General features: G+C 39.9%; 1 protein-coding gene across 1 annotated transcript; it reads right to left on the reverse strand.

The window, feature by feature from the left end:
- Positions 1 to 28,514: 28,514 nt before the first annotated feature.
- LOC122747825 (40S ribosomal protein S21-like) lies at positions 28,515 to 28,751 on the reverse strand. The gene has a single exon (XM_043993643.1). It carries the CDS (start codon positions 28,749 to 28,751, stop codon positions 28,515 to 28,517), a length of 237 nt encoding a protein of 78 aa, XP_043849578.1.
- Positions 28,752 to 72,089: the final 43,338 nt, after the last annotated feature.

Here is a 72,089-nt window from a genome sequence, read left to right on the forward strand (position 1 = left end):
CAGCTGATCAAACTCCTCCTTTTGGCTTCTCCACCCCTCTTTTCCCTCTTGCCCTTTTTCTCCACCACAGAGGAGCTGCAGGGAGATAAGGCTATTTTGTAATTTCCATTCATTAAGAAAACCAAAAAAAAAAAAAGTACTATACTCATGTTGGCCCCCAGTTATTTTTAAATGATGCCCCTGATTTTCCTTAGGTACACAATACTCCTCTGATGCATCATCTTGGTGTGGAGGTGATCCTGGCTTCTAAAAGACCAGGCCAGGGAAGACAAGGTTTTGGTGGGTTCTGTCCAGTGGTCGAGATTATGAGTGTGGGCCTCTGTTTGTCTATTGGGGGTAATCCTAGAGGGAAGATTCAAGAAGGCTGAGAAAGGCTTTTTGCAGAAGATGGGGTTTTAGCTGAGACTTGAAGGAAAACAGAGAAACCAGATGTCAGCGATGGCAAGGGAGAGAGCACCTGGCATGAAGCATAGCTAGGGAAACTTTGGGGAGTAAAGAGATGGAGTTTCTTGTGTGGGGAAAAGCAGTGAGGCCCATGTCCCTGGATAATGAAGTTTGTGGAAGAGAGTAAGGTATAAGAAGCCTGGAAAGGGAGGAGGGGACCAGCTAATGAAAGTCTTGAAAAAGCAAAAAGAGAATTTTGCATTTGATCCTTGAGGTAATAGGGAGCCATTGGAGTTTATTGAGTAGTGTGTGTGTGTGTGTGTGTGTGTGTGTGTGTGTGTGTGTGTGTGTGTGTGTGTGTGTGTGTGTATGTGAGAGGGGGGAAGAGAGAGAGAGAGAGAGAGAGAGAGAGAGAGAGAGAGAGAGAGAGAGAGAGAGAGAGAGAGGGAGAGAGAGAGAGAGAGGGAGGGAGGGAGAGACCTGTGTTTTAGGAAGATCAATGTGACAACAAAAGAGAAGATATATTGGGAGGGCAGCTAGGTAGTGAAGTGGATAAAGCACTAGCCTTGGATTCAGGAAGACCTGAGGTCAAATCCGGCCTCAGACACTTACTAGCTGTGTGACCCTGAGCAAGTCACTTAACCCTCATTGCCCTGCCCAAACAAACAAACAAACAAACAAATAAATAAATAAAGATAGATTGGAGCAGGGAGATACTTGTGGCAGACAGACCCACCAGCAGCTTATTACAACAGTTCAAGTATGAGGAGATGATGTCCTATATTAGGGGCAGCTTGGTGGTTCAGTCTATAAGTGGTGGGCCTGGAGTCAGGAAGGTCTGGGTTCAAATTTGAGCTCAGACACTTAAGACTCTGGGCGAATCATTTAGGCTCTCTTTGCCTCAGTTTCCTCATCTCTAAAATGGGGATAATAATTGTGCTTACCTCCCAGGGTTGTTGTGAGGATCAAATGAGATGAAATTTATAAAGTGCTTAGCACAGTGCCTGGCACATAGTAAACACTATATGTTTCAGCTATTGTTATTATCAGGGTGGTGGTAGTATTAGAGAGAAAGGAGCATCTCTGAGAGACATTAGAAAGGTCCAAATTGAAGTAGTTGACAAGTTGGACATGTGAGGTGAGAGAGACAGAGGAGCTGAGGATGACACCTGGTCAAGGTGGACTGGAGAACCTCCTCATATGTGCTGGAAATCCATTTTACACTTGAGTTTTTGGCTAGATCTTCCCCTTCACTATGGCCAATGCCTCTGGTGATTCCCTGTTTCATTGCCTTGCCTGATAATAATGATGAGAAGGTGCTCAAACCAGACTATTTCTGGTGTTATGTATACTAAGGAATATTTTTTAAATGCGATATCCAGATGGAAGACGCCTTGTTGGAAGAGAATCTTTAGGTGGCCTTTTGTTCTGTTGAATTAAATGGCTTTTATAAACATGATCACCCATCAGTGCAGGGGGATCTTGTGCTAGCTGACTCTTCTAGTCACTTGTATGATGGTAATGGGTTAAAGATTGCTTGTGAAAGCCGATCTGTTCCCATTAGTACACCCTTCAAGCACGTCCCCAATGAATCCGTAAATGATTTTCATTAAAAAGTTATATAGGTGGGGAAGTAGGTATATAGGACAGTAGTTTCTGATTTTGGGGAGGGGTCAGTTTTCAGGTCTGTGATTCCCATCCCCCCTCCCCTTTTGGTATTCTCCTTCAAAAAGCTATGGCTTGATCCCTTAACTCCTTTATAGTTGTGTTGCCCTTAGTAAGGCTATTTTCCATGTATGGTTGGTCTAATCCATCTCACTGTCCCATCTTTATTCTCTGTAGTGCCATTCCTGGGCTGTAGGTGGTGCAATGAATAGAGCACCAGCCCCAGAATCAGGAAGACTCATCTTCCTGAGTTTGGATCTAAACTCAGAATTTACTAATTGTATGACCTTGGGCAAGTCACTGAACCCTGTTTGCCTCAGTTTCCTCATCTGTAAAATGAGCTGGAGAAGGAAATGGCAAACTGCTCCAATATCTTGGCTAAGAAAACCCCAAATGGGGTCGAGAAGAGTCAGACATGACAGAAACAACTGAACAACAGCAGCAAGTGCAATTTCTGTCTGTTCTATACAAACATCCAGGACATTGGTATTAAGAGTTCAGGTTGCCTTGACTATCCATAAGGGATAAAATAATTTATTAGAAATGTCTTTTCAGATCTTTTTCATTTTGTTAGCAGTATCCTTTCATATCTCCTTATTTGAGTCATGCTTAATATTTTGCTACATTCATTTTTGATTTTTTTTGTTTCTTCCAGAGTCTGATTTTTTTCCTTCTTTTTTACCTTTAAAAATACTATTTGTTTTTTATGGGATGGTTCTCTGGGAAGGGTTGAGGTTGAGATCTGGGGAAAACAGTGATGTAAGAATCATGGTAGACACTGTCAGTATTTAGGCTTTGTCACCTTCATGCCACAACAAAGGAACAGAATAAGGTTTTATGGAGGACCCATCTTTTTCACATTAATATTCATAACAAACTCAAAGGAATTAAAAATAAGTATTATACAAAGAACAATGGAGAGGTTCACATTGGTGTAAGTAGTTGTAATACATATCAAATAAAGAATTTCTAAGAAGAACCATTAGGGAAACAGATGATCAAAAGATAAGGTGAGATAATTACATGTGAGAGCATAGGACAACAGGTAGACAAGAAAAGTGTTCCATTATTATTCTTACTACATTAAGAAAAAATGAGGAAGGCCCTCCTTACTTTGGATGGAACTCCTGTGGTGAGCTTAGCAGAGGACATGGGCAGAAGTCCAATACAATGGGCAGGCCTAAATGAGTTACATCTGTATCATTAGAGGAAACATCCAAATTCATAAGGTCACAGCCCCATTTGAGTGTTTGAGTATGTTGAAAGCACTGTGCTAAGTCTGGGAATCAAATGAAAGAGGTAAAAAAGACAGTCTCTGCCCTCAATGAGCTTACATTCTAATGGGGGAAAGATGACACCCCAAAAAAGAGCTAAAAGAGGTAGGGTGGGAGGGAAGAAGAGGAAGGTACCAGGTATGAGTGCATGATAGACAAAGTCCTGTGGAGATGAGTCGGGAGTGTGGCCTGGAAAGGAATAGAGACATGGTTGGCCTTGGCTTCTTCCTTATAAAGGAGTTTCTGGGGGCAGCGAGGTGGCACAGTGGATAGAATGCTGGCCTTGGAGTCAAGAGGACCTGAATTCAAATCTGACCTCAGACACTTACTAGCCATGTGAACCTAGACTGCAAAGAAGAAGAAGAAGAAGAAGAAGAAGAAGAAGAAGAAGAAGAGGAAGAAGAGGAAGAGGAAGAAGAGGAAGCAGCAGCAGCAGCAGCAGCAGCAGCAGCAGCAGCAGCAGCTTTGGAAGGAACTAGCCAATCAGAAGGAGAGGCTGAAGGGATAGCTACTTCTATTGTGAGTTGACTGGAGGTGGAATGAACTTTCATGGTAAAGAGGCCTTTATGGTATGGTAGAAAAAAATGGAGATGAGTCAAGAGAAATAAAGCTATTCAAAGGGAAGAGAGACTTAAAATATATAACCTGAGACGTAAATACAAGGAAATTTGCAGAGGGAGAAAGTATGAGTAACTTTGAAGATAGGAGTTAGAGAGGGAGGAGGTTTCAGAGAGGAGATATCACTTGAGTTGAGCTTCGAAAGAAACTAAGAGAAGAGATGGTCTTTAATTCAGTTTCACTTTCTTTGAAAGTTGATTAAGAATTAAGAGTGAAGGGGGGCAGCTAGGTGGCTCAGTGGATAGAGCACCGGCCCTGGAGTCAGGAGGACCTGAGTTCAAATCCAGCCTCAGACACTTAACACTTACTGTCCGTGTGACCCTGGGCAAGTCACTTAACCCCCATTGCCTCACTAAAAAAAAAAATCATAATTCTTTCACTCACCAATTAATGGGCACCCCTTTAATTTTCAGTTCTTTGCCACCATAAAAGGAATTGCTGTAAATATTTTTGCACACATGAGTTCTTTCCTTCTTTCTTTAATCTCTCTACTGTATACTCTGTATACTTTGGAATTACATTACCCTATCCAGATACAACCAAAAATTATCTCCTTATCTCAAGATGCTCAGTTCCTCAGTCAGATGGCTTCACAGAAGCTGATTTCTTTGGAGGGATGTTGTCTGTCTCAGTTTGAGTACAGAGAGAAGGTAAGTGCTTGAATAGTTATTTTGTTGTTTAGTAGTTTCAGTTGTGTCTGACTCTTCTTGAACCCATTTGGGGTTTTCTTTTTTTGTTTGTTTGTTTGGTTTTTTTGCGGGGCAATGGAGGTTAAGTGACTTGCCCAGGGTCACACAGCTAGTAAGTGTCAAGTGTCTGAGGCCAGATTTGAACTCAGGTACTCCTGAATCCAGGGCCAGTGCTTTAATCACTGCGCCACCTAGCCACCCCCTGGGTTTTTTTGTTTTTGTTTTTACATATAAGGTATTTTATTTTTTCCATTACATGTAAAGATAGTTCTCAACTTTTGTTTATACAAGCTTTACAATTTCAGATTTTTCTCCCTCCCTCCCCTCCCTCCCCGCTCCCCTAGACAGCAGGTAATCTGATATAGGTTATATCTATATATCTATATACACATATATATTTATACACACACACACATATATATATATATACACATAATAACATTAATCCTATTTCTGCATTAGTCCTGTTATAAGAGAAAAAATCAGAGCAATGATGAAAAACCTCAAAATAGAAAAAACAACAACAACAGCACCCAAAACAAAAGAAATAGTATGGTTCATTCGGTATCTATACTCCACAGTTCTTTTTTTTTTTTTTTCTTGGATTTGGAGATCCTTTTCTATCATGAGTTCCCTGGAACTCTTCTGTACCATTGCATTGGTGAGAAGAATATAGTCCATTACAGTAGATCAACACTCAATATTGATGATACTGTGTACAATGTTCTTCTGGTTCTGCTCATCTCACTCATCATCAGCTCATGCAAGACCCTCCAGGTTTCTCTGAACTCCTCCTGCTCATCATTTCTTATAGCACGATAGTATTCCATTGTATTCATATACCACAACTTGTCCAGGCATTCCCCAATTGATGGGCACCCCCTCAACTTCCAATTCCTTGCTACCACATAAAGAGCAGCTATAAATATTTTTGTACATGTGGGTCCCTTTCCCCTTTCCATAATTTCTTTGGGAAAAAGACCCAAAAGTGGCATTGCTGGGTCAAAGGGTATGCACAGCTTTATTACCCTTTGGGCATAATTCCAAATTGCTCTCCAGAATGGTTGGATCAGCTCGCAGCTCCACCAACAATGCATTAGTGTTCCAATTTTCCCACAGCTTTTCGAACATTTATTATCTTCCTTTTTTGTCATTTTAGCCAATCTGATAGGTGTCAGGTGGTACCTCAGAGTTGTTTTAATTTGCATCTCTCTAATCATTAGAGATTTAGAGCATTTTTTCATATGGGAATAGATAGCTTTGGTTTCTTCATCATAAAACTGCCTGTTCATATCCTTTGGGGAATGACTTGGATTCTTATAAATTTGATTTAGTTCCCTTTATATTTTAGAGATGAGGCCTTTATTAGAAGTACTGGCCTCAAAAATTGTTACCCAGCTTTCTGACTCCCTTCTAATTTTGGATGTATTGATTCTGTTTGTACAAAAAAAATTTTAATTTAATATAATCAAAATCATCCATTTTGCATTTTATAATATACTCTATCTCTTGTTTGGTCATAAACTGTTTTCCTTTCCAAAGATCTGATAGGTAGACTATTTCTTTCTCTCCTAATTTACCTATGGTATCATCTCTTATGTCTAAATTGTATATCCATTTTGACCTTATTTTCGTATAAGGTGTAAGATGTTGGTCTATGCCTAATTTCTGCCATACTATCTTCCAGTTTTCCCAGCAGTTTTTGTCAAATACTGAGTTCCTATTCCAGAAGCTGGAGTCTTTGGGTTTATCAAACACTACATTACTAGTGTCATTTACTACTGCATTTCCTGAGCCTAGCCTATTCCATTGATCTACCACTCTATTTTTTAGCCAGTACCAGATAGTTTTGATGACTGCCGCTTTATAGTAGAACTCCAGGTTTGGTACCACTAACCCACCTTCCTGTGAATTTTTTTTCATTATTTCCCTGGATATTCTTGATTTTTTGTTTTTTCCAGATGAATTTTGTTATTATTTTTTCTAGCTCTATAAAATAATTTTTAGGTAGTCTGATTGGTATGGCACTGAATAAGTAAATTAATTTAGGCAGTATTGTCATTTTTACTATATTAGCTCTGCCTATCCATGAGCAATTATTTAGATCTGATTTGATTTGTGAGAAGAGTGTTTGGTAGTTGTGTTCATAGAGTTCCTGGGTTTGTCTTGGCAGAGTAGACTCCCAAGTATTTTATATTATCTACCGTTACTTTTAAATGGAATTTCTCTTTCTATTCTTGCTGCTGGGCTTTGTTGGTCATGTATAGAAAACGCTGATGATTTATGTGGATTTATTTTATATCCTGCTACTTTGCTAAAGTTGTTAATTGTTTCAAGTAATTTTTGAGTTGATTCTCTAGGATTCTTTAAGTATACCATCATATCATCTGCAAAGAGTGATAGTTTTGTTTCCCTCCTTGCCTATTCTAATTACTTTATTTCCTTTCTCTTCTCTGATTGCTAAAGCTAACATTTCTAGGGACAATATTAAATAATAGGGGTGATAATGGACATCCCTGTTTCACCCCTGATCTTACTGGAAGGGCCTCTAATTTATCTCCATTGCATATAAAGCTTGCTGATGGCTTTAGGTAGATACTGTTTATTATTTTAAGGAAGCTCCCCCTATTCCTAAACTCCCCAGTGTTTTTATTAGGAATGGGTGTTGTATTTTGTCAAAAGCTTTCTCTGCATCTATTGAGATAATCATATGATTTTGGTTGGTTTTCTTATTGATGTGGTTGATTATGTTAATAGTTTTCCTAATGTTGAACCAGCCCTGCATTCCTGGTATAAATCCCACCTGGTCATAGTGTATTATCCTGGTGATCACTTGCTGTAATCTCCTTGCTAATATCTTATTTAAGATTTTAGCATCAATATTCATTAGGGAAATTGGTCTATAATTTTCTTTCTCTGTTTTTGCTTTGCCTGGTTTTGGTATCGCCACCATATTTGTGTCATAAAACGAATTTGGTAGAATTCCTTCTTCACCTATTTCCCCAAATAGTTTGTATAATATTGGAATTAATTGTTCTTAAATGTTTGGTAAAATTCACCCGTAAACCCATCTGGCCCTGGGGATTTTTTTCTTAGGGAGTTCATTAATGGCTTGTTCAATTTCTTTTTTCTAATATGGGTTTATTTAAGGATTTTATTCCTCTTCAGTTAACCTGGGCAGTTTGTGTTTTTGTAAATATTCATCCATTTCATTTAGATGTCAAATTTATTGGCATACAGTTGGCAAAATAATTCCTAATTATTGATTTAATTTCCACTTCGTTGGTGGTAACATCACCTTTTTCATTTTTGATACTGGTAATTTGGTTTTCTTCTTTCTTTTTTTTAATCAAATTAACCAATATTTTATCTATTTTATTGTTTTTTTCATAAAACCAGCTCTTAGTTTTATTGATTAATTCTATAGTTTTTTTGCTTTCAATCTTATTTAATTTCTCCTTTGATTTTCAGGATCTCTAATTTAGTATCTAATTGGGGATTTCTAATTTGTTCTTTTTCTAGCTTTTTTAAGTTGCATACCCAATTCATTAATCTCCTCTTTCTCTTTTTTATTCATGTAAGCGTTTAGAGCTATAAATATTCCCCTAAGCACTGCTTTGGCTGCATCCCATAGATTTTGGTATGTTGTCTCATTATTGTCATTCTCTTGGATATAGTTATTGATTGTTTCTATGATTTGTTGTTTGGCCCATTCATTCTTAGAATGAAATTATTTAGTTTCCAATTGATTTCATTCTACTTTCCCTGGCTCTTTCTTACATGTAATTTTTATTGCATCATGATCTGAAAAGGATGCATTTACTATTTCTGCCTTTCTGCATTTGACTATGATGTTTTTGTGCCCTAATACATGGTCAATTTTTGAAAATGTGCCATGTACTGCTGAGGAAAAAGGTATGTTCCTTTCTATCCCCATTCAATTTCTCCAGACACCTATCATGTCTAACTTTTCTAGTAATCTATTCACCTCTTTCATTTCTTTCTTATTTATTGGGGTTTTCTTGACAGAGATACTAGAGTGGTTTCCATTTCCTTCTTCAGCTCATTTTATAGATGAGGAATTGAGGCAAAGGGTTAAGTGACTTGCTATGGGCTACATATCTAGTAAGTGTCTGAGGTCAGATTTGAACTCTGGGAGATGAGTTATTCTGACTCCAGACCTGGCTCTCTATCCACTGTGCCACCTAGCTGCCTGAATAGTTTAAGGAGAATGCAATTAATTAGTTAACAAGCATTTATTAAGTGCTCATTATGTACCAGCCACTTTGCTAACAACCAGGGATTCAAGATAAAAGTGACACAATCCCTGTCCTTGGGGGTCAGAGCATGAAGTTGGCTAGAGATGCAGGACTCTTCTCATGTCCTCTGAATGCTTTTCACAGCCCAGACTACTATGCATCAACTGTTTAATTTTAGTGCCAGTGGTTGTTCTAGCCAAGTAGTGATATTGCCCAGACACCCACAGGTCTTTTCCCTCAGCCTTCTTAAAATGAGTCTCTCTGAAACCAGAGAGTTAAAGGCTAGGAATTTGGGTGAACAGTTTCCTTATCCCCCCATGTTTTAGAATTTTCCCTGATCCTTTACTCCCAATCAAACTTTACTTGTTGCATTTCCTCATGTAAAGATGAAACAAGAATGGATTAATTAAGTCCATTTGGACTCTCTCAAATGTTGAAGACAGGAGGAGTCTTAGGGATCATCTGATAGAAATCTGTTACTTTACTGAAGGGTAAATGAAGGCTCAGAGAGGTTTTAAGTAAGAGGGCATTGTGGTATAACAGAAAGACCATTGCATTTAGAGTCTAGCAACCTGTGTTTAAATGCTGGCTCTGATAGCAATCACTTGTGAGATTCACTTTAATGTTCCTGGATCTCAATATCTTAACCTACAAACCAAGTGGAACTAGATGACCTCCAAAGGTCCTTTAGAGCCCTAAATTCTATGATCTATGTAACAATTGGAATGACGCCACCTGCTGGAGACTTACTGTAGAAGAGTTCCGCCCATGAAGCGAAGGTCTTTGAGGGCAAGACCAGGAGTCTTTTTTCTTTGGTGTCAGGAAGTGACGGGGGCTAGTAGGATGAGGAAGGAAGAGACTGGCGCTCGGTCTCACGGCTTTTTCCTCTGGAACTCTGGTAGAGAGCAGAGCTAGAAATGTGCTCTCCCTTTAATAGATAGGAATCTAGGCTTTTCTTCTCTCTTTACCAAACTCTTATTCTCCTTAATAAATGCTTAAAAGCCTAACTCTTGCTAAAGCTTATAATTTATTGGCGACTACTCATTAGATATTTTAGACAGTTTAGCTAGAATTTTAGCCCTTAACATCTATATATAGCTTATTCAAGGTCACATGGTTGGTATGAGCATAACTGAGACTAGAATTCTTCCTTGAAGTTTGGTGTAGTTAAGGACCCAACTTGAAGCATTCCTAGGGTGTTTTCTGGTTGAAAGGTCTTGAAAGCACCATCTTCTCTTTTTATAGTGCAAAAAACCTCGAAAATAAGGGGTCGGGTACTCATCAACTAGAAACTGGCTGAACAAATTATGCTATAAGAAATATACTGAGGGGGCAGCTAGGTGGTGCAGTGGATAAAGCACTGACCCTGGATTCAGGAGTACCTGAGTTCAAATCTGGCCTCAGACACTTGACATTCACTAGCTGCCCCACACAAAAAAAGAAATATACTGTAAGAATGACAAAAGAAACCTGGAAAGATTTGTATGAATTGTTATAGAATAAAGATAGCAGAAACAGGAGAACAATTTGTCCAATAATAACACTAAAGATAAACAACTTGGAGAAACATAAGAACTCTGGATTATGCAATGACCAACCAAAGTCCCAGAGGACCGATAATGAATTATTACTCACCTCCTGACAGAGATGATCAAGATGTAGAAGTAAACACATTTTTATACAGGTATGATGTAGGGTTTTGTTTGCTTGACTATGCATATTTGTTACAAGGCTTTAGTTGTTTTTTTAAATTGGGAATGGGCAGTAGATTTCCAGGCCAGCTCTCTATCCACCATAATGCTTCTTTTTCAACTAATAAGTTCCATAATTGTAGCACTTGGGTGATTTCTCACTTCAGTCCAGAGACACTCTTGTTACCCAGATGGAAGAGCTGGATTAGGTCCTTATCTACAGGGATCAATTGTTTTAATGTATTTGACTAGTCACTTCAGTTGAATCAATTTGATTGTTTGTCATCAATTGTTACACTGAACTTCCTGCTAGTTTTGTCATTCTGCTAAATACCATGTTATTTCTGGCCCCATCAGGGATGGTTGGCTCTTCCATTCCATAGATTAGGTTTCCAAGGGACAGTACAATTAAAGTACAACTCCAAGACCATTTGATAGGAGCATGGAAAAACCTTCCCAAAGGTTAACAATGAGAAAGAAAAGAAGGCACTGGGGATGCCTGTTATTGTTGTTATTATTATTGAAGTAAAGACTTAGAAGAGATATGACATGAGGCCATGCCAAACAAGGATAAATGGAAGGAACTGGAAGTCTGCAGAGAAGACTTGAAGAAGGGGATAAGGTAGCTGTTTTCAAATAAATGAAGGACTTTTGAGGGGAGGGTGGGGCAATGAGGGTTAAGTGAGTTGCCCAGGGTCACACAGCTAGCAAACGTCAAGTATCTGAGGTCGGATTTGAACTTAGGTCCTCCTGAATCCAAGGCCGGTGCTTTATCCACTGAACCACCTAGCTGTCCCCAAATGAAGGACTTTTTAAGGAGAAGAGGGATCAGAATTTTTCAGTTTGGATCTGGAGGGCAGAACTAAGAGGAATCAGTAGGAGATACAAGAAAAGCAAATTCAAGCCTGGGTGTAAGGGAAACTGACTAACACAGCTATCTAAGTATTATGTGGGATGCTTCCATGTTTTCCCTCAATGGAAGCTTTCAAAGAAAAGCTGGACAAACCTTTGTCATGTATGTTCTAGAGGGAGGGGATTCCTGTCCATGTTTGGGTTGGACTAGATAACCTCTAGAGACCCTTCCAAGTCTGATATTTTGTAATTATGTGAAATGCATTCTCTTTAGTAGATAGAACTTCTCCTTTTCCTAATCTAGTGTTGAAACCAGGAAGCTTTTAGTTAATATGCATATCACGTCATTGTAGCTACATTTCCATTAATATTAATATCTTAGATAGAGTGGGGAGAAGGATGGTGCTGGGAATTCCCCATTGCCCACAGATGCTGTCCCCAGAGGCACTTGGCTATAAATATTACTTATGATTTAAGACTGTTTAAAACCATAGTTCACATAGGCAAATACTAAGAGAATATACTATTTCCAACCTTTATATCTCCCAAAGCTGTCAAAACTCAAATCCCCATCTAACACAGAGCTGCAGATATTTTTTCATGCATGAACATAGCCTGAAGTTCACATATAACTCATTAACAGGGAGGAGCTGTTTGCTTGAGTGGAATTTATGGGAACCCTCAAGGGAAGTGACCACTTCCTCCTATAGTTTATGATAGATTAAGTGTGATAAATAATGTGCCATGTACCACAGATTATGTAAAATGATTCCAAAGGGTTCAAGCAAAGATAGGAAGATACCGTGGACTAAATTCTACTGGAGAAGTCATCTCAGGAGGGATGGGAGATGTTCAAGAATGAAATCTTGAAGATGCGAAATGAAATAATTATCATGAGGAAAAATTTGATTTGTCTTAAGAAACTGATGTGGATGCACAAGAAACTCACTAACCAACTTAGATTTTAAAAAGAAATGTATGGGGCAGCTAGGTGGTGCAGTGGATAGAGCACCGGCCCTGGAGTCAGGAGGACCTGAGTTCAAATCTGGACTTAGACACTTAACACTTACTAGCTGCGTGACCCTAGGCAAGTCACTTAACCCCCATTGCCCTCACCAAAAAAAAAAAAAAAAAAAAAAAGAAAAGAAAGAAAGAAAGAAAGAAAGAGAGAAAGAAAGAAAAGAAAAAAGAAATGTACTCATTAGACTATGAGTTTCCTTGAGAGCAAGAGACTGTCTTTTGCCTTTCTTTGTATCCTAAGTACTAAGTACAAGCCTGGTGTATAGTGGGTGCTTAATAAACGCTTGTTGACTACAAACGATAGAAGCAAGGTGAGGTAACAGAAGATGGTATTAGAACATGTCACACTCCTATAAAATAGTGTCAGGAATACTGATGTTCAAAACTAGCTGAGGTTAAGAGTGACCAAAAGTGTTTGTTTTTAGTTATGTTGGGAGAAAAGAAAAGTGATCAAAGAAAGAGTAGGCCCTGTTTTGGACTGGGGAAGTGAACATAACTGTCAACAAAAAGAAGACTGAGCTATTTAATTTATTTTATTTCTTTTTTCGGTTCAGGAGAAGAAAAAAGAGAGTCTAATGACTTATAAATTTTATAGAGGAGTCATTGCTCTATGTTATGAACATTTTCTTCAGAGTAAAGAATTGGTAAAAACTGGATGCAGCAAGCATCAAACTATCACAGAGAAGCTCATTGACTAATTTTTTTTTTTTTTGCAGGGCAATGGGGGTTAAGTGACTTGCCCAGGGTCACACAGCTAGTAAGTGTCAAGTGTCTGAGGCTGGATTTGAACTCAGGTACTCCTGAATCCAGGGCCGGTGCTTTATCCACTACGCCACCTAGCCGCCCCCCATTGACTATTATTTAATAGGAGCTACCCCTGAGTTAGCTATCTGTGCATAGTCAGACCATCAAATTGTGAGAGCTAAGATCAGAATTTAAAAGAAACTAGAACAAAGAATAATAATGAGAAACTATTTAAACAGGCTATCGGGGCAGCTGGATGGCATAGTGGATAGAGCACTGGCCCTGGAGTCAGGAGTACCTGAGTTCAAATCTGGCCTCAGACACTTAACACTTACTAGCTGTGTGACCATGGGCAAATCACTTAATCCCAATTGCCTCACTAAAAAAAATAAATAAAAAAAATAAACAAGCTATCAAAAAAACCCAAAACCCAAAACCAACCCAACCCAGAAATGGACAACAGAAATGACATCAGCAAGGACAATAATAATTCCACCCAGAAGTTAAATCAATGTAAATTAATTGCTACAACAAGGAGACCAACAGAGTCCAGAAAGTGCCTTTGTCAGCAAACATTTGACTTCCTTGCCAAATGAGAGAGATGGTTGCCAAACATATCAACAGATTAGGATATAAATTCATCTATAAAAGCTTATGAAGGAAGATGATGGATATTTATGAGCAGTATCTTCTTATAAAGCAGGTAGATGTGGAGGATAAAACTAGTCCAAAGAAAGCATGACAAGATATGCAACTAAGGAAAATCATCCCAAGGGCATTTGCAAAAATTATTACAGCAAACTATTTTGTCTCTAAATAGCTAGGTAGCATGGTGGATAGAGTGCCATGGAGTAAGGAAGACTCATCTTCCTGAGTTCAAATATAGCCTCAGACACTTACTAGGTGTGTGACCCTAGGCAAGTCTCTTAACCCTGCTTGCCTCAGTTTCCTCATCTGGAAATGAGCTAGAGAAGGAAAATGGCAAACCTCCCCAGTATCTATGCCAACCCCTCCCCCATGGGGTTAAAAAGAGTCAGACATGACTGAAAAATGACTCAACAACAACAAATTTTTTCTCTATGAACTACCACACTTGTACCATTGCAGTCCCCATGGGACTCACGGAGGAAATAGAATGATGTTAAAGAAAATAAGGAGGGGCAGCTAGGTGTGCAATGGATAAAGCACCAGCCCTGGATTCAGGAGGACCTGAATTCCAATCTGGTCTCAGACACTTGACACTTACTAGTTGTGTGACCTTGGGCAAGTCACTTAACCCTCATTGCCCCATCCAAAAAAAAAAAAGACAAAAGAAAAAAAGGATAGGATAAGCAACAAGACTTAAAGAGAGATTTGTGATAGAGACAATACAATTGTGAGCTATTGATTTACAAGCTATCTTAGACCTTATTCTTTCTAGAAAAATTCCTTTTAGAGAAAATACCATCAGCCACTTACTTAGATCTTCTTTTTCCAATCTACACAAAATCTTTATGATGGTTATCTGTGCATGAATTGTAGCCCATCTTGGTGATGGGATAAGTGAGGAATAAACAGGCTTCCCCGAAGGATATTAAACAAAGGATCATGTCTAGAATCTCACAATTTTTTGAAATATGTAAAGTATATAATATCCCTCTGCACACATTTTTTTGGTTGATTCCTCTCAGTAGAACAAAAAGCTACTTACAGGCTCTTCTTCAAGAAAATATCTCCCACCCATATTACCAAGATCATTCAAGATTCCTTGGAAGATGTAACAACTGAAATAATACTGTTCAATGACTTCCTGAAAATTAACATTAGGTGAGGAATACAACAGTTGTAGGTTTGGCCAAAGAATTTGCCACTGTGATGGAGGAGATCCATTGGAGAGCCCAGGTCAAGGAGAAATTCCATGTAAATGGTGAGATCAAATCTGAAGACATTGCAAAGCCTTCTGGCAGTGATTTGTAATTACTCAAAGGAGTTGGCCCATCAATCCACACAAGATAACACCAAATAGATTGAAACACATCTATTGCTCATGTTTTCAGCATGATTTTTCATGGACACTCTATAGAGGTTTTTGTTTTATTTTGCAGGGCAATGAGGGTTAAGTGACTTGTCCAGGGTCACATAGCTAGTAAGTGTCAAGTGTCTGAGGCTGGATTTGAACTCAGGTCCTCCTGAATCCAGGGCCAGTGCTTTATCCATTGCGCCACCTAACTTCCCTCACTCTATAGAGTCTGCATAGCAAGAATACAAGATATGCAACTAAGCCCTGGTTAATACGGAAGAGGAGAACAGGCTAGATACTGGACTGCAAAGCACTGTTAATGGCTCCCATAATAGCACAGTGCAAATTTTTTTTCCTCGATATTCCTGTATGGTAATGAGACCTGGAGCATCACTGTTTATGAAGAACTAAAAATGAACATCTCACACAGGACACTGGTAGGTATGAGCTAACTGCAACATATAAGCAGCTAGAAGCTCTGAAAAAGAATCAAAGTAAAGGCTGTCATCAAAGAATCATATGACAGAGAGAATGGGGTGGTCACATAGAGCAAATAATGACACAGGGGTCAGGGGTACAATGCTTCCTAGTGTACAAGTCACACAGGATGTATAGATGTGGATGGAGTGTGATTTGTATCCCTGGAGAAAACACCTGAACTGATGAAATCACAGATCCATTTGAAGATTTCTCTTCTAAGAAAAATGTCCTTTGTACTGGAAGGGACAGAATGAAAATTTCCTATTACAAGGTTGATATCCAAGATAATAAGGAGGTAATAACAGAATACCTCACAGACCTTGGTGAATTCAAGTCGTCTGACTCAGATTAACTATATCTTTGGGTACTGAAAGAACTGGAAAATGTGGTTACTGAGGCCATTGTCAATGTGTAAGATCATGGAAAATAGAATCTGCAAACTATAGGCCAGTGAACTTGACTTCAATTCCTGGGACAATTCTTTAAATGGATCATTAAGAGTGGTTGGTGAACATCTGGAAAGGAAAGCAGCAATTAGAAAAAGCCATCATGGCTTCATTAAGAATAGGCTATTCTAGGGGCAGCTAGGTGGTGCAGTGGATAGAGCACCGCTCTTGAGGTCAGGAGTACCTGGTTCAAATCCGGCCTCAGACACTTAACACTTACTAGCTGTGTGACCCTGGGCAAATCACTTAACCCCAATTGCCTCACTTAAATAAAAAAAAAAAGAATAGGCTATTCTAGACTACTCTCTGTGTCTTTGATAGTGTTACTAAAACTGGTGGGATGATTGGGGGCGTTCAGGGAGACTAGCACCTCTGTTTGAGGGTTGCTGAGCCCTTTTCAGGGCTGCTCATTCATCGTTGGTGTCCACCTGGCACTCAACTCCTACCTGTGGCTCCAAGAAGCTGTAGTGTGGGAAGTAGCCACACCCTGGTAAACTGTCTCAGCAGATGGGCTACACCAGGTGAGGGTAATCACAGGACTCAAACCCCTTGGTGAATTAGGGAGATGTATATCCCAAGCATGTGAAAGACTTCCCCTGAGCAATGGCCATATGAGAATAATTTGTTCCATGGCCACTGAAGGCAGCTAACGTAGGAACTGTGAAGTGCCGAGAGCTTGGTCAGACATCAAAGATGCCAGAGTCATCTACTGCATCCTGGGCCATCACCAGTTGTCTTGACTTTTGTCCTTCTACTGGACTTTGAGGACTCAGGAAAAGAAAGTAAGGGTGATGACACTGCAACTCTACCTCATTTAAAATCCAATTCATATGCAAACCAAGAAATTACCCCATGATGTCATTGGTCCTCTTTGAAACGGAGGACAAACAACTAAGCTGGTAGATGATTTGTAAACATAGGTTCTAGATTTTACTAAAGTTTTTGATAAAGTATCACATATGATTCTTGTGCATATGATGCAGAGATGTGAGCTACCTGATAATAAAATAGATTCAGAGCTGGTCAGATTGTAAGCTCGTTGAGGGCAGGTACCAACTTTTGCCTCTTTTTGTATCCCTAGTGCTTAGCGTGATGCCAGTACATAGCAGGCATTTAAAAATATTGATAATTGATTTATTGGATGTCCATACTCAAAGAGAATTGTAAATGGCTCAATATCAATCTGGCAGGAAATCTGCAGTGTAGTAGGGATGTGTGCTTGGCCCTTGTGCTATTTAATATTTTTGTTAATGACTTGAATAAAGGTATAGATGGCATGCTTATCAAATTGCAGATGATACAAAGCTGGAAGTGATAGTACACCAGAAGCAGAGTCAGGACCCAGAAACATCTTGACAGGTTAAAGCATTGAAGTAAATAGAATAAGATGAAATTCAAAAGAGATAAATGTAAAGTCTCTAGACAGGGTATAAAAAAATCAACTTGGACAAGTTCAAAATGGGGAAAGCATAGTTATAAGACTTTTTTTTCTCTCCGAAAAAGATCTAGGGGTTTTAGTGGAACAAAAACTTCATGTGAGTCTGCCATATGAATTTTCAGTCAAAAAAGCTTATATGATCTTGGGTTATCTTAAGGGAAGTATAGCTTCTCCAATAAGGAAATGATCATCCCCCTTTATTTAATTGTCACCATAACTCATCTGGAGCATTGTGTTCAGTTCTGGCTTCTGTAATTTGAGAAGGACATTGATAAACTGGAGAGCATCCAGAGGAGAGAAGTTGGGATGGTGAAGGGCCTTGGGTTCATGTTCTGTGAGGATCGGTTTAAGGAAATGGGCATGTTTAACCTGGAGAAGAGCGGACTCTTGTGGGAATGTGATAGCTATCTTTAAATGTTTGAAGGGTTGTCATGAGGAGGAAGGATTAGGCTTGTTCAAGTTAGCCCCAGAGGGTAGAACTGGGAGCGCTACATAGACGTCACCAAGAGGCAAATTAAGGCTTGATGGCAGGGGGGAAAACAACCCAAGTAAACAACTTTCTAACAAAAAGTGGAACAGGCTTCTTAGAGAAGTGATGGGTTTTCTCTGCCAGATGACCATTTGTCAAGTATGCTATAGGGGGATTCCTTTACTGACTGGGTTGGATTAGATAGTTCCTTGAGTCCTTTCCAACTCTCAAATTCTATGAAAAAAAACACTGGATTTTTTGGTATCACTCATGTTGGAATTCAGGCTGTGGGAAAATTAGCTGACATCTCCAAGTCTTAATTTCTTAATCTAGGTGGGCCAGTGGATAGAGCACTGGGCCTCGAGTCAAGAAGACCTGAGTTTAAAGGTAGCCTCAGACACTTACTAGCCATGTGACCCTGGGAAAGTCACTAAGCTTGTTTGCCTCAGTTTTTCATTTGTAAAATGATCTGGAGAAGGAAATGGTAAGCCACTCTAGTATCTTTTCCAAGAAAATCCCAAATGGGGTCACAAAGAGTCTGACATAACTAAAAATGACTGAATAACAACAAAATGGGGTTAACAATATTTGTATTACCTACCTCACATGGTATGTTATGAGGAAAGTAATAAATAAAAGTCTTAAGTAAGTGTGAGTTGTTGTTGTTGTTAGATACCTTCCTTCTTCATGATGACAGAGATAATTGTCTCAGTAGAGAATTAGCCATGTGGATGCTATACAGCAGAAAGTATCAAACACAGGAGAGGGGAAGCAGATTAAAATATAATCGGAACATATTTAACATAAATAAATAACATAATTTACATAAATAAATAAAATACAATAGAACCTAATGTTAACATGTGGTTTTCTAAATTAATATGCTGCGACAGGGTTCTTTATGTCTGGTTTAGTGGCTCTGTTTCTATTTGAGTTTTACATCACTGGGGCCAATTTATCATCAAAAGTGGTTCTGTAACTAATTTGTCTACAGGCTCTCACAACAAAGAGATGACTAGTGGGAACTCCCAAAAGATGCCCCCTCACCCCTCTCATTTTTTCTCTTTCTCTCTCATTCTCTCTCTTCTCTTTCATTCTCTCTCTCTCTCTCTCTCTCTCTCTCTCTCTCTCTCTCTCTCTCTCATTCTCTCTCTCCCTCTCTCCTTCTCTCTCTCTCATTTTCTCCCTGAGGTATACAACTCACACAGAAAGGTAATAAGAACATTGAACATCACACTTTTGTGGGTTGTGGCTGCAATTCTCAGACCTGTCTGAATGATTCTGTCATGGATTCTGTCTCAGTAGAATATATGTGTCTGGTCTATAACTCACCAGTCCGCAGTGGTCTGTCAGTGCTTGTTTTCTATATGTTATCTGTGATCATGTCTCCCTTCCTACCCCCATCCCTTACCCTGTTACCTAGATCTGTGACTGGTACATGGATTTATTTTCACCTGCAGATTTACTTCCTGGCACCGACAGTCCCTGTAACAACACACAGGGAATAGCCCACTTTATTAACTCTTCTCTGTTTGCTCCTGACACCATAGAGACAGTAATAATTGGTAAGTGCTTCTTCCTTCTTCAGTCTTAAAGTATGCATTTGAGAGAAGCTGTGAAAAGGACATTGTGAAGCTTAATGCTCTTCATGGACAGAAAAAGTAATGTTGCCCTCATGCCCTATCATACCAATTTGGCTCCTATTTTCCCTGGTCCATCCCATTTTCTCCACACAATGGATAGATAACATTCAGAACTCCTTCCTATGATTTTCTATGATTCTCCAATAGTTAGTGACCTCACCCTCGAAACTCCTCCCCTTGCTTTAATCAATCGACATGCATTTATTAAGGGCCCAAGTGTATACGCCAAGTACAATGTTGAGTCCTGAGAATATAGAGTCAAAACCAAAAACAATCCCAGTCCTTAAGGATCTAACAGATCTAGTCTCATTCAAAATGGCGTGTAAACTGGGTGACTGGTCCTCTTAGGTTTTCGCTCTGAAATTTCATAGAAACTAACATTCTGGCCCTTTCCCTATCTTCCAGGCAACATTCCTTACAGAGTAGCAACTAAAGCCTGGACAACTAATGCTTATTTAAGGTCCTTTACACATATTGACTTACTTGATCCTCACAACAACCATATAAGGTAGATGCTATTATCCCCACATTACAGGTAAGAAACTGGGGGCTCAAAGAAATGAAGTGATTCAAATAGAATTACATCTGAGGCATAATAAGAATAAGCATAATAAGCATCTGAGGCAGGATTTGGTCTCAGCTCTTTCTGACTCTGAGTTAGGCACTCTATCTACTTTTGTTGTTGTTTAGTTGTGTCCAACTCTTTGTGACCCCATTTAGGGTTTTCTTGGTAAAGATATTAGAATAGTTTGCTATTTCCTTCTCTGACTTATTTTATAGATGAGGAAATTGAGGCAAACAAGCTTAAGTGACTCGCCCAGGGCAAATGGTATCTGAGGCTGGATTTGAACTCAGGTAGATGAGTCTTCCTGAGTCCAAACCTAGTGTTCCATCCACTAATTTTCACCTAGCTCCAGTCTCTCCCAAGCTCACAAGATACTATCTATTTAGCTGAGTTAGCTTCATTGTAAGATAGAGGCCTCTCTCCTGGACTTATTAAGTTTTAGAGCAGAGAAGTTTATAGATCATCTAGTTTCCATCTACTCCCTTCAGTTTACTAATGAGTTTACTAAAGCCTAGAAAGGTCACTAGAAAGTTGACTTGCTCTGTCACACAGGAAACTTGTGGAAGAGCTGAAACACAGAGCCCAAGTCTCCTAACTCTTTGGGACCAGTGATTTTGATGACATCATTCCTCCCCTTTCAGCAGAACACCCAAGGATGGGCATGATAAGGTTCACCCCTCCCACAACTGTCCACACCAATATCATCATCAGATATTTCTTGAGGTCCTAATATGAACAAAGTACTCCGAGATATGAGCCCAGCCTTGCCATGGCCAGTGATTACTCTGATGTCAGCTGATCTCACATCCAAATGCCCCCTCTTATTGAAGTAGAGGGAGAAGAGAGGTGAAGAGTGGAGAATGCTGGGGCTGAGAATTAACCTTCCAACAAATGCAAAAAGTTCTGGAGCCAAAGGAGATGAATTGAGGGATTGTGTACTTCTGCGGCTATAAAAATGATTCTTATCCCTCCTCCCCAACTTCCCCCTCCCTCTATAAAAAGTGACTTGGGATAATTGCTGGAAAACAGCCGGAGTGTACTTGGGGAAAGAAACATTTCATGACATAATGTTTTTGGATCAAATCCACTAAGCTGGGTACCCTGAGGCTCTTTTTTCCATAAGGTATTTCACAATCTATGATAGTCTTTTTGGTAGAAAGAAAAAAAAAACTTGGGAGGTTGGGGAAGGGAGAGAGCTCTAGAGAAGACAGCCTTCACAGGCCTCTTTCAGCATCTAGACACTGGTCCTTCCTGAGCATGGCTTTTTCCTTGGGGGAAGACAAGGGAGGTCTTTGGCCGGGCCCTGCTATCTTCGACAGCTCTGAGCATTATCTAAGTCATTTCTGGATGGAGCATGAAATGGGAGTGTTAGGGAGATTGAACCAATAAATAGAACCTTAATGAGCTGGAACCTTCCCAAACTGAAAATAATAATAACAATAACCATAACAATGAATCCACAAAGCAAAGCATTATTCTTAATGCAGTTTGGCTCACTGGCTCTTTGTTAATATGGGAGAGGAGAATAAACAAGCTGCTTGGCATGACATGGGTGTTTTAGGAGGCAGCTGGAGTGGCTGGCCTATGGGGTAGGGCTTTTAGGCCCTGGAGGTTACCTCAGTTACTGGTTGACTCAGACAGCTCAATCCTGGCAACAGCTGTGAGTATACACGACAAATGGAAAGAGCCCATCACCTCCTGAGAACAGGAGGTGTCTTAGTAGTAGGGGAAGACCAGTTCAGCCTTGCCTAAAGCAAATGATAGCAAAACAATACAGATCATTCCTACTCATAGGGAGGAATGATTTTTGTCCAAAAATATTCACTACTGCAGTCTAACATAGGGCCTAAAATTATACCATTAAGGTTACTCCTCTGGGATAAAGCATTGTTTTTAGAAGACCTCTAATAAAAAGAAAAAAAAAGGTACAAAGGCTGAACAAAGCCTTCTCATCCAGGAATAGTCAGTGCAACCTTTGTGGCCAAGACAAATGCATCCGAAGCCCATGTAGCCAGCTAGAGCTACCATTGGTTTGTGGTCAGAAAGAAAGCCTACTTCTGGCCTTGAGTATGTTACCTTGTTCCCACAGAGTAGGGCCTCATTTCTTCTGTTACTCTCCTTTTATCCTGGCCAATCTCTTGTTACCTCCTTCCCCTGTGCTCTCCGTCACAGCAGGGCCCAGAGTTTGAGTAACACCACTGTACCCAGCCATTCATTCTATTGCCTCTAAGCCCTCTCCATTTCTGTGCTCATCAGTATGTTTGCCATGGGTTATACCCTCTCAGAGGTTATAGAATCCAGTCTTCTTACTATATCAGTTCTCTATTGGTTTGGCCCCCATCATTTCCTCCTATTTTTCCCCATGATATTTTTCACTTTAAAAAGGCAGGAATATTATAATGCAATGATTTAGCTCTTGGTCTGTTGTAACCTTCATCTATTCTTCCAGATGTTCATTCTATTTTATTCATCTGTGAAAAAATCATCATAATTACAATCTTCCCATTTTTTCTCCTGTTCTTCCTCAAGTTCCTGAAAAATGTTGGGAAAAAAGACTAATAAAACAATGTAATAAGGCTTTGTGAAGCTTCATGTCTAAGAGAGAGGTAGATGTTACAACCCTCCATCCCTTCTACACAACTCTTCACACAGGTAACTGGGTTCATTGCAGAGTATGGTAATTCAAAGGATAGATATATCTTATTTGACTTTAGCCCCCATCTCAGCTGAGCTGGGGATTTCTATAATCATATAAACTCAGTATGTTCCATGCCAGAAGTCAAGGCAAGGAATATGCATTTTAAAAATAAAACATTCAACCAGGATTAAAACAAATAGTAAATGAATAGGAAAAACAATGTACACACACACACACACACACACACACACACAGGATTATGGGCCTATCTATCCTATCTTCTTCACAATTTGGCACCTGAAATTCAACTTTGGAAGTCCTACCCTTGGGCCAAAGTGTCCTGACTGCTATGCATGCAAATGTAGAACTAATTTAAATCACTATGTCTAGCCAGCCCTAAATCATGTTTCATATACTATCCAGCCACCCATCCTAGACATCTTACCATCTGCCTTGATGCTATGTGCACAGATCCTTTCTGCTTCTATCTTCTACTTCTTTTTTTAATATTTGTAACTCTTGAGAACTGTATCTTTATTTTATATTTATTTAGCTATTCATAATCCATTTATTTATATTAGTTCATTCATTCGTCCATACTTTCATTTATCTATCTATCCATCTATTTATTTATTCATCCATCCATCCATTCATTCATCCATTTATGCATTTATTTATCTATTTATTTACTTACTTTCTAACATATTTATTTATTTGATAGTCTATCTATCTATCTATTTGTTTTTTTGTGGGGCAATGAGGGTTAAGTGACTTGCCCAGGATCACACAGCTAGTAAGTGTCAAGTGTCTGAGGCCGGATTTGAACTCAGGTCCTCCTGAATCCAGGGCTAGTGCTTTACCCACTGTGCCATAGCTGCCCTCTATCTTCTACTTTTTTGCTCTGAGAACAGTAATCAAATCAATGCTTTGCTTTTGGAAAGTGTGATTATCAAATGTCCTATGGTTCTATTCATTATTCCTGGGACTCCCTAGACCAAAAATTCCTCCATCCCACACTCTCTATACATGTATTTTCTCCTTCTGTTAGAATGGAAGCTCCTTGAGGTCAAGAACTATTTCAGTTTTGCATCTGTATCCCTAGAACCTAGCATAATAGAAAGGACCTATTAAGTACTTAATAGTTTTTTCTTTAAGCTCTCCTTGGTTCTTCTTGGGCATCCATTTTCTGCCCACACCATTGTGGGAAATGGAGTCTTTCTACTGATGTTACATTGGCTTCAATGCATTCTTCTATCTTGTTGTCACTCATGCCTTCTGCACATTAAGTGTCAGGAGAGGTACAAAGGTTAGATAATTTATAGATGCTGTTTTCATGGAACTAGAAGAGGGATAAGATGCTATTCATCCCCTCCCTAGCAATCAACCTAGAGGGATTACATTTAAGATATATAATCTGTTGAGGCCCCCTCTCTCTTTGCATTTTTCTTTTAAGATCATCAAGATATCACAAAACAACTCCCGGCCCATTTGTATAAGGAGACTCCCTTTATGACCTCTGAAGATGACAGGTTTCAGGAGGGACACATGTCTTCCTTCCCCATATTTGAATGTAAGCAATTTGTCCTTGGTAAATCCTTTATCATGTTTTATTCATGTTTACCTTTTATGTTTCTCTTAACTCCTGTGTTTGATTTTCAGTTTCTATGCAGCTCTGTGTTTTTTTTTTTTATTAGGAATGCCTGGAAGTTCTCTATTTCATTCAAAATATATCCTGCTCCCCCACCCCCAATCCCTATAGTATTATAATCAGTTTTTCTGGGCAAGCTATTCTTTGTTTTTTTCTTTTTTAGTGAGGCAATGGGGGTTAAGTGACTTGCCCAGAGTCACACAGTTCGTGTCAAGTGTCTGAGGCTGGATTTGAACTCAGGTACTCCTGAATCTAGGGCCGGTGCTTTATCCACTGCACCACCTAGCTGCCCCCCTTTTTTTGTGGGGCAATGGGGGTTAAGTGACTTGCCCAGGGTCACACAGCTAGTAAGTGCCAAGTGTCTGAGGCCGGATTTGAACTCAGGTACTCCTGAATTCAGGGACAGTGCTCTATCCACTGTGCCATCCAGTTGTCCCCCTGGGCAAGCTATTCTTGGCTGAAGGTCTATATCCTTTACTTTCTGGAATACCATATTCCAATATTTCTACTCCTTTATAGTAGTGGCTACTAATTAATTTGTGATCCCAATTGTGGCTCTTCAGTACTTGAATTCTTTTTTTTTTTTCTGGATGTAGTATTTTTACTTTTGCCTAGAAACTCTGGATTTTGGTTATCATGTTCCTGGGAGTTTTTATTTTGGGGTTTCTTTCAAGAGGTAACAAATGAATTCTGTTTCTACTTTGCCCTCTGGTTCTAAGAGATCTGGACAGTTTATTTTTAAGACTTTTTGAAATATAATTTCTAGGATCTTTTTTGGTCAAGAAGTTCAGGTAGTTTGATGATACTTAATTTTTAAAATTTGATCTGTTTTCTAAATAAGTTTTTTTGCAATGAAATACCTTACATTTTCTTCTATTCTTTTAATCTTTTGATTTTTTTCTTTTTCAGGGCAATGAGGGTTAAGTGACTTGCCCAGGGTCATACTGCTAATAAATGTCAAGTATCTGAGGCCAAATTTGAACTCAGGTCCTCCTACAGGGCTGATGCTTTATCCACTGTACCACCTAGCTACCCTTGACTTTGTTTTAATATTTCTTGGAGTCATTGACTTCTATTTGGTAAATTTAAATTTTCATGGAGTTTATTGCTAACCTGTTGATTCCCTTTCTATTCCGCCCCCCCCCCCATAGTTCTCCTTCCTTTCTTTCTGTCTTGATCCCCCCCTCCCCCTCTCCCCCTCTCTCTCTCTCTCTGCAATGCGGGTTAACTGAATTGCCCAAGGTCACATAGCTAGTAAGTGTCAAGTATCTGAGGCCATATTTGAACTCAGGTCCTCCTGAACCCAAGGCTGGTGCTTTATCCATTGTGCCACTTAGCTGCCCCCTTCACTTATTTTTTCATTGTTTTCTTGTGCTCTTAATTCATTGAGAAAAACATTTTAAACTCTTTTGAAAATTTCTTGTATTACCTCTTCCAGGTATTCTAGTTGAATTTATACCCATGCTGTATTTTTCTTTGAGGTTTTGCTTGTGGATTCTTTGGAGTCATTCTCTTCTGGATTTGTGTCTTGAACATTGCTCTTACCATAATAGCTTTTTAGTCCGGTATTCTTTTTTTCTGTTTGCTCATTTTTTTCTAGCCTGTCTCTCAATTTCTAGATGTTAGGGCCAGACTCTGTGCAACAGTCTGGTCTAGAAAAATGACTCATTATAACTTTTTCTTGGATTTCTACTTCAGGATTCATCTGGTGTGGTTTCTAGACCAAATCTCACTTCATTGATCCCTGCTACTTTACCATCTTGGCTCCACTTCTACTGTGTGACTTCTTGAAGAACTTGGGAATGGCACAGAGAAAAATATATTAAACTTTTAACGAACAGGAAAAAGTTCACAGTCACACATACACAAATACAAACTCAAGACCATTAAACTTTTAAACACTTAGTAAGCAGGCAAGGAGGTTAGTGTTTAAATCAAAATTCTATTATCTTTACTGGAAATCTCCTTTACTGAGATATGGTTTTTTTGTGGTTCCGTATTTTGTGTGTTGTAAGACTCCGAGATAATAAAGTCTAAAATGTGGCCATGCCAGTGTGTGACTCAAGGGAGGCAGAGAAAGAAGCCATTGATGTGGAGGATGTTAAGGAATGGAGAGGTCAGGAGAGAGTCTTCCAAGCATGTTGAATAGCCTCTATAAAGGCACAGATATGGGAAATAGAATGTTATATACAAGGAACAATCAGAAGGCCAGTTTGGTTCTAATGAGATTTCATAATGGAGAGTAATGTGAAATGGGTCTGCAAAGAAGGGTTGGAGACAGATGTGAAAAGCTTTAAATGACAAACAGTTTGTATTTTCTCCTAGAGGCAAAAGGAAGTCAATGAATGCTTTATGCTTGAGGAGAGCACATTTCAGAGAGCTCAGCAATAGGATCTTGTGGCCAGAGATCCTAAAAGGGAAGAGCCTCAAAAAACATGGGAGGTTCTTGAGGACAAAATTTTGGCAACACGGTCACAACTTATTCTGATGAGGAAGAAACAGAGAAGTTGTTTGAGACTAATGTTGCTGAACAGGGAGCACATCAGCTAATAGATGTTAAAAATAAATTAATAAGGGGGCAGCTAGGTGGCACAGTGGCTAAAGCACCAGCCCTGGATTCAGAAAGACCCGAGTTCAAATCCAGCCTCAGACACTTGACACTTACTAGCTGTGTGACCCTGGGTAAGTCACTCAACCCTCATCACCCCACCCCCAAAAAATAAATAAACAAATAGATTGATTGATTGATTAATTAGCAAGAGATGGAAACAAAGCCAGGAACATTAGGATGAATAGAAAAGAATGCTGGAATATCATGGTCCTATACAGTCAGATCAATGACTTCTTAGAACAAAATTCAAATTAAATACAAAGCTAGAATAAAGAATAAAAATGAGAAAAAGATATGACACCTTACAAGAACAACACCATCCTTACCCATTTAAATGGATTGTTGATGATGTAAATGGGAAATAGATAGAGGAATGGATGTCTTCACCAATTATAAGCATTTCCCTAAGGAATTTTAATTGATATGAGTAAATTGCCATGAAAAGGAGAATCAAACTGTCAAGAAACCTCCTCCAGCAAGCACAATGTCTTTAAAGAATAGAGATATGGCAGCCAAGGATATCAGTTTTGAATTTAAAACTAATTTACAAAATCTTACCTAGGATATGGGAGATGATATATGCTTAACACCTTATAAAACATCAAGAAGAAAGGAAAAAGAAAGCAATTTAAAGAACCAGCTAAGCAAAGTCATCCCAAGTGCATTTAAAAATGAAACTGGAAGGAGGAAAACATGTAAATCAACTGTAAAGACTTTTATAATGAATTTATAATGAATTCTTTTCATCATCAATAGCAGTGAGGCCAATACATTTGGACTCTAACATCACAGCCCCAGATGTGCTGCATGAAGTAGTGGAAATGGCAGTGAAGCAAAGGAAGGAGAGCTGGATTGAGTCATGTATAAACAGAAAATCACTGTAGTAGATGTGAAAAAATTTTGAGGACATTGAGGGGATCACTTTTAAGATATTTAAAAGAAAGGACATAAGAAGGCAAAGAGAAGATTTCAGTGCCTATTCATATTCCCTTTAAAAAATCCATCAATATAAATAGCAACCCACATGCCTCTTTTCCCTACATTAGGGAAACTATGAGAAAAAGCAACCCAAAATTTTTATGAGAATAAGCTACACTCACATGTACATGAGAACAAGCAGACTTTTATAAACAATATTCTATAGCACCTCCCATCTTTATAATCACACACTTGACTCAAAGGTATAGAGAATACATTTAACTATTTTAAAAAGTGTTTGATTTGGTAATACTAAGAGCCAACATTTATATAAGAATTTTAAGGTTTGCAAAACACCTGACAAATATAATCTCATTTTATCCTCACCAAAACGCTGGGAGGCAGGTGCAATTTTTTTTTTGCCGTTTTTCTGATTTATTAAGACATATTCCACAAGGTTTCTTCAATTAGAAATTCTTTGAAACAATATTGGAGAATAGTCATCAGATTCTTCCATTCTACGAATTGCTCCACAAATTGCATAAATTTTAAATTGGCCATTGAATCTGCCTGTGACCTTGTCAACCTCGGCCACATTCACCTGGATGGACATATGGTCTTTGGCCCCGATGATCGTGTTGCTCGTGGAGCACTTCCGCGGCACGTACAGGTCCACGAACTCGCCAGCGTCGTTCTGCATGTTGGCTGCTGAGGGAACCGAGTGCAAACTCGAAAGCGGCGGAAGAGAAAAAGCAGCAAGTGCAATTTTTAATCCCCATTTTATATCTGAGGAAACTGAGACAGAGATTGTGACTCTTGCCCAGGGTCACACAGCTAGTGAGTGTCTGAGGATGTATTTGTACTCAAGTTTTCCTGACTCTAGGTCCAGTACTCTATCTACTATGCCACCTTACTGCCTCTAGGGAGTGTAAAGTCTCTTCTACCAACTTAAAGTCTCTTCTACAAAAAAAGGTGTCTCCCACGCATACGTCAAATGCATATGAGTGTCTTTAAATAATATAAAAATAGCAGTAACTTTATTCAAAGACAAACAAGGAATAAAATAATAAGGCATAAGTTTTCCAAAGGCATCTGCCACTGTCCTAGATGATCTAGCACAAGTCCAAATGAAAGTGATAGATAACGAGGTCCTCTGAATGTTCTGGTTTTGGATAATATTGAACTATTTCCATTAATCCCTAGTACTGGGCAGAGCCTCCTGGATGAGATCCACAGTGCCTCAAAAGCTTTTGGCCTTATTCTCCATACAGGAAAAAAACCCAACAGATGAAATTTTCTGTTTTATGATATGCAGTTGAGTGCACAACTGAAAGAGGTGGTCTATCACTACATAGATTGTAAACAGACATTGCAAAGGGATAATGAGGTAGGGATAATGAAGAGACTTGGCTGGACTGCCCCGGAGAAATTTCGGTACTCTTTCCATGACCCCAAAGATTCTAGCTGAAACAAAGAACCAGCTTTTTAAAAATACTTATCTTTTTTTTCAATGTCAATATTATTGCACTAACACTGTATGACTCTAAGTCATGGAATGTCACTATTACCAAAGAATCAAAGTTGAGAAGCAAGCAAAAGTCAATGGAGTGGGCTGCAATACATTATAACCTAGAATCGTTTAAAACAAGTGGTTTAAAAAAATGCCATCAGCAAAAATGTATGACTAGAAAAAAAGTTGGCCTTGTCATGTAGGGGGAGCAAGAAATAAATAGACAGACTGTATATCCAGAAACACGAAGATAACTATGGGCAGGCTCCTAGAATGATGGATGGACCTCCTGCAGCAGATTGCTAAAATGATCCAGACTAGAGCCACACAGAATAGGAAGGCATTGATGAGTTTATTTTTCTTTGTTGTGAGTAGTACCTCCATCACAGTGAGATCATGGTTGCATTGCATTTGAAAGTCTTTTTTTGGAGAGGGGTCATATCTATTGCTGATTGTAGAGGAAACTATTGAGGAGATGAATGCTCTTGTGACTTTTTTTTTTTTTTTTTTTTGCAGGGCAATGGGGGTTAAGTGACTTGCCCAGGGTCACAGAGCTAGTTGTCTGAGGCCGGATTTGAACCCAGGTACTCCTGAATCCAGGGCCGGTGCTTTATCCACTGTGCCACCTAGCTGCCCCATCTTGTGGCCTTTTAATCTGCCATCTTCCAAGCAGGACCCTGTCATACTAGGTGGCTCAGCAGGTGAAGTGTTGGACTTGGATCCAAGAAGACTAAAGTTCAAATCTTGCTCAAGATGTTTCTTTTATACAAAAATTAATTATTCATAACTATAACTAACCTGGAAAAATTATAATATAATTGGATTTATGAAAAATTATGATTATATGAAAAATGATAAATTTAGAAAAATTATAATTGGGTCGTAAGTCCTGCCGCGGTCGCCATTCAAATGTAAAAATTATTTTTGGTGACTAGGGCTAATTTTGGGGGGACTAAACTATGGATGACTAATCTTTCTGAGTGGAGGACTAAACTGGGGACTTTTGACTATTTGGCTATCTGACTTCGTTAATTTAATATGGGCCGTTTATAAAGTTCCACCACACTGCTCCCAAACTGATAGACTAAAGATTAAGAAGCCTCTTAACCAAATAATCAAAGCAGAGTTTATTTATGAAATACTATTTAAAATTAGGAATACAGGGAAATAAAGTGTACAACCTGATTGCTTTCCTGCGGTCTCTTTCCATTGCTTCTCTTTCGCACCTGCTGCACTTGGAACTTCTTGAATACAATAAGGGCCTTAGCCGCCTCCAGCCTTAGGGCACGTTACACTTTCCCTGGTTTGTATTAAGGCCTGTAACCTTGTCAGCCCAGTCTCTCCTTTTCCGAACCGAACTCTCCTTAGTCCTTGTCCGGGCTCCCCTCCAGTCACCCCTCTCCAATCTTGTCTCTCTATCTAGTCCGTCTCCTCTAGTCTCCTTCCTTTCCTCCTGTCTCACTCCCAGGTCTATATATACCTTTTCTTCTCTCCACTCAAATCTCGGGGCTTCCTTCGCCCCCACAGACCAAGCTAATCCGCCAGCCAGAGCCGCAGCTGGTGGGGGAGGGGGTGTGCTCTCGAGCCTCATGCCTCAGCACAGGCTATCTTTCAGATAGCTCCACTCAGGTCGGAGGGAGCTGGGGGCTTCCCCCCCCCCAGCTGTCTGACCTGGCGTCTTGTATAGCCCACGGGACTTTTTTCTCCTCAGCTGAAGCTGAGGAGGAGAGACCCTGAGGGCCTAAGGCTTTCTAATCTCAGCCTAAAGGTAGGGTCCCCAAATCAAAATAAATTTCCACACTTCGCTATGTGCCCTGGGCAAATCACTAGACTTTTTTCCAGTCTCAGTTTTCTCATCTGTAAAATGAGGATAGTACCTCACAGGATTGCTGTGAGGATAAAGTGAGATAGCATATAGAAAGTGTTTTTCAACCTATAAAGTACTTATAGAAATGCTAGCTATTATTATTAATCCATCCTTGTTGGACAGGAGATCCTTAGTGCTCTTTTATTTTGTTGGTATATCTATTGGCCTATGTTTGGGATTAACTACTGTGGTAAGGACCCTATTTTCTACATATCTTTACTACTTTATGAGTTCAATTGTTGGTGACTCCTAAGAAAGGCTTTGCCCAATATTTCTCTTATTAAGATGCTGAGCCAGCTTCCTTTGCTTGTGTGTTAGTATGGCCTTCCCAAAGTCTCAAACAGATGACTACCGCTTCCCCCCTTCTATGAATATCCTACAAAGTTTTGAGCTGTTCCTGATATTCTTCTCATATTTGATGCATGCTAATGGTCATGGGAGCAGAGTAGCCAGAACTAGGGGGTTTTCAAAGGCCACTAATCAGCCTCATTCCCTTCCCTTGGTTTGACTTCTTCCTGGCCTGTAGCATTCTGGTGAGAGAAGAAACAATGTGGTAAGGGAAGAGGCCTTGGGCTTCCACCATTTGAAGCCGACATGCGGCCCATGCAGGCTTTGATTACTCTCTCCCTTGGTGTTTCTTCTTTTGTTTTGGGTGAAGGAGATGACTGTGATCTTATGAGATTTGAGAGGTGAGGTGATTGAGCCACGGAGGTCTAAGATTGACATCCAGGTGAGGGTTTGCATCCAGCCAGTCCAGCTTTGAATACCTGTATGGGGACCAATTTTTAATTGGGGACTGTTAGCTAAGCGGCTCGCCACAATATTGGGGCAAGGAAGGAGACCGGCAGCCTCCCTCAAAACAGAACAGGATTTATTTTAACAAGAATGAACTTTAAAAAATCCCCACAAACAGGATCAGTAGTATCAAGGGAAAGGAAATAAAAGGGGGAAAGGGAAATTATACAACCTGAAAAAATACCACCAACCAGGAATCATCTGAGAATACACAGCCCCGCTCCTGTCGTCTTCCAGCTAGAATGGCCCGTTCCCCCAAAACCCCACACAGCCCCCAACCAATTGTCTGGCCGCTCTGACAGTCACATGACTGCCCTCACTAGGCTTCCAATCATTATAATTTTGCCAGGCCCATGTAGGTGATGACGTGAGGTGCCAGCGCCATGGCAACGATTACAACCAGTGGGTGGAGCACCATGCGGTTTGCGGAGCCCCAGGCCAACCTCAAATAACAATTAATTCTTTACACCTGAGAACTGAGGATCCTTAGCCCAGGATTTGGGGCCCAGCCTAGTGATAGCTGAAAAAAGGGTCCATCCAGCAACAACGCTACATTTGGAAATGAACTTGGTGAAACCAATGGTATGTAGGGACCATGTTAAGTTTGATCCCACTACTCCCAGATGTGGTATGGGTAAAAGTGGAAAAGTTTGTCTCCAAGGTGGTGGAGGAAAATGTTTGTATTCCTGTTCTTGTCATATCTTCTAGGTAAATATCCCTCTGTTAAATCTAATTGATCTTTATGGGTTAGATGAATTTGGGGTGCTAGTTCCTGGCAATTAACAGTGGAAGGACCACACTGGAATGGTGACTCAAGCTGATAACATTTGATAAAGATGACTCTAGCCTCTCAGGGGGTACCCCTAAAACCCTGAGATAGGAAATATAAATGGTCTTACTCTGGAAGAGTGAGGTCAGAGGATATTAACTACAGGAGTCATCTTTACCTATTTCTGTATATTTCTTGGTGGTGTACTTCACTTTTTTTTAGTTATATGTTAATATTTCTCTTTTGAATTTAATTGAGACCCTTTGGAATCATTGATTCCTCTCCTTATTCTGGGGGCCTTCTTGATCTCTGTTGAGGAAGAGAATGGGACAGGGGTCAGAGAGAAGGTTTCCTTAGGCAAACATGAGAATGGGGACCATCAGAGAACCCCAAAAACTTAGTTCTTAATTTGGCTGCCCCAAATACAGTAATCTTTGGGTGGAAAGACTCAGTGTTTGCACTTTACAAGGTCTAGAAGAGGAAAGAAATTACAGTAACTCATAAAGAAGCTTAAATGAGTGAAGCTTCCCCTTGGACACTATTTCCAGCACCTCCACTGAATAAGGCATCCCACCTGAACCACGTTCTGAAAGATTCCCAATGACTTGAAATGACTGAGGTAACTTACAACTTTGGGCAAGGGGTGAGGTAAGTTACTAACCCTAGTCCTTCATCCTGCAAAGTGAGGATATTGAGAAGAAAAAGACCACAGACTCAATCACCCTGTTTTGAGGGGGAGAGGCAAGATAGTCGTTCTCCTAATACCAGTGCCTCCTTCTCCTCTCCTGTGTAGGATTCTTCCTTTTGAGAAGGCTTATGACTCAGAAATCTGAGGGCAATCTGCCCAAAGGCTTCATCTACACAAGCAAGAGTTGATGAGAGTTTCATCCAGAATATATGTCTTTTTCTTTCTTTCTTTCTTTATTTTTGGTGGGGCAATGAGGGTTAAGTGACTTGACCAGGGTCACACATCTAGTAAGTGTCAAGTGTCTGAGGACTGATTTGAACTCAGGTCCTCCTGAATCCGGGGCTGGTGCTTTATCCACTAAGCCACCTAGTTGTCCCCCCACCCCCCATCCAGAATATATTTCAAATTAACCCCATCTCTTGCTTCTTCATGGAATCAATAACCTCTTCAGTTCTGAGATTGAACTGTGTTTGAGCTCTGGGTCCTTTGACCTCTACAATACTCCAATTCCCTCTTTCTCACTGTCTTTTGCTCTTTCCCTATCGGTATCTATTTTCAAAGTTAGAGTGGGAATGTTTACAACAATAAGCAAATGGCTGATAACTTTGAAAGAGTTACAACAAAGTCTCAGATTAAAGGAATAAAACCTGGGGCTCCTGGAAGCATAGATCTTGGGATTTCGTGGGGCTTCGGCAGGAGGACAGAAAGGAAACTTTTTTGCTCAAAGTGCTGAATTCTGGTGCATTAGAATAGTCTCTGCATCTCCCCAACCCTAGCATCAGCCTTGCTCAAATTCTTTTGCAAAATGAGGACTTATGTGCACCCCTTGGGGAGGAGTATTGTGAGAACTAATATTTGCCAACTCTTGGAGCTTTGTGAAAGAACAGGGTAGTGTTTGTATAAAGCTTTCCCAAGTCTTCCTGGAGGTGGCTTGCAATACATTCATTCATACTCTGAATCTGGGAGGCTGGGCATGACTGCAGAGTGCCATTGGCACAAACCAATGGGGATTAGGAGGAATGTGTTTAAGCAAGGCAGGAGGGACTGGGCCAAATACCTCAAGGTTACAATGCAATAGATGATGGAAGACCAATTAATTTTTTACAGCGAGATAAATAGCCAAAGGATGAATAAACATTCATTATTTATTGAATTGCTGCCTATGCAAAAAAGGGGGAGAAAAATTGCCCCGTACGTGGAAAATAATCTCCAATAATCTAGTCTCAGGGATGATCTCCACCTTTGCTTAGAGGTCATGTAAATCATGCTTAAACAAAGGATGAAGTCATTTAAGGGGAAGGAAAAATATTTAACATTCTATGTTTGGAAATTTGACATACTACACCTAGCCCAATACTTTACTTATGGTAGGTACCTATGCGAAATGTTCAGTTGAATTGGGTGTTTGAATTATAAAATAGTTAAGGTAGAAAATAATTTAGAGATGATCTAATCTAGAAGTTCTTAACTTGGGGTCTCTGAACTTTAATATATGTATAATATATACATATTTTTAATAACTATGTTTCAATATAACTGGTTTCCTTTGTAACACTATGTGTTTCATTTAAAAAAAATATTCTAAGAAGGGGCTTATAGGCTTCACCAGACTGCCTGAAGGATCCATGACAGTAAAAAAAGGTTAAGAACTCCCAATTTAATTCAACTCTCTCATCTTACAGAGTAGGAAACAGAGGCCTCTAAAGATAAAATGACTTGCTGAGTGTCACATATATAAAAAATTGGCAAATCTGGGACTCAAATCCAGATTTTCTGATACCACTCTATTCTGCTCCTTGTATTTGCAAGATTTGAGAAATCATCTTTGGTCCCATGTTGATGCTCCATTGTTCAGGAACAGAAAACCAGACTGGGGGTTTGAACTAGATGACCTTTTGGGTTGTACTCGATGACTTCCGAAGTCCCTTCCAACTCTGAAATTCTGTGATTGTAAATTGGACCCAAAGCCTGAGTCTTTTTACACCCAGCTCTGCAAGTTCTTTTCTGGGAAGTGGGTGGGTGCTTAATAGTAAGTAGTTGCTTAATAGTCAACTGACAGATGAATACCAGAGTCCTTTGCACCAGTATTTGTATCACAAATCAAGGCATATTTCTTCTTCCTGATGACAGCCCTTGAAATGAACTTTCTAATCGCTCTCTCCTTCTCTTTTACCTCTCTCTTTTTTTTCTCTCTCTCTTCATGCTACCCCCATGGCCAGAAACACCCAACCAGATCTCACAGTTCCTGGAAGACTCCTGGGCTCTCGATCTTTCCTTTCCTTAACAAAACTTACCTGTCTTATGTCCCTGCCCCTTAGAGTCTGGCTAACTAATAAACTCATCAGAGTAGGATATGTTATCTTCCTCCACAGAATATGAGTGAAAACAAAGAGCTTTAAACCAAAGGAATTTCAGGTCCTAAGGCAGGACAATGGGAGAAATATTTCTGGAAGGGGAGCCTGTCCCCTTAAATGATACTGCACAGGTGGCTGCACCTATCGATAAAGCTATCCCTGCTCATATGAATGAATACCTATCAAACTCCTTGCAGGAACTCAGAATCACAACACTTTAGAGTTGGAAGGGATGTCCCAGGTAATTAAGTCCAACCCTCTCATTTTATAGACTAGGAAAACAAGGACCAGAGAAGTTAAATGATTTGCCTGAGGACAAAAAGTTAATTGTTGGCAGAATTAACGGGACTAGAACTGATATCTCCTGACTCTTGGTCTGGTGTTCTTTCCATTAGGCTACCTTGTATTTGGATGCCAGCTGCAGGAGTGGTGGTTCCTTTAAGAATTAAAGTTAGGGGAGCAGTTAGGTGGCACAGTGGATAAAGCACCTGCCCTGGATTCAGGAGGACCTGAGTTCATATCTGGCCTCAGACTCTGACATGTACTAGCTGTGTGACCCTGGGCAAGTCACTTAACCCTCACTGCCCTGCCAAAAAAAAAAAAAAGAATTAAAGTTAGGTTGGGAGAAAATTTTTGCAGCACATTTTGCTGATAAGGTCACCTATTCAATATATAAATATATACACATGTGTACATATACATGTACATATTTGTATACATATATATATATATATAACTAATTCAATTTATAAGAATAAAGGCCCCTCCTCCAAAAGATAAATGGTTAAAAGATATAAGGGTAGTCAGTTGGTACAGTACATAGAGTGCCAGGACTGGAGTCAGGGAGACTCATCTTCCTGAGTTCAAATCTGGCTTCAGATACTAGCTGTGTGACCCTGAGAAAGTCCCTTAACCCTGTTTGCCTCAGTTTCCTTATCTGTAAAATGAGCTGGAGAATGAAATGATAAACCACTCCAGTATCTTTGCCAAGAAAGCCCCAAATGGGGTCATGAAGAGTTGGACATGACTAAAACAACTGAACAATAACAATAAGGAAAATATAAAAAGAAGTAGTTTTCAAAAGAAGACATTAAAGCTATCAACAACCATATGAAGAAAATTCTCCAAATCCCTAATAATAGAGAAGTGCAAGTTAAAACAACTCTGAGGCTTCACCTTATGCCCATCAAATTGGTGAAGTTGAAAAAAAGGGAAAATGACATAATGTTTGAGGGGCTGTGGGAAAACAGGCAAACCAATATACTGTTGGGAAGCTATGAATTGGTCCAGCCAGTCTGGAAAGCAATTTGGAACTAACACCCCAAAGTCTCTAAACTATGCATACCTTTAACCATTACTACTAGGCACATACCCCATAGAAATCAAAGAAAGAGGAAAAGAACCCATATGTACAAACATTATTTATAGCAGCTCTTTTTGTAGCAGAAAAACAACAGGAAATCAAGAGGGTGCTTACCTACTGAGGAATGACTAAACAAATTATGTGCTATGAATATTTTTGTACAATAAAAAGCAACAAGAATAATTTCAAAAAAACTGAGAAGACTTGTACAAACTCATGCAGAGTAAAGTGAATATTACATGAGAATAATTTCTACAATAACAACATTATAGGTAAAGACAACTCTGAAAAACTATGGAACTCTGATCAATACAATGATTAACTACAATTTCAGAGTTCTAAAGATGAAGCATGCCACCTACTTCCTGATAGAGAGGTAATGGGTTAGAAATGCAGAAGGACAGTGGATAGAGCACCAGCCCTGGATTCAGGAGTACCTGAGTTCAAATCCGGCCTCAGACACTTAATACTTACTAGCTGTGTGACCCTGGGCAAATTGCTTAACCCCAATTGCCTCACTAAAAAAAAAAGAAATGCAGAATGAGGTACACATTTTTGCAAATGGCTGATGGGAGAATTTGCCTTATTTGACTATGCATGTTTCTTATGAGGATGCTATTTTTCTTTTTGTTTAATTTGGGAGGGTTTTTTGGGGGAGTCTGAGAGAATAAATTAATTAATAAAGAAAAAAAAAGACTTGGAGATAGGCCTGCTTTTCATTCATGCATTTTTGTCTAGCTCCTCCATTGTTTCAGCCCCTGCCTCTTCCACTCTGGTTTTCCTTGCTCATGGGATGTGTCTGGGTTGATCAGCATCTACACCCTGACTCACTAAAGTTCCTGGCTAGCCTCTGTTTCTGCTTGCTTCCTTAGACATGACATGTCTGGCTCTCTCCCTGGCTCTCTGTTTATTGGATTGGATTCTGCACTGACATACCTTACTTTCCTACAATTCTCACCTTTGCCTAGGAGCTCACTACCACTGAAACCCACTCTGACACCATTCTTTCTTTTCAAAAGAAAGCCTCAGATCATGCATGGTCTCCTGGGGCCCTCTAGTAGTTTCTACCTGCCACAATTTTCCCACTTCGGCTTGGATTCCTCAGCACTCAAATCAAACTTTTGTGAGGCCAACAACAAGCCTTTTCTCTAAAAATAACAGTCTGCTATTTGGAAAAGGCGTTTTAATGTAGTATAAAGTTCTAAAGGGGAAAATACAGAGGGATTATGATAACATACGCTAAAAGAAAGTTCTGAAAAATATATAAATTATAATAATAGCTAGCATTTATACAGTACTTTAAGGTTTGCAAAGAGCTTGACATGTTACCTCAGTTGATCCTTACAACAACCCTGTGAGGTAAATGCTATAATTACTGCCATTTTTCAGATGGGGAAATTTGGGGCATAGAGTGGTTATGACTTATCCAGGGTCAAAAACAACTAGTAAGAGGCTGAGGTAGGATTGGAACTTGGGTCTTTCTGATTGTAGATTCAACACTTTACCCACTGTGCCATCAAGCTATCACTTTTCCATTTATCCTGATTTCTTTCCTAGTTTCAGGTGCAGTATAAATGGCCTGGAAGCTCTGTCTTCTCTACTTGACTTTTTGCTTCTCTTCAATCATCTCAGAATCAGCTGACTGGAGGGTCAGAGAGAGGAAGGATATTCACCTCTGGTCTCTGGCAGGACACCAACATTCTGAATGTTGAGAAATTGCCTGCTGTCCTTTCTGTATATATTGAAAACTGGGAGAATGAGGAGAGGAGAGGGAAGAAATCATTAGGCTGCCATTCTCATTTGAGTATTTTCTTCCTCCTCAAGGCAGAGTTGTCAGCGCGGGCCACCCAGCTCTCAAAGTTGAGAGGAAGATGCAAACATGAAACCTCTGGGGTATTTTTTAGAATTCTTTTTTTTTTCCTGGAAAAAAGTACTTAGATCTCTGAGGAGAGTTGTGCTCAATGGTGATAGGACCTACAATTTCCTCATTTGGTTAGACCATGCTGCTAGTTAATGAAGCCCAGTTCATGTTTAATCCCCTCATGAGACAGTTTCTTGGTTTTTTGTTTTGTTTTGTGGGACAATGGGGTTAAGTGACTTGCCCAGGGTCTCACAGCTAGTAAGTGTCAAGTGTCTGAGGTCAGATTTGAACTCAGGTCCTCCCAAATCCAGGGCCGGTGCTTTATCCACTGTGCCACCTAGTTACCCTGAGACAGACAGTTTCACTAGGTTCCTTGGGCACAAGCACTGTCTTTGACCCCAGCTGGCTGGTAAACATGGATCATAGGTTACAAAGGGAACTGGTTGCAATTCTTTCAAGAATATAGATGGATTAGCACAAATTCATCCTCATTGGAAAAGCAACTTTATACTTGTGGAATAGGGGTAGACTTTGTAGGCAGTTGCTTTGGGTGTAAAATGCAGAGGGATGTGCTAAAGATCAACCAATCAATCAACATTTATTAAGCCAGGTATGATGCTAAGTGCTGAGGATACAAAAAGAGGCAAAAAATCCCTGCCCTCAAGGAGCTTATAGTCTAATGAGGGAGACAACATGCAAACAAATATATTCAAAGCAAGCTATATACAGAATAAATAGGTGATAATTAACAGAGCATTTTAAAATATACTCTAAGGACCTCCACTCATATATTCTCTCTCTGTCTCTGTCACTGTCAGTCCGTGTGTCTGTCTCTATCTGTCTGTCTCTGCCTTTGTCTCTGTCTCTGTGTCTATGTCTGTGTTTGTCTCTGTCTCTCTCTTTTATACTCTAGAGAAGCAAGGTAGCAGAGTAGATAGAGTACCAGGTTTGGAGTAAGGAAAATCTGAGTTTAAACTTAGACATTTACTAGCTATGTTACTCTGGGCAATTCACTTAACCCCATTTACCTCAGTTCCTCATCTGTAAAATGGAGACACATTGGAGAAAGAAATGGCAAACCATTTCAGTATCTTTGTCTCGAAAACAATATGGACAAAAGTCCATGGTTTCATGTCGAGCCAGACATGACTAAACCACAAAACTCTACTTATTTCATCAGTTTTATCAGGAAGGAAGGCTACTGTACCCACCAGTACAGATTGCAACCCCTTTCTCCATACTTCAGTAGATGGTCTTAGTGACTGGTTATGGCCAAAAACATTTGTCACCCTTTGGCCTGCTCAGTAACGAGTCTTTCCAAACTTACCTAGGTTTGTCTTCAAATGACAAAAATAGTCCATTATAAGACCTTTATTCAAAGCCTTTTCAGTTTGATACAACCAGTCTGAAATTGTGTTACCTTTGAGAAACCAAGGTTACCTCCATGACATGATAAGGACCTGGAATAAGTTTTTTTTAGTTGAAGATTTTATTTAGAATTTTATTTTTTAACAAATGCTCAGATATGGTACCTCAAGGAGGCAGATTGATATGGTGAAAAGCACACTTGATTCAGAGTCTGAAGTCCTGAGCTGAAATCCTGGCTCTACTATTTATTATCTATGAAGATCTTGGATCAGTCACTTCTGTGAACCTCAATTTCCTCATCTGGAAAATGGGACTATGATATTAGCACCAACTACCATGGGATTATTGTGAGGCTGCTTATTGCTTATTGACTGACTGATTAATTGATCCAACTGAGATAATCACAGAACCATAGGTTAGAAAGAACCTTGGAGTCTAACCTCCTCATTTTACATAATAATATAAAGGATTTTGGAAAGTTTGGAGGGCTAATAGAAGTTATTCTTGCCTATTTATTCATGCCACAAAATGCTCATCTCCATGGCACATTGGGTACTTATGCTGTGACAAGTCATATGTGTTAACAATGAGGGCTCAAAACATCTGGAGGAGAGAGGAGAGGTGCACAGAAGGTGGAAATTTCAAACCTGCTGAGAACACACAAATGCTTTGACTCATCCCCAGCTTCCAAATGAAAACCTTGTTTTCCTTTCTACTACCACTGGGGAAAGGGCATCAGGGTGGCACAGTGGATAGAGTGCCAGATCTGGAGTCAGGAAGATCCACTTACTAGCTGTGTGACCCTAGGAAAGTCACTTAACCCTGCTTGACTCAGTTTTCTCATCTGTAAAATGAGCTGGAGAAGGAAATGGCAAACCACTCCAGTATTTTTGCCAAGAAAACCCCAAATGGGGTTTCCAGTCACTGGGGAGGAAACTCTTTCTTGCTGAAAGTGTTTGTCCTCCCTCCTATTCTCTCACACAGTGGTTCTGATAGTCAGGCTATGTCTTTATGTGCAAAGTACAGTAGGAACCTGAGACAATTATCTGGAAAACTGGACTATTTCTAGGATTCAGTGTCCTATTAGTCACCAGATTCCAAAGGGGAAGCAAGATTTCTTTCTTCCAACCTCACTCTCAAGGGCAGACTAACTTTTCAATTGCTTTGTTATTGTTCAGTCATGTCTGACTCCTCATGACCCTATTTGGGCTTTTCTTGGCAAAGGTACTAGAATGGCTTGCCATTTCCTTCTCCAGATGATTTTACAGATGAGGAAACTGAGGCAAACAAGGTTAAGTGATTTACCTAGGGTCACACAGTCAGTGTCTGAGGCCATATTTGAACTCATGAGGATGAGTCTTCCTGATTACAGAGATAGGACTCTATGCACTGTGCCACCTACCTGCCCATTTTTCTAAAGCATCCTCTTTCCCACTAATCAGTTGGGCCAGAACTGAGACAGGGTCTGCAGCACAGACAGAACTGCAAGACTCCCTTAAGCAGGGACAATGAACAGCCGCTCAAAAGGCCACACATCCTCCCTGAGGGAAGGAATAGAATAAGAACCAGTTTCATACACAGCTGGCCATGGTAATGCACAGTGTAGCTCAGTGGAAAGATTGCTGGATCTGGACTTGGAGGACCTTGGTTCAAATACTGGATCTTCTTCCTATCTGTGTGATCTAGGACAAACTGTTTCTCCTCTCTGAATCCCTCTCTCCTTTGTAAATTGAGGAAGGTGAACCTAGATTAATCTCTAAGATTTCCTTCTGGCTCTTAATCTATCTCCCAAAGATGTCAGACAGAGAGGGTGATCTACCTCATACTCCCTAAAATTACCTCCTCTCCCCAAACCTAGACACTATGCTGCCTGAAATTTCACCATTAGTGAGTCTTTGGGTTAGATATTGTTTTTCTCTAAATGCAAATATCACTGTGAGAAGTAAATGATAAATCATTAACACTTTAGTCTGAATTAATTTCTCAGATCTCTTTCCTAAGAGTAGAAAGGATAGACAATAGGAAATCTCTGGATGTCTGGAAGTGGAAGGGGGAAAGAAGACACCCCAAAAAGGTAGAGTGAGGAGGAAGGGTGCAAAAACCAGAGGCATAGTATGTAAATGAGGAAAAACTTCCCCACTTCAAAATTTTGCCTCAGACTAGGCCTGGTCCCATCAAAGCTCTCTGCCAGACAGAAATTATCTTCTGTGAGCATATTGGGGTTTTACAAATCTAGTTTTCTTTTCCTAGGAAATGGGTCCATAAAGTTCATTTTCATAAATCAGACAATTTCCTGAGTAGTCTTCTTGCTTAAAGCACACATTATACTCGTGCGCGCGCGCGCACACACACACACACACACACACACACACACACATTCACACTCAAGAGAGTATGTAGGAAGAAATATTATTCCCTTTTAGCTGATTAGTTTCCTGAATTTGTTGTGGGCCATGTTTTCAAATGGTTTTCTTCCCCCAGCTTTGTGAGCAATTAAGTCTGTGTGAAAATACTTCTTGGTATTGTCAGGGCAATGTCCCAACTCCCTGGTCAAGTCTGTTCCTGTCAGCTATAGATAGTAACGGGAGTTATTTTCTCTTTTGCTTGGCTTGGCTCTGAGCTATGACTAGGTCTTGGCAAGGGTTGGTTGGTCCTCCAGGTTAGGACTGTCGAGGTGCCATTCCATGACCTCTAGAACAGTGTCCCAGATATCAGACACTATCGACAATTCAAATCCCCTGGTGCTTCCCAGAAAAAAAAAAAAATCAGAGATCGGAACCCAGGGCAGTTTTGGTCTCACTGAAGTCCCAATGTTCCCCAGAACCAAATGAGGGTAACATAGGGCAAGCATGAGCTTGGTCCTGTTCAAAACAACTGTGATCTATTCTCTGTCCTTTGGGAATCTAGAATGTCACTGGGACTTAGCTAAGTAACTGCCCTTGGCCACTAGGACTCCCTTTCTGGCCCCTGCTCTCATTCCCACAAACCACTGCCAGGTTGATCTTACTCTTGTACAGATTTCATCATGTCACAGTGCTACTCAGAACCTTTTAGAGACTTCCCAACCAGATAAAATATCAACTCCCCTCCATTGTGGCTTCAATATGCCATTATACCTTCCTTGACATTTCCAATTTTTGCTGTCCTGCAACCCTAAGTCCTTGGTGTTAAAGCAGAAGTGGACTATTTACCAGGAGTTCTAAACATTTTGTGTATCATAGGCACACTTGGGAAAATCTGGTAGGTTTTTTTGTTTTGTTTTGTTTTGTTTTTGTGGGGCAATGAGGGTTAAGTGACTTGCCCAAGGGTCACACAGCTAATAAGTGTCAATTTGAGGCCAGATTTGAACTCAGGTCCTCCTAAATCCAGTGCCGGTGCTTTATCCACTGAGCCACCTAGCTGCCCCCTGTTTTTTTTTTTTAATGCATAGGATGCATTTAATGCAAGCACATTTTTAAATATATAAAATAAAATATGTAAGATTACAAAAGAAACCAACTATGTTTAAATAAGGTTTTCAAAATATGAAAACAAAACCCCACCGAATTTAACAGACTCCCAGACTAAGAACCCTTTAGAGTCTAAATTACATCCCAGTTCTTGACCTCTATATCTCTGTTCATGCTGTCTCCTAACGGCAGCACAGAGAGTTTTGGCCTTGGAATCACAAACACCAGTGTCCAATCCTATCTCAGGAACTTAATAGTTACGTGACCATGAGCAAGTCACAACCTCCCTGTGTCTCTATTTCCTCATTTGCAAAACTAGGGGATTGGACTTGATCCACTCTGAGGCCCCTTCCAGACCTAAATTGATGATCTTACTGCCACTTATTTCCCATTTGACCTTGGGCAAAACATTTTGTTTCTCTGGACCTCAGTTTCTTTGTGTGTAAAATGAGCAAATTGGAATTGATGACCTTTAAACTTGACTCTAGCTCTACATATACCATTCAATACTTGGAATAATAAAAATATTATCTAGTACTTACATAGTACTTTAGAAGGGAGGGAATAAACATTTATATTAGTATGTGCCAGGCACACGCTAAATGCTTTTTTACATTTGTTCTTTTAAGGATACCAGTCCTCCCCATTCCACCTATTGTTAACCTACTCATCTGTTCAGATCAAAATCTGTGTTTTCTATGAAGCTTACCCTGATCTTTTCCCACTCCTTAAATACTAAAATTAAGAATAACTACTATTTATAGAGTGTTTTAAGGTTTCCAAAGCACTTTACAAATATTATCTCATTTTATTTTCCCAATAACCCTGGGACATAGGTGCTATTATTATGCCCATTTATTTGCTATTCCTTATCAAGTTACTATTATTTATCACAGATGAGGAAACTGAGTCTCAGAAAGGTTAAATGATTTACTTGGAGTCACATAGCTAGAAAGTTTCTGAGGCTAGATTTGAATTCAGGTCTTCCTGTCTCCAGGTCTGGTGTTCTACTCACTGTGCCACCTGGTTGCCTCAGTGATTGGAAGTGATCTCTCCCTCATGGGAGGTCATAGTAATTGTTGCTTCTTTTGTAATAATCATAGCTCACATCACTGTTCTGGTTACAAAGCATTTTCTTCATAATGACTATGTGAGGTTAAGGATCATCTCACCCCATTTTATGAATGTGAAAACTGAGTCATGGTAAGCTGATTCGAGCCTGGTTTTCTGATTCTAAGCCTAATGTTAACACTAGTTTTGTAGTGGGAAGAACACTAGGGAATAGCAATGTATTCCACAAGCCTAGATGTGGAGAATATTTTCCATCATAAGTTCTTTGGAATTGTCTTGGATCATTGTACTGCTGAGAATAGCTAAGTCTGTCACAGCCGATCATCACACAATATTGCTGTTACTATGTACAGTGTTCTCCTGGTTCTGCTCACTTCACTCAGCATCAGTCCACTTAAGTCTTTCCAGGTTTTTCCAAAATCTGCCTGCTCATCATTTCTTAAAGCACAATAGTATTCCATTACATTCTTATACCACAACTTGTTCAGCCATTCCCCAATTGATGGGCATCCCCTTGATTTCCAATTTTTTGTCACCACAAAGAGAGCTACTATAAATATTTTTGTACATGTGGGTCCTTTTCCCTTCTCTATGATCTCTTTGGGATATAGGCTTAGTAGTGGTATTACTGGGTCAAAGGGTATGCACAGTCCCACAGCCCTTTGGGCATAGTTCCAAAATGCTCTCCAGAATGTTGAATCAGTTCACAACTCCACCAACAATGCATTAGTTTCACAAGCCTAGAAGAAAGGCAGCAGCACAGGATAGTGGGAAGAGAGCACCAAATCTTTTCATCTCTGCAGCATCATTTATAAAAGGATAATTTATAAAATAAAATCTGATCAATCCTGTCTCTACCTCTCTCGATCTTTGTTTCTGTGTATCTCTCTCCCTGTATATATTACATATATATCACATATATGTATATAAGTGTATATATAACATGTATGTATGAATGTGTGTGTGTGTGTGTGTGTGTGTGTGTGTGTGTATAGCAGCTAGGTGGTACAGAGTGCCGAGCCTGAATTCAGGAATATTGATTTTTCTGAGTTCAAATCTGGCTTCAGACACTTACTAGCTGTGTGACCCTGCACAAGTCACTAACTCTGGTTTGCCTCAGTTTTCCCATCTGTAAAATGAGCTAGAGAAGGAAATGGCAAACTACTCTAGTATCCCTGTCAAGAGAACTCCAAACAGGGTGATAAAGAGTCAGACATGACTATAACGACTGAACAACAATTATATGTGTGTGTGATTGTATATTCATACACATATATGTACATATGTATATAATATACACACATATATCAATTGTTATTACACCTGCTTAATAAGATAGAGGCAGCATGCCATACCAGATAGAAAGTAGGTCTGGAAGCACTGGTTTGAATCCTGTCTCTAACACATACTGACTCTGTGGCTCTGGGCAAGCCACTTAATTTCTCAGAGCTCAGTAAGTTTCTAAGACTTTCAGTTGCAGAAGAGATGTCAACCTTTACTGATAGAGGTGATTATCTCAACTGTGAATTCCTCATATTAATGATATCACAGGTCTAATCTTTATCCCTAGATAGAAAGGTAGGTGCAATTGTGCAAAGAGATTTGTTCTAACCCAAATTAACAGCTCTACCTCTCTGAATTGAAGCCTATTGATACAGGTCAGGCCAAGCAAGCTCTTTTAGATCTAATTAACCCTCCATTAAAAGGAACTTGGGTTACTGCTAGGATTACTTTAATACCCTTTAGAGAACTGAAGCTTCCATATGCTTAAGGTGCAAAGGCAATCCTTCTGTGCACCTGGGTGCCAGAGCCCAGAGGCACTCACAGAGATTGTTGAACATCACTTTAACTTGATGAAGCAGCCAAACCTATCACCTGCCAACACAATTAATTTTTATGGCCACAGCCAATGATACTACTGTTTCCCATGGTAAATCAAGCCCAGAGGCCTCCCCCTAGCAACCACTAGGCTGGCAGGGATCTGGAACTTGATAGGAAAACAAGTGACAGGCCTAGACAGATTTCTCTAGGCTAGGGGAAGGGAGGTGGCAGGTGGGGTGCCCCATCTGAACATCATGCTAAGAACTGGGGTATAGAATGAGAGAGCCAAGCAGATGAGCCTGAAGATAGGAGGGGAACTTTACTCTTTATAGCCTGGACCAAGAGTTTGTGATCGAAGAGAGAAAAACTTAGTCCAACATACACCCTTCATTTAGCAAGAGTAGATTTAAGTTGGTTCAGAGAAGTAAATTGGTAGTATGTCAGACTAAAATTCTATAGAGACATCAGCCCAAGAAAAATTCAAGAATGAAATTCTGAAGACCCAAAGGGGGTAAAAAACATTCTATGAAGGAGGAAAACAGGAGTTGTCTTGAGAGACCAATGTAGATAGATGAACGGTGAATTCACCAATCAATTTTGATTGTAAAAAGATACATACAGAAGATGGGATCAAGGCAGGTAGCAGAGGGTGAGTACAAAAATGTGGCCGAATACTATAAGAATAGTGCCACAGGTGCTAAAGATCAGAATGAGCTAAAACTGGTGGAAAAAGCTAAAGATCAAAATAGAGGCTTTTAAAACTGTACTAGGAGAAGGAAAAGGCTCAAGGAGGGCGTAGGAACACTGTTCAGGCTGGATGAGATGGTGATAACCATCTAAAAGAGAGAAGGCAGAGTTTCTCAATTCTAATTTGCCTTCTATTTTCTGTACCAAAAAGAATGGCTTTTGGACAGGAAAGGACAGAACACAAAAAGCTAAAAGGGAGTTAACATTAGATATAAATATAGACATAGAAAGAGGTCCATCTAATTTGCCTTTGATGAAATCAAGTAAACTGGCTCAGGCAAACTTCATCCTTGGATAGCGAAAGAACTGGTGGTTGTGATTGCTGACCTGCCATCGCTAATATTTGAAAGGTCATGGAGATCAAGCCTGGGGAGTGCCAGATGTTGACCTGATTTTTTCAAAAAAGGGAGGAGAGCAAATTCACAGACTCTAGGCCAGTCAGGTTAATTTCAATTCCTGGCAAAACTCTTGAATGTATTTTAAAAGAGATTGTATCTAGAAACGGATGTGATGATTATGAAGAGCCAGCGTGGCTTCACCAAGACCACTAGGTCATTCCAGACTAATTTTTTTTTTGACAGGATTACTAAAGTGGTAGATTGGGGGATTGCTGTGAAATATGGCTTGCCAAAATTTTAGCAAAGTATATGATAAAATTAGACTTTTGAGAGTCCCTTGGACAACAAAGAGATCAAATCAGTCAAAGAACTTAATTCAGCGTATTCACTGGAAAGTCAAGTACTGAAGCTGAAGCTTAAATACTTTGGCCACATAATGAGAAGATGGGACTTATTGGAAAAGATTCTGATGTTGGGGAAGATTGAAGGCAAAAAGAAAAGGAGAAGGCAGAGGATGAGATGGCTAAATAGTCTCATGGAAACAATGAACATGAACTTGAACAGACTTTGAGAGATCATAAAGGATAGAAGGGCCTAGTGTGTTATGGTCCATGGGGTCATGAAGAGTTGGACACGACGGAGTGACTGAACAACAACAACAAAATAATAATATCATTGATTTTATTCTAATGGAAAAAATGGACTAAACCATTGAGCAGGCAAACTATGGCCCAATGGCCAAATCTGGTTGCTGCCTGTTTTGGTACTTTTTTGTATGTCCCATGAGGTAAGAATGGTTTTTTTACATTATAAACCATTCTTAGCTTGTGGGCTGTATAAACCAGGCAGTGGGCCTATTTCCTGATCCCCCTCCTCCCAGACTAAAACATAGTTTAACTAGATGGTTTCAGAAGCAATTGAATAGCTAGACTCAAAGAGTGGTCATTAATGGTTTCATGCCCACTTGGAAATAGGTTTTCAGTAGAGGCCTTCATGGAACTGTATTTGGTCCTATACTATTTACATTTTTATCAGTGACTTGGATGAAGGCATAAATGACATGGATATCAGGTTTAAACATGAAACAAAGTGAGGAGAAATGTTCAACACACTGCTAGATTGAGTCAAGATCCCAAAAGATCTTGATGGATTAGAACATTAAACTGATTGGAATAAGCAGAACTCTAATAGCTGTAAGTATAAAGTCTTATACCTGGATTTTTTTTTTGTGGGGCAATGGGGGTTAAGTGACTTTCTCAGGGTCACACAGCTAGTAAGTGTCAAGTGTCTGAGGCCAGATTTGAACTCAGGTACTCCTGAATCCAGGGCCAGTGCTTTATCCACTTCGCTACCTAGCTGCACCATACCTGGATTTTTAAAAATAATTGCTTTATAATTATAAGATTGGAGAGGAATGACTAGGTTGCAGTTTGCCTGAAATTGGTCTCAGGGTTTTAGTGGATTCTAAGTTCAATATGAGTGAATGATACATGATATAGCGGACAAAAAAAAAAGTCTGATGAGGTCTTTGTCTACATTAATGGAAATGTAGCTTACATGAATAGAAAGTGAAAGTTCTTTCAAGGATGGTGGCACATTCCTATAATCCATACTACCAGGGAAACTGAGATTGGTGGATCTCTTGAGTTTAGGAGTTCTGAGCTGCAGTGGGCTAAGCTTACTGGTGTCTACACTAAGTTCAACATTAATATCATGATTCTCCAGAATTGGGGATATTAGGTTGCCTAAGGAAAGGCAAACCAGCCCAGGTTGGTAATCAAAGTAAGGTTGGGCCCCTCGGCAGCCTCATACTTCCATCCTTGATAAGACAGGGAGACCCAGTCTTTAAAAATAAGTGATAATCTCCTTGTACTCTGATCTAGTCAGACCCTATCTAGAATGTTGCCTTTAGATCTGGGTACCATACTTTAGGAAGGATAGTGAGGGGTTGGAGAGCATCCATAGGAGGGCATTGGTATGGTGAAAGGTAATGAGTCTATGTCATATCAGCATCAGTTGGAATAATCGAGTGATTTATCCTGGAGAAGAGATGATCCGGAAGGGACCTGATAGCTATATTTAAGTATTTGAATAGTAGAAGAGAGTTTAGACTTCCTGTTTGGCCCCAAAGGGTCTTACAGGAACAAGGCATGGAAACTGCTGAGAGGCAGATTTAAGCTTAACATCAGGAAAATTTTCCTAACAACAGTTCTGAAAGTGGAAATAACTGTCTTGGGTGATAGTGGGCTCTCTCGTTGGAGTCTGCCAATCAAAAGTACTTGTCAAATATATTGTAACGGGGATTTTTCAGGTATGGGTTAGAATATATGACTATTGAGATCTCTTCACATTCTGAAACTGTGATAACTTGAACTGAGGGGAAACAGTAGTCTCCCTAGAAGATATGGTGACTTCTTTGGTTCTGATGATCGGATCACAGATGCTAAAAACTCTGATTTGTGGCAGAATTAGGTACATTAGAAGCTGGCTTTTCTTTTGGGTAGAAACTAGGGAGGGAAGGGAAAAATGCATTCTTAGGGATCTCCCTCTTCTTTCTCATCCCTTCTCCTCTCTACTACACGTTTCTTGGGCCTCCCAAATTACAAAGTCCTCCTGTACCTTGGTTTAGAACACTTAGCCTCCTAGGCACTGCCTCACCCTCAGATTTGCCATCCCTGTTGATGCCACTAGCTGAGCTCCTGGTTCAGGGATCTCTGTGTGCCAGTCTGAATGGCCCTCCATTTGGCTAGCTTGTAGCCCTGGAGATGGTTCTGAGGTTGAAGATCATTTGAAGATCAGAAATATCTTCCATAATTAGCCACTTTAAGACCCATACACAAAGTCAGGAGACACAAGCATTGTGAGCATGCATATAAGCATTGTGGCTCCCCAAATGAATGTGTCTTCATACAGTTCATGAAAATGGCAAGTCTAGGTCTGTCTGTGTTGCCAGTGGTTGTCTTTTAGGAGTGTAATCACATCACTCAGTTCCAGGGACAAAACCTCATGCTGTCACAGGGGTTGCTTCTTGTGATTCTTACTGAAAAATAAAGCATCAATATTACAGGAACATAAATTCAGGGGTATTTCTCAGATCCCCCTTTAGGGGCTCCTAATTATCCCAGTCTGGAATTCAGCCTGGGAAATTTCTCTCCACCACATTTCCTTCATTTTTCATGTTTGGAGAGGAAGTAATGGTAGAAAGATCACCAAACTTGAAATCAGGAGACCTGGGTCTAAATTCTGGCTCTAGCTTTCACTAGTTACATGCTCAGGGAGGGTCAAGTTATCTAAACTTTCTGAGCCTATTAATGAATTTTCTCATCTATAAAACTGGAATAATGGTACAAGTGTTATCTACCTCAGAGGATTATTGTGAGCATGACACTTTGCAAGCCATAAAATACTCAGAAAATGTGAATGATCAGAATTGATGTGATAATGTTACTGTCACTTTCCAGGGTTAAGTCTGTAATTTCAGCACTAAGGGTACTCATGTATGCTGTCTGCAATTAGGGGGCATTACCACCAAGTAGGTAGAGGTTATGAGATCATAGTTTTATAGTCTGCAGCTAGCACCAAGCTATTAGCATGTTTTTAAAAGAAGATGGTGGAGGAGGAGGTAGCTAAGCATTAAAAGACATTTTAAATATATGTGTGTATGTGTGTTTATATATATATATATACACATATATGTATATGGCTTTGTTTTTATTTTTTCTTAATATTTTGTTTTTTCCCAATTACAGTTTCAAGGAAACCAATTTTTACCATTCATTTAAAAGAACTGATTTCTGAATTCTCTCCCTTCCTTCCACCATCTCCCCTTCCTGAGACAATAAGCAATTTGATATAGGTTATATTTGTGCAATTATGAGAAACATATTTCCATATTAGAAAGACATTATATTTTAAAAGAAATTGAGAAAGATTTAAAGGCAAAAGTTAACATATACCAAATTGTAACTTTTAAACTAATTCTTAAATTTTATCAATCATTGCTTAATATAACCCTGACCTCTGCCATTTCTGAATCGAATCTTTTTCTCTTAATTATGCAGATTCCTTATCTTTTATCAGTCTTTTCCAGCAATGCCTATAGGATTTTGGATTTAGTTATTATATCAAAAGTTCTTTTGATAGCTTGTCTCCAACTTTCTGGCTAATTGTTGTCAAACAGCTTATGTATCTCTAGCTATGTCAATAATAGCTAAGCATTGTGGAAGGGATAACTGTTTAGGCTTTTTCAACCACATGGAATTATTCCTGTTACTCCCTTCTCTCATAATCTGGTGGTGGCATCATTCCCTAGAAATTCCAATTACCTTTTCTTTGAGAGTTATTTTTGAGATCCCTACCATAGAGCAGTAGCAGGAGAGAGCTGCAGCTCCTTTCCAATAAGAAAAAAATATTTTTCTGCAGGCTTTTAAAAAAAATTCACTCCATGCTTCTTTCTCCTCTGGCCTAGACCTTAGAAGGGTCTAATGTAAATTAAAGTTAGAATGCAGTTATTCTCCGGGCAATTGGTTCTAGTAGCAGATAGATATAAATTTGGTTTTGATAATAGTTTGAATTACAAAAATCTTGTCTTAACTTGAAACTTTTATCTAAGAGAGATAGCATTTTATCCAGAACAAATAACTTCTGAATCATTTAAAATACAAACTTTAATAAGATTTTAAAAGAGATGAAGTGATTTTGCCACACTCTGTCTCCTAGACCTGCGAAATGTCCTATTGCTACAGCCATGATGGTAGCAGTGGGTGCTAAAAACTACAGTTCTTAGACCATGGGCAGACATTAATTTAAGTGCTGGCACACCAAACATGAGATCCCTGTCCAGAGAACAAGAAATAGGCATACTGCTAGAGGACTCCCTTAATACTGACATTTTCACCACAATCAAAGCCAGAAGACTAAAGGAAGTTTCAACTAAATGGAAGCAGGGCTCACTGGTTCTTCTTGGAGAGGCCGAAATTATGCTCCTGAGAACAATAACAAGCATTGTTTCAAGAGACCATTAGTTGTCCATCTTGCCTTGCCATACATGTGATGAGCATAAGCAAAAAGATCATTATGAAGATAATTGTAGCTTATGTGCTGATAACCATTGTTAAGGATGAAGAGGCAGAGAACGTTTCTTGAGAACTCGACAAGATCATTGTGGAGCATTGAAAAGAGTCAGGGGATCTATGTTTGAATTCCAGCTCTGTCACTTACTCTGTTTTGGGATAAATGTCTTAACTTCTCTGGGTCTTATTTTCCTTCTATGTAAAAATTAGAACATTGTGCTACATGTCTTTTTGGCTCTGAACTGATGATACTATGACTCTCCATTCTAGTCAAACTCGCTCATCATATTTCATCCATGCCTTGCCATTTTCTACATCTGCACCATTTTCTCTATCATGAAAGCCCCATCTCTCTCTGTCCCTTCACTAATTTCCCCCTATCCCATCTCCAAATCCTTCTCTTCCAGGAAGCCATCCTAGAAGAATCCAACTAAATTCAGATCTTAATATGTGGTTTCTTCAGCATCGATATGGATAATTTCTACTTTTTTATATTTGGGTCGGTGTGGAGGAGCAGTTCTTAAGGATTCTGGGAGTGCTTGTGTTGTTTTACCCATCAGACCAGTAGTTCCCTAGGAGCAGGAACAGGTTTCAGAAGTGCCTAATACAGGGTGAAGCTGAGCACACATTGGGTGTTTACTATGTCGTGCCGAATGAACCCTCATGTGCTGTTACCTTGAGTCTTTCTGTGTGTTCAGAGTCAAGGAGATATGAAGCATAGAAGGAATTCCAACCTCATGAAGCTGACTTGGCAGGCCTAGCATCTACATTTTCAGAGACACCATTGATAGTACTCTTCACCTATCCCTTCAATTTAAAATCACAGAACCAGAATTTTAGAAGTTCTGGGAAAATTAGAAGTTATCTAGTCACTCAGGGCCACAGATTTAGACCTGCAAGGGACCTTAGATATAATGGCCAATCCCATCATTTTACTGATGAGGAAAATGAAACTCAGAAAAAAGTGACTTTCCCAAGGTTACCCAACTAGTCAGTGACAGAGTTCAGATGAGAAGCCCTGGCTTCTAAAGTTAGTGTTTTCCCACTATATACCAAGTTGCCCTTTTCCTAGATTTCATCCAAGTAGTCTCCCTGGATGGCCCTAGAGAAAATGGCAAAGTAGGGCTGTCTTGAGAACCTTGTTTTCCCTTTGGGCCTCATTTCACTTCCTCCCAATTTACCCAAACTTCAGTGGTGGATGCTCTCACTTGCTCCCTCTGGTTTGATTTCCTAATACAACTGCCCGATGCCACGTCCACCCCCACTGGATCCTTTTCAGTTAGAACACCATCCAAGATCAATACTACCCAAGACTTGTTGTGCTGCCTTCATCATCTACATCTATATATGCTTATTAGGACCATGGGGCTCAGTCCCTTCACAGTAGAGATGAGGAAACTGGGATTCAAGGAAGTTAAATGACTTGCCTGGGGTTGCATAGATAGCAAGTGGTAGAGTTGGGATTAGAAATGGGGTCTTCTTGCTCCAAATCTTTGGCCCATGTCACTCTACCAGGGGATTCATTCATTCTGAACAAGTACAGCCTAGGTTTAAATCAACCTAGCCAGTATTTTCTTCCTTTGAAATTAGGCTCTTTTTAACTTCCAAAGTAATAATTAGCTAATTTGATGAACTTGTCCATGACACCATGCTAATAAGAGAGTCTTCTCTCCCTGGCAGATATGATATATAGTTTTTAACAGTGCACATCTAGAGATTGACTATCAGATTTGTCTATATCAATTTAATGAGCAGTTAATATCCGTGAGACACTGTTAAGTGCTGGGTACACAAAGACAAAAATAATCCCTGCCCTCAAGGAGCTCATAGTCTAGTGTGGAAGACAACATGCAAAGAACTGTGTACATACAACATATATAATTGGAGGTAATCAAGGCACCAGCATGGAGGGGTGGGAGGGGAAACAAAGAAAAAGCCTTATGCAGATGGTAGATTTGAGTCCAGTCTTTTTTTTTTTTTTTGGTGAGGCAATTGGGGTTAAGTGACTTGCCCAGGGTCATACAGCTAGTAAGTGTTAAGTGTCTGAGGCTGGATTTGAACTCAGGTCCTCCTGACTCCAGGGCCAGTGCTCTATCCACTGCACCACCTAGCTGCCCCCATTGAGTCCAGTCTTGAAGGAAAGCATGGAAGGCAGTAGGAAGAGACAAAGATGGAGAGCATTCCAGGCGTGGAGAACACGGTGGCTGGGAAAGGAAGGGTGACCACAACTCCCACTGTGGATCATTGATCCTATAGGATGGGAGATCTGATCCATGGTGATACCAGCTATGAATTGGCCAGGATTCAAGGATCCTTCAGAGCTTCCTCTGTGCAAACACCTGCTGATGTACCTGAGCCCTATTCCTGCATTAGCAGTCCACAGTTGAGTGTTCCTTGGTAGTCTATAAAGTTGCCGACCTCAGATCTCTGCTCCTGGACCAAGTGTATACCTTTTGGGTGTTTTACCTGGCTCAGAGTTACCCACTGGGTCATATGCCTTGCAACCTGACTGTGCCCTAAGGCATGTTCCTCCTACTAACTGGTATCTGATAAGCCTTGGGGCTTGTGCTTATCCCCCCAAGATGTAGAGGTAATTTTGACCTGAGTCACAATTTGCCTCTAATCCAATTATTTCATTCAAAAAGGTTTGCACCTTTAACTTCTGGCTCTCATTATATTTCCCAAATATCTCCTATGACCCTGGACATTGAAGGAGGGGACGGTGAAAGAATGCATGTATTTTGACTTGACAGGCCAATTGCTTGATTCAAGGGGAAGAGAGGCATAAATCCTACTTTGTGACCTTGGGCAAGTCACTTAACTTTTTAGTTTCTTGTGCTATAAAATGAGGGGTTTGGACTAGATGACCTCTAACATCACTTCCAGCTCTACATTTCTGATCCCTATGATCCTTTATCATCTATTTAAAGAGGGTTTTTTTTTTTTTTGCCAGAGATTTAAGATCTTCCAGCTTTTTCTTTACATTCCCTACCTCCCCTACCCCTTGACCTTCAAGAGGCTAAATCCAGGCTTAATTTCCTGCAGTGCCCTTGGCTTCTGAAGAAGCTTCTTTAAAAGGCAGAAGAGGGCTTGATTCACACAGTTTGCAAAAGGCAGAGAGTGAACAAAAGCAATAATAACAACAACAATAATTATTATTATAATGAAAAATCTCCTGGAGGGGAATTTCATAATAGGAATATGTAAGGTACTCAATTAGGTCTGTGTTTTTAAATTCTTTTTAAAAATTTCAGCAAAGTGCATGCAGGTGGGGAAATCATTGCTACTCACAGGTGCTTTTGCAATTACTTTGCTATTTTCTGGGTGAATAACTGGTCTCAGGCCAAAGTTTTCCTGCCACCAGCAACAGCCTAATCCAAACTAATCCAAAGGTCCTGGCTTGCTTCTGGTTAAAGCACCCAGAGTCTCCTGCTTTCACTATCTTTCCCAAAGATCTCCCATGATCCTGGAAAACAGAAGAGGGGACTGTGAAAGAATCCATTCATTTTGGCTCAAGAGGCCAATGGCTGGGATCAAGGCAAGAAAAGAAACCCCATAGACTTGCTACAGTTATGTAATGGGAGATGCTTATTCAGTTTCAGGGACGTTACACCTTGAGAAACTTTTTAAAAAATTATTAATCAAAATTTAATCTCAATACTTTGGGAGGAATTTTGTAGTGTTGAGACTTTGCTGACAATGGCCTCAGAGATCAAGTCTGGCTTTGAGAAGGCTTCCTCCCTATTTTATTTATTTATTTAAGAAAAATTTTTTTTAAGTGAGGCAATTGGGGTTAAGTGACTTGCCCAGGATCACACAGCTAGTAAGTGTCAAGTGTCTGAGTTCGGATTTGAACTCAGGTCCTCCTGAATCCAGGGCCGGTGCTCTATCCACTGCGCCACCTAGCTGCCTCCTTCCTCCCTATTTTAGATGGCAAAGTATCCAAGTGTTTGTGAGGTTTAGAGTCAAGAGGAGCTGGGTGTAAATCCTTACTCCGTCACTTACTCGCTGGGTGACCTTACAAAGGTCAATAGACCTCTCTAGACCTCAGTGTCCTCACCTACAGAACAAAGGGACTGACCCACTCGATTCAGCTCTAAATGTATCATTAAATTCTTAGCTTCCAGGGGAGAAAAATGGGTGTAAGATCTATGTCCTCCTCTATAAAATGGGGATGAGAACTTGGATTAGATGTTTGGGGCGGGGGAGGTTTGGAGGAGGTAATTCTCCTCCCTCTCAGTACTGCTGAGATGTGAGGAAAAGAAATTCAAATTTTTGAGAGAAATCAGGTACATTTATAGTCCAACTTGTCTAAGATGGCCTATGTAGAACTTGTTCTGACTGGGGAAAATGGGGTTTTGTCCAGGATAGAAAGCATGAAGCTACTTGGTCTGATGATTCCTAAGATGTATAGTTTTAAAATGTCAGAGTTGGGCGCGACCTGAGAACATTCTGTTTGGTTTCCTCAGGTGAGGAAACCGAGGCCCAGAGAGTTTAAGCATACATACATACATACATACATACATACATACATACATACATACATGTATGTATGCTAATGATTTGCAGAACTCTATATCTAGGTCTAATATCTCTCCTGAACTCCATTTCTACACCACCAATGGCATATTGGACATTTAGAATTGGATGTCCCCAAGGCACCTGAACTTCAATGTATCAAAAATGGGAACTCATTCTTATCTTCTTAAATTCACACCATGTCCAAATTTATATCTGTGCTGAGGATACCACCTCATGCAGCCTTGAAGTAAGCCTTGACCCTTCACCATTCTTTATTTCTATAGCCAATCAACTGAAAAGTATTGTCGCCCCTCATTAACTCTGTCTCAGATGATTGCTACACTTCTTATTTTTAAATTTATTATTTATTTTAAATATAAGCATAAAAATATTTTTAATATTTTTAAATTATTTAAATATTTTAAATATAAATATTAAAATAGAGAAAATTTCCAACTACATAATGAGAGCATTTCCTATACAAAAAAGAATGGGGAGGGGCGGCTAGATAGCACAGTGGATAGAGCACCGGCCCTGGATTCAGGAGTACCTGAGTTCAAATCTGGCCTCAGACACTTAACATGTACTAGCTGTGTGACCCTGGGCAAGTCACTTAACCCTAATTGTCTCACCAAAAAAAAAAATAATAATAATAAAAAAGAATGGGGGCAGCTAGGTGGCACAGTGGAGCCACCGGCCCTGGAGTCAGGAGTACCTGAGTTCAAATCCGGCCTCAGACACTTAACACTTACTAGCTGTGTGACCCTGGGCAAGTCACTTAATCCCAATTGCCTCACTAAAAAAAAAAAGTATCTGTAATCTTTATGTCATACCATTTACTTTTAAAATAAATTTATATATTTTGCATATATATACATATAGGTGTATATGTACATACATATTTACATATATGTATATACAAAACACAAATATTTAAATATATTTACGTATGTACACACATATATGTGTAGTTATTGTTGTTTAGTTGTTTTCAGTTGTGTCTGAATTGTGACCCCTTTTGAGGTTTTCTTGGCAAAGATATTGGAGTGGTTTGCTATTTCCTTCTCCATCTCATTTTACAGATGAGGAAACTGAGGCAAACAGGGTTAAGTGACTTGCCAAGGGTCACACAACTATTAAGTGTCTGAGGCTAGATTTGAACTCAAGTCTTACTGATTCTAGGCCCAACATTCTATCCACTGAGCCACCTAGCTGCCCTATATATTTGTGTGCATGCATATATGTAGAATTTTACATATTACTCTCAAAATGTCCTGCTTTTCTGTATTTCTTTTGAAGTTTACTTCTGTTCTCTTCTGTGTATTTAGAAAGTATTTGAAATGGCTTTATTTTTTTGTTTGGAATTTTATAATAATAATAATAACAACAACTATTATTGTTATTAATTGTATTATATTGTTCCTTCTCCCATTAGTCATAAGAAAGAAAGGGGGGCATGGAACCTTTGTTTTTTTTGCTGTCCTTTGTCATGGAAGAGAACTAAAATGACATCACAATGTTGGGGTCAGTGTACCGTGTGTGTGACTGTGGCTGATCAGACTAATATGAACTTCAAAGGGTCTACCACAGGTTGGGCACAAATAGTATGAACAATTGGGAAGGAGATGTCTCTAAATTTGTGCATCTCATATTTCATTTGAGCTACTATAATTCTGCTTTGTTCATAGAGCACAGCACCTTCTGCTGGACAGTCCTGTGCCAGTGTCTCCCATATCTCACAATAAATTCCAAAGTTCTTTAGAGACCTTGAGAGTGTCCTTGTATCACTTCTTCTGACCTCCATTTGAGCACTTGCTTTGTGTGAGTTCTCCATAAAATGGTCTTTTAGTCATTCAAACAATGTGGCCAGTTCATGGGAGTTGCACTCTGTAGTAGAGTTTGAATGCTTGATAGTTCAGCTCAAGAAAAGACCTCAGCATCCAGTACCTTATCATGCCAGGTGATCTTCAGAATCTTTCTAAGACAATTACGGAAGCAGTTCAATTTTCTGGCATGGTGCTGATAGATTCCAGGTTTCACAGGTATACAACAACGAGGTCAGCACAATGGCTCTGTAGCCCTTCAGTTTGGTAGGCAGCCCAACATTGCTTCTCTCCCACACTTTCCCTTGGAGCTTCCCAAACACTGAGCAAGCTCTGGCAATGCATGTGTCAACCTCATCATCCATGTATATATACATACTTGGAAAGTATACTGCCAAGATATATCCAGAGCATTCAAAATTTCTGCATTTGTTGTAAATGATGGTTCCTTGTATGAACGGTGTGGTGCTGGCTGGTGGAGAACCTCAGTTTTCTTGATGTTAATTATTAGACCAAAATTAGCAGAAACAACAGAGACTCAATGAATACTCTGTTGCATTTAAGCTTTGGAGGCTGCATTGAGTGCACAATCATCTGCAAACAAAAAGGTGCACACCAGTTCTCCCTCCACTTTAGTCTTGGCTTATAGCCTTTTCAAATTAAATAATTTAGCATCAGTATGGTAGTTGACCTTCATGCCATTTTTGTCCTTGTTGAAGGCATCTGACAATATCACTCAAAATAGCATGCTAAAAAGTGTGGGAGCAAGCACAGAGCTCTGCTTCATCCCATTGGTTGGGAAATCATGAGAGCATCATCCATTATCCAGAACTCTTGCAAGCATGCTGTCATGAAACTTGGGGAACAATACTGATGAATATCTCTGGACAACCAAATTTCATCTTGAAGGCAACAATTAAGAGAGAGGCCCTCCTGTGATTGTCAGAGGACAACGTATTTCTTTTTCCTTTATAGAGATGAACAATGGAGGCACCCTTGATCTCCTGGGGAATAAAGCCCTCTTGCCATATAACCTGGAAAATTTCAGTCAGCTTCTGTATGAGCAGTGGCCCCCCTGCCTTGTAAATCTCAGCTGGAATAGAATTAGCACCAGGTGTTTTGCCACGTGTGAGGAGCCTAATGGCAGTCAAAACTGCTTCTTCAGTTGGAAGTTCAGTGGAGAGACCTGAGGCATTTGTTCAATAGCAAAACAGTTTTTCTTTACATTGTTATATTAGAAATTGTTTTCCTGGTTCTGTGGACTTTACTCTGTGTCAACTCATGCTCCATAATATTCATTGTAAACATATCTTTTGTCATTTCTTTTGGGATAACACTATTCCATTACATTTGCATGCTACAATGTGTTAAGCCATTTACCAATCGTCTAATAAACAATCCCAGGCTTCTCCTTAGATTCTACTTATTTTCTTTTCTCTTTCCTTCCTTTAATCCCCCTTCAGATCCAGGAAGCTTATTTTTGTGTGTGCTCTTATTCCTTCCTTGTTATTATGTTTCCTCAACATTCCCCCCACCTGACCACAATAACAATTGTTTCGCTGTTGAATTTGTTGTGTTTTCTACATCAAACTGTGTGTTCAATCTTCTTTCTTTAACTTTCAGGTAACGGTGATGTTCATCTGATGACCACTTCCTCCAATCCTTCATTCATGTTTATGCTGTTTTCTCATGCATCCCATTTATGAGAAATAGAAAGTTTCTCATCCCTTTGACTCTTTTCTACATTATCACATTCTTCCTTTTCCCTTCCCTTGAAGTCTTTCCCTCTTCAAACTCTCAGAACAGAACACCCCTCCACCCCCACCCTAGGTTCTCTGATTTTTTTGGCTTGTTTGTTTAAATTTAACCTCCTCAATAATACCCTTTGAAAACATTGAGGTTCTGAAGGGACACTTGTTTCTTCTCCCCCATTAGAATGTTAGTGCTACATTACCATACCACTTCTTCCAATTGCCCAAATAAATTTACTTTTCTAGGATTCTTGGAACTCATGTATTTATATTTCAAAGTTTCTGTCCAGATCTTCATCAGAAACATTTGAAACTGCTCTATTCCTCCATTTCCCCCGCTGTAGGATGACATTCAACCTTGTGGGTTAAGCTATTCTTAGCTGTAAGCCTACATCTTTTGCCTTTTGGAATATTGTATTCCAAAATCTCCTCTGATTTTTAGTAGAAGCTGAGAGGTCTTATGAGGTCTCAATTGTGACTCCTTGGTTACTGCTTTTAGAATGCTTGCTATATATTTTGATTTGATGTGGGAATTGTGGGTTTTGTCTATGATGCTTTGGGGACTTTTTCTTTTGAGATTCCTTTGAAGAGATGATTAATGGATTCTTTCTGTCTTTGCCCTCTGGTTCTAAGAGATTGGGGGAGCTTTCATTTCGGTTTTCTTGAAATACAGTGTCCAGGTTTTTTTTAATAATAGTTTTCAGAGAGTCCAGGGATTCTTAATGACCTCTCTTTGAATGTTTTCTGTTCTTTCCTTTTTGGAAATTTCATCTACCAGAGTTCCAATTATCACCTTCCTAAATGTGTAGATCTATCCCTAATCTTTTCCAGAGCTCCAATTGCGTATTTCCAATTGCCTAATGTTGGAACAACACCACCTCCAAAATTAAATTCATTGCCCCCCCCCCTCAGATTTCTTCTCACCAAAAACTTCTTTGTTTCTGTTGATGGTGTACGGCCATTCTCCCATTCATCCAGTCAGGGATGCTTGGAGTCATCTTTAAAAAAAGAAGTAGCATAAGGTTTGGGATATAAAAGTTCCAACCATTACCTTGGAAAAAGACATTTCAAAGAATATCATGTGGTTTTTTTTTTTTATTAATGAGGCAATTGGGGTTAAGTGACTTGCCCAGGGTCACACAGCTAGTAAGTGTTAAGTGTCTGAGGCCAGATTTGAACTCAGGTCCTCCTGACTCCAGGGCCAGTGCTCTATCCACTGTTCCACCTAGCTGCCCCTCCAGTGATTTTTTAATAGGCTTTAATGATGGGATTTCCAGGCCAGGTAAGAGAGGACTGAGAGAGGTGTTTGTAGGCAGATGGTGCTTGGTGTTACCACTCAAATCACACTGTGAAAGTGACCATGGCCCTGAGTGCTCATTCCTAGTGTGGTGAGACTCCATAGACTTAGAGTTATCAATGGACAGTAGCAAAGTAGCAGAACAGGAAGCTGAGACTCTAGACCTGAGTGTCAAAGTCTAGCTGCCACAAAAGATAGGTGAGAGGACAAGGGCAGGGGTGATGGTGAAATATCAATATAAACCAAGTACCAAGAGCAAGCCAAGAGCAGTGCTTTCCCTGAATGTCAATTTTTCACCTCTCTCTGATGGGATCCCTCTTTTATGAAGATTCCAGATGCGTTGGCAACATCTGCTCCAACTTCTTCAACTTGTGATCTCAACCAGCAAGACCCAAATACCACTAAGTGATTAAAAGTCAGATTGGTGATAATAATTTTTAAATAAATAGATTGAATTCTCTCTGTGTGTGTGTGTGTGTGTGTGTGTGTGTGTGTGTGTGTGTGTAATAGGAATGGCCCCTAAAGCTCTGGGAGAACCTCCCTCCGGTTGTAATAGAAATGTGACCATGGGCATGCCTTCAATTGGGAGGAGCAGAAAGATAGACACTTTTACAAGATCATAGAGGTTAGGGACCCAGGAAGACAAACCAAGGATTCAGAGCCCCCAATGAATTCATGCTATTTATCTGAGTTCATAGAGCTTTTTATTTGAAACTGAGAAGAAAAAATGATCAAGTTCTCCTACATTTGGCAGCCAATAAAAGAAAGAAGTGCCTTTTGTGGTAAATCAGAATTCACATTAGGAAATGGAAGAGGAGAGAGCCATGAATGACATGTGCATATCCAGGTGGAATAAGGCTTCATTCCAGCTTTAGAAGGGGAGACACTGAAAACATTTAAGGGTGGATCATGTCCACAAGTGGTAGGGGGAAATTTTTTTCTACAGTTTGTACAGGGAAAGCTTCATCTCTGATGAGTGTCAGTGGTGGTTTCACTAGTTTTCTTTGATGCTCAGGATTATGGTATAATGATTTGTGGAGAAGCAAGGTATTATCTATTACCTCTGATTCCAGATCTATAATGTGAAATATTTTAATATTGTAATTGGTCAATGGGAAAAAAGGAAGAGGAGGCAGACATCTGACAAGCTGATTTGGACTCTATTCTTATAGAAATACTGGCCTTGGCTAGAAGGTCCTTTTAGAGCAGGCATTATTTCATTTCTTGTCTTGGCATTCCCAGCCCCTCATGCAATACCTGGCACATAGTAGATGCTAAGAAATATTGATTGACTGGACTCTGAGAAACACTCCCCTATAAAGTGATCATAATGAGTTCATAAGGGTCCACATGGCAACACAAAGAACAAAGGTGCCAAAGTTTGCTTATGGTCTGAATTCAATTAAAATTCCTAACTTTCTTGAGTCAGACTCTGTTTTTAACACATGTCATATAGGTCTAATAAGCAAGTTACCATTTACTTAGGCACTTTTGTTAGGTTGTATATATGTTATTTATACATACATACGCAATACACATACATACTCGTATGTATGTATATATGTATGTATTGTGAAGGCCAAAATTTGATATATGGAGCGTTATTTGGGTGACTCGCCTTAATACTGGGGTCCCGGAAATATGAGGGACCTTTTAGGTTCTCCCTCCACTCGGAACTGCCCTTTTTAGATATTTCTTCCAGCCCAATAAGAAAGGAGTCTCTAAGCTTTAGTTCACAAAAGGATTAGATTTTATTGCTTGGGAATTAATTAAATAACAAAGGTGAAACTAATAAAAATCAAAGATAAGGAAATAGGAAAATAGAAATACAGATAAATGCTCTTAACTCTAAACTTAACCTATGCAACCCCAGACCCTTTCCAATTAAGCTAGTTCATAGGAATTTAGGGTTTTCCGTAATTAACTCACAAACCCCAGACAGTCTACAGTTGCTCACACCATGCCGAGACAGAACGAACAGGAGCCACCGCAAGGGGAGTTGCCAGACAGAGAGACCCAAGAGTGAGCTTGAGTTTCAGAAGAAGCCTAGCGTTCCGGAAGCAGCCCTCCCCCTTCCTTCAGGGAGTATTCAATCTTTCCTTCCCCCAAAGGGGAGGTCCTTCAAAAACTGCCTATGGAGAGTTCTCCTTCTCAGTTCAGTAGCATACGTAACCTCAGGGTGGGCCAGGTGTGGCCCCTCCCAAATGAGTTAGCTAAAAACGGAAATATTAATCTTTACCACAAATAATTTTTACCACAGTATATATGTGGGGCAGCTAGATGGCACAGTGGATAGAGCACTGGGTTTGGAATCTGGAAGATTCATCTTAATGAGTTCAAATCAGGCCTTAGACACATCTTAGCTGTGTGATCCTGGGCAAGTCACTTAACCCCACTTCCCTCAGTTCTTCATCTTTAAAATGAGCTGGAGAAGGAATTGGTAAACCACTCCATTGTCTTTGCCAAAAAAAATCCTAAATGGGATCACAGAGAGTTGGACGTGACTAAAATGATTAAATAACAACAGTGTATGTGTATATGTGTGTGTGTGTGTGTGTGTGTGTGTGTGTGTGCAAGTATTAAATAGGTCCTAAAAGACCCAAGTAGATGCCTATTTTGTCACCCGAATTCCCCATAGGACAATGAAAACTTTCAATAGAAAAAGACCTTGAAAGAGTATGGCAATTTCAGTAAAACTTTAATTGATGGGGCAGCTAGATGGCGCAGTGGTTAAAGCACCGGCCCTGAATTCAGGAGTACCTGAGTTCAAATCCAGACACTTGACATTTACTAGCTGTGTGACCCTGGGCAAGTCACTTAACCCCCATTGCCTGCAAAAAAAAAAAAACTTTAATTGATGCAATACTTTCCATCTTCTTATTGTAATAATAATATCTAACATTGATATAGCACCTACCATGTACCAGGCACTGTGCTAAGTAATTTACAGTTATTATCTCATTTGGTCCTCATGATAACCCTGGGAGTAGGTGCTATTATTTACAAATGAAGAAACTGAAGAAAACTAGGTTGAGTGACTCCCAGGGTCACTGAGCTAGTAGTGGTGGTGGTGGTGGTAGTAGTAGTAGTAGTAGTAATATCATAATAACTAACATATATACAGTGCCTACTATGTGCCAGGCACTGTGCTAAGCACTTATTGATCATTATCTCATTTGATCTTCACACCAACTCTGCAAAGTCGGTACTATTAGGATCCCCATTTTATAGATGAAGAAATTTACATTTTACAATGAGGCAAACAGAAGTTAAGTGACTTTTCTAGGGTCATCCAGCTAGCAAGTATCTGAGGCAGGATTTGAACTGAGGTCTTCCTGATTCCAGGCTTCATGTACATAAGGATATGATTTTGCTTCTTAGATGACAATACTATTCTTCCTCACTCTGTAAATGAATCAGTATTGCACACTCTAGAATATACATGTGCATATACACATTTATACTTATCTATCTTAATAAGTTAGGCCTTCATCTTCTATTTAGATCCTTGTTTGAAGTTTATTCCCATTGTCCTATGGAAACTGAGTTAGCATTTCCCATGTAGAATCCTATGGAAAAAAGCAGAAGCACCTTGTAACAGGACTAATATTTATTAGTTTCCCTGATGCAGTTTCTTTCCTCACACCCACAACATGGAGTAGGTCCAGGCCCCTCCTCTTTCCTTCTCTCTTCCCTAAAAAAGGAGACAAAACTCTCCCTAGGACCTCCTTGGTGCTGGCTTCTCCAATGCAGCTTCTTGGTCACCTAAACACATAAAAAGTCCCAGTAACGGGCTGCTGGGGACCCTTCAAGTTTCTAGAAGTCTGAAGACAGCATGAGTCATTGTGCCCTTCACCATCTCTTGTCCCACTGAATGGGCAGTTTTGACTGGGGGATATACTTCTTGGTCTGGTAGTAGCTGCTTATTAGCACAGAGACTTGCTTGGCCCAGAACTAGCAGCTTGAACTACCTGGTGAGGAGCCAGCTCAAAAGTCATGGGACCTTCTCGACCTAGTACAGAAACAGGTTGACTCCTCCCACAGATATGCCCTACTCCATAAAGAGCAAGCCCAGTTGAGCTGTCCATTAAACAGCCTCAGCAGGAGCTAGACTTACTGAACAGCAGAACAACTGGTCCCTGATCAATACCACACTCTATGACAAACCTCAAGGGAACCTTCTAGAAAGAGAAAAGACAGTGAAGTCCTACAGTTCCAGAGCTGTGAGCTGCATTAGCCATATGGATGCCGTTTATGTGTCCACACTACCGTTTTCTTTTAAGTTTATACATGTTCTTATACATATCCACCCCCATGGACTCTGTGTATTTATGGGATAGTGTGCTCCAGGTTTGGGGGGAAATTCTTTATAACAACTTTTCTTGCTATGACATTTGAGTAATTGCCTTTGCTAAAGAGCTGTCTTCTGACATTGTTAAGGGGAAGCAAACTGGTTGGGGCTTCTGACCTAATATTAAGAAGACGGCCACTTAGAGAGTTAACCCAAGAGCTTGGAAAGTTACCCTCCTGAGGACCTATAATGCCTATGACAGTGTGAGTTGGTGGAGCAAGCCTATAGGGGATGTCACATTCTACTCTCATCTCTCTCCACTAATTAATCACTGTGTCCAAACGATTCTGAAGTACAGGTCTGGAGGCAGAGGTAACTGGTAACATCTTACTCCTTACCAATCACTATTTGGGAATGCCTAGAAGGGACAGAGCACCTTTACCACATTTCTGAAATTGGACATTTCCTATACAAAAAGGGGAAGACCATCACAGCACCCCAATCAGGGGAATTGCCATACCATTGCCCCATTCTGTCTGTAGCTTTGGAGCCTAGCGACATTCCATGCCTATCTCTAGTTGGCTGAAAAGAATATCTTTTAATAAATCTCCTTTTGATCCATAAATCTTGTACGTGGTTGGCTCTTTTTTTCTCCTTCCCTAGTGCAATTGCTTGGGTTCCACATAATCTTTCATTTCAAGAGGCATTTGCTGCCAAATGAAGGAAACAAAATGGGTAGGAGACACAGATCGCATCTCTTACTCATTTAAATTTCCTAGAATTCAGAGAGCCATCCTCATACCTGCTGCAATAAATGTTCTTAATTCAATAGCTGCTCTTTTGTTGTATCATGTGTTTGTGATTCAGAAAATCCCTTGTCTTTGATTGCATTTATATCTTGTCTTCCCATTGGGTGACTAAAAGCTTGAAAAAAATGATAGGACTTATACATAGAACCTGCTAGAAAGACACAGAGTATAGGGAGTTCTTGAACAAACTTTCCCACTCCCAACCCTGACCTGTAACATTCTTGCTATTCCGGTTGCAATCGGAGATAGTGATATGGAGTTTGTGTTTGGGTGTGAGTATTTGCACATCTCTCCCTACGTGACTGCAGAGGTGCATTACACACGTGCACATGTGGGTGTCTATAATATTTGTGTATTTAAGATCACATGCTGAATTATAATAATTCACATTTCTATAGCCCTGCAAGGTTTACAAGAAGCCTCCCCTCTCCCTCCCCCCCCACCCCCAATAATCCTGGTAATAGCTGTATCTCCATTTAACAGATGAGAAAACTGAGTTTCAAAGAAGTTATATGACTTCTCTAAGGTGACATGACTAGTTTCAGAGCTGGGAATTGGACCTAGGTCTTTTGACCCCAAATCCAATGCTTTTTCCACTGAACCACCGAAGTCTGTCTCTATCCCTTCAGAGGAAAGAAGATGGCTGAAACCATAAGGCTGACCTCTCTGCTTTTCTGATCCAGGGATGAAGTCTTAGAATTTCTTTCCAAAGGGGACCAAAGATATTGAAAAAAAAATGTTAATACCTCCCTAGCTCCAGATCCCGAACTAGAAAAACAGAGGCCAACCTGAGAAGCAGCTCTGGAGCAAGAAAAGTCTTGGACTCAGCATTAGAAATCAGTCTTGGATCAGCCACTTACTAGCTGTGTGAGTGAGCTATTGAAAATTTCTGTCTCCATCAGTATGGTGCTTGGCACTATAGGTACTTAAGTGCTTATCAGCTGACTGACTTCCAACAAGCAGGGTTGAGAATATTTTTCCTGCTACTTCACAGAATTGTTGTGAGGATCAAATGTAAAGTTCATTGTAACCCTAAAGGGTTATATAAATGTCAGGTATTATTGACAAGGCATATGGATCTTGGTTATAAGACCAAAATGATTCCCGAACTGAAGGGGACCTTCTAGATAAGGGGGTGTTGACCATTTTGTGGATCATGGATACTTTTGACAGGCTGGACCCCTTTTTAGAATAGTATTCTTAAATGTATAAAATAAAACATAAAGGAAAACAATTATATCAAAATACAGTTATTAAAATGTAAAAAATTCCAGATCCTAGGTTAAGAACCTAGATCTAATCTAATCTAATCTCATTTTACAGATGAGGAAACTGAGGCACAACGAAGCTAAGTGACTCGTCTAAGGTCACACAGGTAGTAAGTAGCAGAGAGCTGGGTCCTCTGACTACAGATCCAGTGCTCTGCCCACTATACTACACTGCCTTAGAATGACTCCTCCCCCAACCCCCACCTCTGTGCATTTCACAGCCCAGACAAGCTCAACTGCTGTCCTGTGGGGGACAGACTAATGGACTTTCCAAACAATGAGTGGTCATGAAAGAAAACAGTCCTGGTGATATACTGCTTCATTTCTCAAAATCTTCTTTCCCAGCCTTGGGAGTACAGGGAAACCTCATTTTATTGTGCTTTGCTTTATTGTACTTCGCAAATATTGCATTTTTTACAAATTGAAGGTTTGTGGTAACCCTGCATTGATCAAGTCTGTTGACACCATTTTTTTCCAACAGGGTGGGCTTGCATCATCTTTCTGGGTCACATTTTGGTAATTCTTACAGTATTTCAAACTCTTTCATTATTTTTATATCTGTTATGGTGATCTGTTATCAATGATCTTTGATGTTACTATTATAATTGTTTTGGCACATAGCAAACCATGCCCACATAAGATGGCAAACTTAATTAATAAATGTTGTATGTTCTTTGACTGCTCTACCAACCAGCCTATCCCCTGTCTCTCTCCCTCTCCTCTCACTTCCCTATTCCCTGAGATACAACAATATTGATATTAGGTCTATTAATAACCCTACAATGGGTTCAAGTGAAAGGAAGAGTTGATTATTTGGCAAACTTCCTCATTGTCTTATTTTAAGAAATTCCCACAGCCTCCCCAACCTTCAGCAGTCACCACCCTGATCAGTTAGCAGCCATTGACATTGAGGCAAGACCCTCCACCAGCAAAAAAGATTATAACCTCCTGAGGGCTCAGATGATAGTTAGTATTTTTTAGTTAAAAAAAAGTGACTTTTACAGGCAGCTAGATGGTGCAATGGATAAAGCACCAGCCCTGAATTCAGGAAGACCTGAGTTCAAATCCAGCTTCAGATATTTGACACTCACTAGCTGTTTGACCCAGGGTAAGTCACTTAACCCTCACTGTCCCACAAAAAAAAAATTTAAAGTGTTTTTTAATTAAGGTATGTACATTTTTTAGGCATAATACTATTGCACACTTAATAGACTACAGTAAAGTATAAACATAACTTTTATATGCACTGGGAAACCAAAAAAATTGTGATAGTCTGGAGCTGAACCTGCAATATCTCCGAGGTCTGCCTGTATGTGCTTTGGTAGGACTTTTCCTGACTTGGGCCCCTCCTCTCAGGGTCACAAGGTGCTCTCTCAGGGAGGCAGTCACATTCTGAGTGTGTGAAAAGAGCAAAAGGAAAATGAGTCAGAGAAATAACTCCCGGGGCTAACCTCACCCTAGCATTGTTTCATCAAAATGGGGAGCGAGAGAGGGGGATCAAGCTCTCTGCCAGATCTCCTTGCTGTTCCAACTTGCCTAGGACTTGAGGACTCAACAAATACTGACATAGGGCTGACACATGGAGGTTTGATTTATGGAGCACTCCTCCCGCCTCCTGCTCCAACCTAGAAAGATATCAAACATTATAAATCATGAGGGGATGGTCCTGTTTCTAGATGGCTTGTAAACAACACCAGTTGGTCTTGAACCTTGCTCCCCTTCCTTCTTCCACATAATTTCCCAGCAGGCAACAAACCCCCTTCAGAGGCTGGAGGGGAAAACAAAGTCTCTTGGGAAAGAAATGTCATTCATTCAGTTGGACCAATCAGCAAGCCAACTGCTGGATTCTTCATGGTAAGAAATTTCAAGAGAGCTAATTAAGTGCTGTCTACCTTGAGTATATTCAGAGGTACATTTATAATTACTTTTTCCCACTGTCACCAGGCTCCAGGGGAATTTCCATGAGGAACCCAGAGTCCTGTCATTTAATGATAAGAGCAAGGAAGAGAGAACAATGTTTCCATGCCTGGCTTTATGGAACAAAGTGAGGCTCTGGGTTCCTATACTTTCCTAGGTCTCATTTTATAGATCTGTGAAATGGTTACATTTAAGGGTGTGCTGGTAAATGTTTAACAACTGGCTTTTCCACATCCAATTAATCCACATTATTATTTTAAAGGTCTAGATAATTAACAAACCAGCCAGTCAATAAACATTTATTAAGCACCTACTATGTTCCAGACACTATGCTAAGCAAGGGATACAAAGAAAGATAGAAGACAGTCCCTGCTCTTAAGAAACTCACAGTCTAAAGGGGGAGGGGGCAGCAGACAACATGCACATGAATATATGCAAACAAGTTATATAAAGGAGAAATTGGAAATAATCAACAGAGGGAAGGCACTAAAATTACAAGGGATCAGGAAAGGCTTCCTGAAGAAGGTGGGATTTTAGCAAGGACTTGAAGGAAGTCAGGAGGTAAAGATGAGGAGGAAGAGCATTCCACACATGGGGGATGGCCTGTGAAAATGCATGGGGTCAAGAGATGGAGCTCCTTGTTCTAAGTAGAGCAGGGAGTTCAGTGTCACTGGATTACAAGGTTGTTGGGGGAATGAGAGGCGAGTGAGATGTAAGAAGACTGGAAAGGTACGTTGGGTAGTTTGTAAAAGGCTTTGAATGCTAAACAAAAGATCTTATATTTAATTCAATAGATGATAGGGAACCATTAGAGTTTATCGAGTGGGGGTTGAGGGTGTGTGTGGATAGTCAGACATGCACATTAGGAAGATTTGACAGCTGAGGGGAGGATGGACAAGAGTGGCAAGAATCTTTGGTAGACAAACGAATCAGTAGGCTGTTGTCCAGGAATGAGGTGATGCATACATGTACCAGGGTGGTGGTATTGCCAGAGGAAAGAAGGGAGTAGTATATAGAAGAGATGGTACAAAGGTAAAAATGACTGAACTTGGCAAGAGATTGGATATGGGGGGTGAGAGTGAGTGAGAAGTCAAGAATGACACCTAGGTTGTGAGCCTAGATGACTAGGAGGATGATGATGTCCTCAGCAATAATAGGAAAGTTTGGAAGTGAGGAGGGTTGGGTGGGGGAAGATAAAGAGTTCAGTTTTAGACATGTCGAGTTTAAGACGTCTATGGGACATCCAGGTTCTTTAAAATATTTTCTTTTTCTCCCAATTACATGTAAA

Source organism: Dromiciops gliroides, chromosome 3 (genome assembly GCF_019393635.1).
Source record: "Dromiciops gliroides isolate mDroGli1 chromosome 3, mDroGli1.pri, whole genome shotgun sequence".
Classification (NCBI taxonomy): domain Eukaryota; kingdom Metazoa; phylum Chordata; class Mammalia; order Microbiotheria; family Microbiotheriidae; genus Dromiciops; species Dromiciops gliroides.

Excerpts from the sequence above, each read along its gene's own strand:
- LOC122747825 (XM_043993643.1), bottom strand. The coding sequence starts at position 28,751 with ATGCAGAACGACGCTGGCGAGTTCGTGGACCTGTACGTGCCGCGGAAG.